General features: G+C 35.8%; 1 protein-coding gene across 1 annotated transcript; it reads left to right on the top strand.

Annotated features, from left to right (window-relative positions):
* The first annotated feature begins 45,074 nt into the window (after positions 1-45,074).
* Positions 45,075-46,407, top strand: LOC123861259 (solute carrier family 25 member 3-like). The gene has a single exon (XM_045900209.2). It carries the CDS (start codon positions 45,421-45,423, stop codon positions 46,231-46,233), a length of 813 nt encoding a protein of 270 aa, XP_045756165.1. The 5' UTR covers positions 45,075-45,420; the 3' UTR covers positions 46,234-46,407.
* Positions 46,408-72,089: the final 25,682 nt, after the last annotated feature.

Genomic DNA, 72,089 nt, shown 5'->3' with positions numbered 1-72,089 from the left:
TTGTATCATACATCACAATGTATGCTTTGAATATTTTACAGTTTTATTAGACAATTAAGCTTCAATAAAGAAAAAAATGACTGGGGTGCTTGGGTGGCTCAGTTGGTTAAGCACTGGACTCTTGATTTTGGCTCAGGTCATGATCTCAGTGTTATGAGATTTAGCCCTGTGTTTGGGCTCCACCCTAGGTGTGGAGCCAGCTTAAGGTTCTCTCCTTCACCCTTTGCCCCTTTCCTCCTCTGTAAAAAAATAAAGAAAGAAAAGAAAAGAAAAAAAATGACCGAGAATGTTAGAGAGGTAGTGGTAAATATAAAGTGGTTGGGGAATAATTAATAGAATCTGATAACTGGATTAGTAAGAGGTACAATGAAATTAGAGGAATAAGAAAGGTATGGAGAAGGAGGTACTTTGCTTTAAAAATCGAAAATTCCCAGGCACTGAGGCAAGATGTTGGAGGAGTAGGGGACCCAGTTTCAACCGGTCCCCTGAATTTAGCTGGATATCTACCAAACCATTCTGAACACCCATGAAATCAGCCTGAGATGTTAAGAATATATATATGGGGCGCCTGGGTGGCTCAGTTGGTTAAGCAACTGCCTTCAGCTCAGGTCATGATCCTGGAGTCCCGGGATCGAGTCCCACATCGGGCTCCCTGCTCAGCGAGGAGCCTGCTTCTCCCTCTGACCCTCCCCCCTCTCATGTACTCTCTCTCATTCTTGCTCTCTCAAATGAATAAATGAATCTTTAAAAAAACAAAGAATATATATATGGATCTCTACAAGCAGAAAGGTAAATGCTTTTTGCAAGGTAGGACGTGTAGAGTCTTGAATCTACAGGGAGATATCGGAAGATAAACAGAAGGGGGAGGGAGCCTCCATAAGCTGGCTCCTGGAAAGAGATATAATACCAGACCACAAAATCGGAACCTTAGAAATCTGCTTTAGGGAACGACATGCCTCTCTGAAAGGAGCTCTGGAAATGAAAAGGCAGTATTCTAGGTAGAGCCTCGTGTGCTCGGGATACAAGAAGCCTCAGAGCCAAAGGGGCTTCCTGGACTGGCACAGTGCCCAAGCAGTGGAGTCAGGAGGCAGGTTATGGTCAGCGAGCCCAGGAAGGGACTCTCAGCTCAGATCGTCATAAACCGCAAGTGGGCTGGTTGAGAATCGCTCTTCTCTTGGGCAACCTGAAAAAATCAGGAACCTGCGCCTGTGACCAGGCAAAAACTCACAGAGAGATAGTGGCTGGGAAAGGCCTTTAGAGCAGTGCCCAGACATGATCCAGGAGCTTTGGGTGCTCGCACGAGCCCATGGTCACTTGCTGTTTTAGAAGCATAAAGGGCAGTGACACTCCTGGGCCCCTGGGATTACCCCTGAGAGAGTTGCTGTGGGCGTGCACTACAGGAGGCTGAAGATTTCAGTGGTGCATACAGAAACGGAGACTGTTTGTCCAGGAGGGTTTAGTGAAGAGAGCTGACTGAGATTTTTCTGCTCTGGGACAGAGGTTTGGGTGTGGCCATTTTTGCTCTGACCCTTACAGGAGGCTCAGAAAGATACCAGAGAAAGAAAGCACAGAGGTCTGGTTTCCACTAAGCCCATCCCCCTGACATGGGGCAAGGCAACTCCATCCAAGCAGGGTTACCTGAGAAACAGTGTAGCAGGCCCCTCCCTAAGAAGACAGGCTAGAGAAACAAGCAAGAACAAGATGACAATCCTATGGATCCCATAAGACTGTAAAATTTTACAGTTTAGGGTTGTTGTCTTGTTCTTCTAGTGCCTAAACTAAGCAGAAGAGAAATAATAAAAGGTAGAGCAGAAATCAATGAAATAGAAATCAGAAAAACAGTAGAACAAATCAACGAAACCAGAAGCTTGTTTTTTGAGAGAATTAATAAAATCAATAAATCTCTGGCCAGACTTATCCAAAACAAAAGGGAAAGGACCCAATTCAATAAAATCATGAATGAAAGGGAAGAGATCACGAATAATACCAAGGAAATAGAAACAATTATTAGAAATTATTACCAGTAACTATATGCCAACAAATTAAGCAATCTAGGAGAAATGGATGCAGTCCTGGAAACTTATAAACTACCAACACTGAAACAGGAAGAAATAGACAATCTGAACAGACCAATAACCAGCAAGGAAATTGAAGCAGTAATCAGAAATCTCCCAAAAACAAGAGTCTGGGGCCAGATGGCTTCCCAGGGGAATTCTACTAAACATTTAAGGAAGAAATAATACCTATTCTACTGAAGTTGATTCAAAAAATAAAAACAGACGGAAACTTCCAAACTCATTCTATAAGACCAGCATTACCCTGATCCCAAAACCAGACAAAGACCCCACCAAAATCAAGAATTACAGACTGATATCCCTGATGAACATGGATGCCAAAATACTCAACAAGATTCTAGCCAATAGGATCCAACAGTACATAAAAAAGATTTTTCACCACGACCAGGTGGGATTTATTCCTTGGATACAAGGGTGGTTCAACATTTGCAAATCAATCAACACGATAGATCACATTAATGAAAAAAAAAAAAGACAAGAACCATATGATCCTCTCCATTGATGCAGAAAAAGCATCTGACAAAATACAGCATCTTTTCCTGATTAAAACTCTTCAGAGTGTAGGGATAGAGGGAACATTCCTTAATATCATAAAAACTATCTATGAAAACCCCACAGTGAATATCATTCTCAATGGGGAAAAGCTGAGAGCTTTTCCCTTAAGGTCAGGAACAGGACAGGGATTACCCACTCTCACCACTATTGTTCACCATAGTACTAGAAGTCCTAGCATTAGCAATCAGACAACAACAACAACAAAAATAAATAAAAGGCATTCAAATGGCAAAGAAGTTAAACTCTCTCTCTTCACAGATGACATGATACTTTATATGGAAAACCCAAAAGACTCCACCCCCAAATTACTAGAACTCATAGAGCAATTCAGCAACATGGCAGGATACAAAATCAATACACAGTAATCAGTGGCATTTCTGTACACTATCATTGTGACTGAAGAAAGAGAAATTAAGGAATCGATTCCATTTATAATAGCACCAAAAACCATAAGATACCTAGGAATAAACCTAACCAAAGAAGTAAAGGGTCTATACTCTAAAAACTATAGAACACTTATGAAAGAAGTTGAGAATGACACAGAGAAAAGGAAAAGCATTCCATCCTCATGGATTGGAAGAGCAAATATTGTTAAAATGTCTTCCTTCCCAGAGCAATCTACACTTTGAATGCCATCCCTATCAAAATATCATTGGCATTTTTCATAGAGCTGGAAGAAACAATCACAAAATTTGTATGGAACCAGAAAAGTCCCTGAATTGCAAGGGGAATGTTGAAAAAGAAAACCAAACCTTGGGGCATCACAATATTTGACTTCAAGCTGTATTACAAAGCTGTGATCATCAAGACAGCATGGTATTGGCACAAAAACAGACATAGATCAATGGAACAGAATAGAGAACCCAGAAATGCACACTCAACTTATGGTCAACTAAACTTTGACACATCAGGAAAAAATATCCAATGGAAAACAGTCTCTTCAGTAAATGGTGCTGGGAAAACTGCACAGCCACATGCAGAAGAATGAAACTGGACCATTGTTTTACACCATACACAAAAATAAACTCAAAATGAATGAAAGACCTCAATGTGAGACAGGAATCTATCAAAATAGTAGAGGAGAACATAGGCAGTAACCTCTTTGACCTTGGCCACAGCAACTTTTTCAAGACTCATCCAAAGGCAAGGGATAAAAAAGCAAAAATGAAGTATTGGGAGATCATCAAGATAAAAAGGTTTTGCACAGCAAAGGAAACACTCAACAAAACTAAGAGGCAACCCACGGAATGGGAGAAGATATTTGCAAATGACATTACAGATAAAGGGCTGGTATGCAAGATCTATAAAGAATTTTCAAACTGAACACCCAAAAAAAACCCACATAATCCAGTCAAGAAATGGGCAGAAGACATGAACAGACAATTCAAAGAAGACATACAAACGGCCTAAGAGACACATGAAAAAATGTTCAATATCACTAGCCATCAGAGAAATACAAATCAAAACCAGAATGAGATACCACCTTACACCAGTTAGAATGGTAAAAAATTAGCAAGCAGGAAACAACAAATATTGGTGAGGATGTGGAGAAAGGGGAACCTCTTATACTGTTGGTGGGAATGCAAGCTCATACAGCTACTCTGGAAAACAGTATGGAGGTTCCTCAAAAAGTTAAAAATAGAGCTACCCTACAACCCAGCAATTGCACTACTAGGTATTTATCCCAAAGATACAGATGTAATGAAATGGAGGGCCATATGCACCCAATGTTCATAGCAGCAATGTCCACAATAGCCAAACTGTGGAAGGAGCCGAGATGTTCTTCAACAAATGAATGGATAAAGAAGATGTGGTTTATATATACAATGGAATATTACTCAGCCATCAGAAAGGATGAATACGCACCATTTGCATTAACATGGATGGAACTGGAGGGGAGTTCGCTAAGTGGAATAAGTCAAGCAGAGAAAGACAATTGTCATATAGTTTCACTTATATGTGGAACATATGGAATAGCACAGAGGACCATAGGCGAAGGGAGGGAAAACTGAATGAGAAGAAATTAGAGAGGGATACAAACCATGAGAGACTCTCAACTCTGAGAAACAAACTGAGCATTACAGAAGGGAGGGTGTGAGAGCATGGGGTATCCGGGTGATGGGTATTAAGGAGGGTACGTGTTTTGATGAGCACTGGGTGTTATATGCAACTAATGAATCATTGAACACTACATCAAAAACTATATTTTGGCTAACTGAACATAATAAAAATTAAAAATTAAAAAAGAATTTTTAAAAAATTAAATAATAAAATAAAATTCCCAGGTACTAAGGAAAATTTATACAGTTATTGTATGACTGATCCTTGTGTAAGAATAATTCCCTTATAAAGACCTTGTATTCAGTATCTTTAAATATGAAGAAGCTATTTGCTATTATTCTCAAGAGGAACTTCTAAATTAAGAGGGAAGAACATTAGATTGGCAGTCAGGACACCTGAATTTTAATTTAATATCTATTTCTAGCTAATCATTGGTCCTTAGTCCAAACTTTAGTAATTACTCTTTTAGGGATGCCTGGGTGGCTCAGTCAGTTAAGCAGCTGCCTCCGGCTCAGGTCATGATCTCAGGGTCCTGGGATCAAGTCCCACATTGGGCTCCTTGCTCAGCAGGGAGTCTGCTTCTCCCTCTGCCTGCTCTGCCTGCCACTCCCCCTTCTTGTGCTCTCTCTCTCTGACAAATAAATAAATAAATAAAATCTTAAAAAAAAAATACCTACTCTTTTAGCAAATTTCAAGCACACAATACATTATTATTAACTATATTTACCATGCTGTACATTAGGCTTTCAGAATGTATCCCATCTTAAATTGAAAGTTTATACCCTTTGACCAACATCCTCCCATTTCCCCTATCCCTAAGGCCCTAGTAACCCCTCTCCTAAGGCTTTTTCAGTTAACAAGGGATTTAGATCAAATGACGGCATCCTCCCAAGTCAAGGTTCTGATCAACTTCCAAATGAAAGACTCTTTTAAGGGCCTTTCCTGTTTTGAATTTTTGAGAGTGAGTTTCAACAAGGATTGCTTAAGGCTGAGCTTAAGCATGAACACCAAGAAAGGAATTACAATGCCTGTCACAGATACTTAGAGACCCCTTAGATTCTTAGAGGAAATGTAAGATTGGTCTTGAAACAAGTAAACCTCCCTAAGGATAAAAACTAATCAGTCCTTTTCTATTTCATCCTTAGAGATTAATATTTGGGTTTAATGAAGAACCTGCTACAACCTACTTATTGGAATACATATTTTTGCCATAGTTTACTTACAATATACCTGAAAGATGCTACAGATATTGTAGAATATGGCACAGCCAAGTAATATCTTACTTAATTTTGTCTGGAAACCTGAAATCATTATGGTAACCCAAATTAATTTAAAGCATTTTTTTTTTCAGCAGAAAGAGTACTCATTTTAAATTAATTTGTCCCTCCATTTGTTTCAGCAAATCAGAAAATATTTCTTTTTTCATATTGATATCCTGGATATGCAACATGAGCTATAGGAAAAAATCTGGAAGATGAAGTATTCATCCTGACTTGTACACTGTTTCAAGGATATATCTATCCTAGATGTGTGTGTGTGTGTTTATGTGTGTGTGTATAATTATTATAGTTTCTTTGGATCTTGAGAACTTATATTTTAATGGCTTCAGCACTTGATATCAATACTTTCTTTATGCACATAATCTTGTTTATCATTCCAAAATATTTATGATGTAATTACTATTAATATGCATTTGACTATACCATACGTGATTAAAAAAATACTTGAAGAACTTTGAACCAAGAGAGCAATGACAAGGAAAAGAGTTGGGAAATTATTGAACAAGCTCAGGTAAGATATAATGAATACATGATCTTTAGTGGTGTTGACTGGAGAAAAAGAAAAGTGGACTCATTTAGAATATATTGAGGGGGAAATGATATATTTAGGTAGTGTTAAAACTTCTTTGTTCTTATATTTCAATGTTATATTGATTATCATTCCCTTTGCATTTTTATATGAAGTCTAGAATAAAATTGTCTATGTTTATAAAAAGCCTTGCTGGAATTTTAATAGGCATTTCATTAAACCTATAGGTAAATTTGGGGAGAAATGACATTTTTCCTAAGTTGAACCTTCTACTCATGAACAAAATATAACTATTTGTTTAGTCTTCTTTAATTTTTTCATCATTCTTTCATAGTTTTCAGTTGACAGATCTTACACGTATTTTGTCTATGTATTTTACATTATAGATTATATTGCAACTGGCATTATAATTACAATATTTGTTTCAGTGCAATATAATTAATTATTTTATATTGATATTTTTCTTGCTAATTTGCTAATTCACATATTTGTTTCAGTAACTTTCTCATGGATTCTATCTGATTTTTTACATAGGTAATCATCTAGTCTTTGAACAAAAACAATTTTTTTTTAAAGATTTTATTTATTTATTTGAGAGAGAGAGAATGAGAGACAGAGAGCATGAGAGGGAAGAGGGTCAGAGGGAGAAGCAGATCCCCCGCCAAGCAGGGAGCCCGATGCGGGACTCAATCCCAGGACTCCAGGATCATGACCTGAGCCGAAGGCAGTTGCTTAACCAACTGAGCCACCCAGGCACCCTGAACAAAAACAATTTTATTCATCCTCTCTAATATGGATGCTTGTATGTCTTCTTGTTACGTGATTGCACTGGCTGAAACCTCAATTACAAATTGAGTAGAAGAGGTGACAGCAGATATCATTGTCTTCTTCCTAATATTGGGGGGAGATATATTTTTCCACTATTAAGATAACCAGTTTTTTTGGGGTAACTGTTCTTTATTGACTTGAGAATGTTTCTTTTTTGTTAGTTTTCTTGGAGTTTTTATCAAGAATGGGTCTTGGATTTTCTCAATTATTTTCTCTTCATCTAGAGAGATGATTATATTGTGTTTTAAGTTTGTTAATATGGTGAATTATGCTATTAATTTTATTATTTATTTATCTATTTATTATTTACTTTTTAAAGATTTTATTTATTTATTTGGAAGAGAGAACTAGAGAGAGAGCACGAGCGGGAGGGAGGGGCAGAAGGAGAGGGAGAAACAGGCTCCCCACTGAGCAGGTAGCCAGATGCTGGACTCCGTCCCAGGAACCTGGGATCATGACCTGAGCCAAAGGCAGATGCTTAACTGGCTGAGCCACCCAGGAGCCCCTGTTAATTTTCAAATATTAAACCACCTTCGTGTTCTTGGAATAAACTCTACTTGGTCATGATATATTATCACTTTTAGATATTGTAGTGTTTAATTTGCTAAATTTTTGTTTGCATCAATGTTCATGAGAGATACTGGTCTATAGTTTTCTTTCCTTATAATGCTTTTGTCAGGTTTTGATGTCATGATTTGCTGGTCTCAAAATGATTAGAAACTATTTCTTCCTCTTTAGTTTTTGAAGAGTGTGTGTAGAATTGGTATTAACTTTCCCTAAATATTTGGTAGAATTTACAACTGAAGCTATCTGTACCTGGAATTTTCTTTCTGGGAAGATTAATTATATATTTCATTTTTTCAATACTTAGAGGTCTATTTGAATTGTCTATATCTTCTTGAGAGAGTAATAGTGCTTAGTGTTTTTCAAAGGATTTGTCCATTTCATCTAAATGGACATCAACGTTTTTGGCATTATGTTTCTCATGTTTCTTTATTGTATTACTATGTGGAGAATATATAATAATATCAACTCTCTTATTTTTACTTCTAGTGATTTGGTTTCTTGTCTTTTATCTTACTCCTGGTCAACCTAGATAGATAATTATAAATTCATCGATTTCAAGGATCACTTTTGCATTTCATTGATTTCATATTAGTGTTTCCTTTTTTATTTTATTTCTTTCTGCTCTTTTCTTTCATTCTAAAGCTTACTTTTCTTTTAATTTATTATTTTCTTCCTGCATCTTAATGTATAAACTGTGGTCATTGATTTATGATTTTTCTTCTTATTTAATATAGACATTTTGTTCTTTAAATTTCAATGAATAACTGCTTTAGCAGCATCCCAGAAATTTTAATAAATTGTATTTTTATCTTAATTCAATTCATATGTTTTTTTAAATTTTATTTTATTATGTTAGTCACTGTACATTACATCATTAGTTTTTGATGTAGTGTTCCAATTTCATATGTTTTAATTTCTCTTTTGATTTCTTCTTTTTCCATTGCATTATTTAGAAATGTGTTATATAAATTCCAAATATTTGGTTATTTTCAGATATCTCTCTGTTACTGATTTCTAATTTTATTCCATTATGTTCAAACAACATACTTTGTATGAACTGAATTATTTCAGATGTATTGTGATTTGTTTTATGGTCTAGAATTTGACCTTACTTGGTAAATGTTCCTTGTGCATTTAAAATCAATGTGTACACCAATGTTTTGGGGTGGAATTATGTGTGTCAGGTCACATTTGTTGTTAGTGTTATTTAAGTTTTCTACATTCTTGCCAACTTTTGGTTCCTTCTATCAATTATTGTGTGAGGGGTACTAAAGATATGACTATAATTTGGGATTTGTGTATTTCTTCTGGTACTTTTATTATTCTTTGTTTCATACTTTTTTAATGTTTCAAGTTTTTAAAAAAATTCTAGTTAAAGTATTGTGTGATATTAGTTTCAGGAGTAGAAGTTAGTGATTTATCACTCACACATAACATTCATTTCTCATTACAGCAAGTGCCCTCCTTAATACCTATCACCCATTTAGAACATCACCCTGCCCACCTCCCCTCTAGCAACACTCAGTTTGTTCTCTACAGTTAACAGTCACTTTTATGGTATGCCTCCTTCTCTTTATTTTTTTCTTTCCCCTATGTTTATCTATTTTGTTTCTTAAATTCCACATATGAATGAAATCATATACTGTTTCTCTTTGGCTGATTTATTTCACTTAGCATAATATACACTCAGCTTCATCACTTCATTTCAAATTGCAAGATTTCATTATTTTTTATGACTGACTAATATTCCTGTGTGTGTACTATATCTTCTTTAACCATTCATCGATCAATGGACATTTGTACTCTTTCCATAATTTGACTATTATTAATAATGCTGCTATAAACATCAGGGTGCATCTGTCCCTAAAATCAATATTTTTGTATCATTAGTGTAAATACCTAGTAGTGCAATTCTGGGTAGTAAGGTAGTTCTATTTTTCATTTTTTGAGGAACATTCATACTGTTTTCCAGAGAGGCTGCACCAGCTTGCATTCGCACAAACAGTGTAAGAAGATTCCCCTTTCTCCACATCCTCACTAATATTTGTTGTTTCCTGTGTTGTTAATTTTAGCCACTCTGACAGGTGTGAAGTGGTATCTCACTGTAGTTTTGATTTATATTTCCCTGATGATGAGTGATGTTGAGCAACTTTTCATATGTGTTAGCCATCTGTATGTCTTCTTTGGAAAAATGTCTATTCATGTCTTCTGCCCATTTCTAACCTGGATTATTTGGTTTTTCGGGTGATGAGTTGATAAATTCTTTATAGGTTTTAGAAACTAACCCATTATGTCACTTACAAATATCTTTTCCCATTCCAAATTTTGCCTTTTAGTTTTTTTTATTTTATTTTATTATGTTATGTTAATCACCATACATTACATCATTAGTTTTTGATATAGTGTTCCATGATTCACTGTTTGGGTATAACACCCAGGGCCTTTTAGTTTTGTTGATTGTTTTCTTCACTGTGTAGATTTTTATCTTGAAGAAGTACCAATAGTTCATTTTTGCTTTTGCCTCCCTTCCTTCCAGAGAGGTGTCTAGTAAGAAGATGCTATGGCTGATGTCAAAGAAGTTACTGCCTGTGTTCTCTTCTAAGCTTTTAACGATCTTACATTTAGGTCTTTCCTCCCTTTTGAATTTATTATTGTGAATGGTATAAGAAAGTGGTCCAGTTTCATTATTTTACATGTTGCTGTCCAGCTTTCCTAACACCATTGTTTAAGAGACTATCTTTTTCCCATTGGATGTTATTTCCTGCTTTGGCAAAGATTAATTAACCATATAGCCATAGATCTATTTCTGGGCATTGTATTCTGTTCCATTGATCTATGTGTCTGTTTTATTGCCAATACCATACCATCATGATAACCACAGATTTGTAGTACAACTTGAAGGCTGGAACTGTTATGCCTCCAGTGCTGCTTTTCTTTTTCAAAATTGCTTTGGGTATTTGGGGTCTTTTGTGGATACATACAAATTTTAGGATTGTTTGTTCTACCTCTGTGCAAAATGCTGGTGGTATTTTGATAAGGGTTTCAATAAATGTGTAGATTATTTTGGGTAGTAGAGACATTTTAACAATTTTTTCTTGCAATCCATAAGCATGAAATGCTTTGCCATTTCTTTGTGTCATCTTTAATTTCTTTCATAACCATTCTATAGCTTTCAGAATACAGATCTTTTACCTCTTTGGTTAGGTTTATTCCTAGGTATCTTTTGGTTTTTGGTGCAATGCAAATGGGATTGATTCTTTGATTTCTCTTTCTGTGGCTTCAATATTGGTGTGTAGAACTGCAACAGATTTCTGTACACTGATTTTATATCCTGCAACTTTGCTGAATTCATGTATGAGTTCTAACAATATTTTGGTGGAGTCTTTCAGGTTTTCTACATAGAGTGTTATGTCATCTGTGAATAGTGTAAGTTTGAATTCTTCCTTGCTGATTTGTATGCCTTTTATTTCTTTGTGTTGTCTGCTTCCTGAGGCTAAGACTTCCAGTACTATGTTAAATAACAATGGTGAGAGTGGACTTCCTTGTCTTGTTCCTGACTGTAAAAAGAAAGCTCTCAGTTTTTCCCCATCAAGGATGATACTAACTGTGGGTCTTTTGTATATGACTTTTGAGATATGTTGAGATATGTTCCTTTTATCCCTAGTTTGTTCAGGGATTTTATCAAGAATGGATGCTGTATTTTGTCAAATGCTTTTTCTGCATCTATTGAGAGGATCACATGGTTTTTGTCCTTTCTTTTATTAATGTGGTGTATCACGTTGATTGATTTGTGAATATTGAACCATGCATGCATCCCAGGAATAAATCCCACTTGATGGTGATGAATGATTCTTTTAATGTACTTTTCAGTTCAATTTGTTAGGATTTGAGTCCTTTTGCATTCATGTTCATCAGGGATATTGGCCTGTAATTCTCTTTTTTAGTGGTGTTTTTGGCTGGTTTTGGAATCAAGGTTATGCTGGCCTTGTAAAATGCATTTGGAAGTTTTCCTTCCGTTTCTATTTTTTGGAAAAGTTTGAGAAGAATACATATTAAGTCTTCTTTAAATGTGTGGTAGAATTCACCTGGGAAGCCATCTAGCCCAAGACTTTTGTTTGTTGGGAAATTGTTGATTACTGATTCAATTTCTTTGTTAGTTATTGGTCTTCTCAAATTTTCTATTTCTTCCTGTTTCAGTATTGGTTGTTTATATGTTTCTAGGAATTTATCCCTTTCTCCCAGATTGCCCAATTTGTTGGCATATATTTTTTATAATATTCTCTTATAATTATTTGTATTTCTTTGGTGTTGGTTGAGATAGCTCCTCTTACATTCATGTTTTTATATATTTGGGCCCTTTTTCTTTTTTTTTTTTTTTTTTGATAGGTCTGGCTAGGGGTTTATTAATTTTATTAATTATTTCAAAGAACCACTTTCTGGTTTCATTGATCTGTTCTACTGTTTTTGTTTCTATATGATTTATTTCTGCTCTAATGTTTATTATTTCACTTACTTTGCTGGCTTTACACTTCATTTGCTGTTCTTTTTCTAGCTCCTTTAGGTTTAAGGTTAATTTATGTATTTGGGATTTTTCCTGCTTCTTGAGTTATGCTTGTTTTGCTACATACTTTCTTTTTATGACCACTTTTGCTGTCTCTTAAGGGTTTTGGACCCTCATGATTTAATTTTCATTTATTTCCATATATTTTTTGTTTCTTCTTTTTTTTTAATTTTTATTTATTTTTATTATGTTCAGTTAGCCAACATAGCCAGTGTTATTTCTTCTTTAATTTTCTGGTTAACCCATTCATTCTTTAGTATGATGTTCTTTAAACTCCATGTATTTATGGTCTTTCCAAAGTTTTTTTGTTATCGACTTCTTATTTCATAGTGCTGTGGTTGGAAAATACGCATGGTATGATCTCAATCTTTTTCATATTTGTTGAGGCTTGATTTATGACCTAGTATGTGATGTATTCTGGAGCATGTCTCATGTGCACTCAGGAAGAATGTGTGTTCTGCTGCTTTAGGATGTGATGTTCTGAATATATGTTAGGATCTATTAAGTTCATGTGGTCCTGTGTGTCATTCAAAACCATTGTTTCCTTGTTGATTTTCTGCTTAGATGATCTGTCCATTGCTGTAAGTGGGTTGTTAATGTCCCCTACTAGTATTGTAGTAGTATCAATGAGTTCTTTTATGTTTGTTACAAATTGTTTTATATATTTGGGTGCTCTCAAGTTGAGGGCATAAATATTTACAATTGTTAGATCTTGTTGGATAGATTACTTTATTATGATATAGTTCCCTTCATCTCTTGTTACAATCTTTGTTTTAAAATCTAGTTCATCTGGTATAAGTGTGGCTACTCTGGTTTTCTTCTGATGTCCATTAGCATGATAAATGTTTCTTGATCCTTCACTTTCAATGTGCAGCTACCTTTAGGTCTAAAATTAATCTCTTGTAGGCAGCATATTGAAGGGCCTTATTTTTTTAAATCATTCTGATGTGCTATGTCTTTTGATTAGAGCATTCAGAGTAATTATTGATAGATACAAATTTAGTGTCATTGTATTTCCTGTAAAGTCATTGTTTCTGGAGATTTTCTGTTTCTTTCTGGTCTTTGTTGATTTAGCTCCCTCTTTCCCACTCACATAGTCCACTTTAATATTTCTTGCAGGGCTGGTTTAGTGGTCACAAACTCCTTTAGTTTTTGTTTGTCTAGGAATCTCTTTACTTCTCCTTCTATTCTGAATGACAGCCTTCCTGGATAGACTATTTTTGGCTGCATATTTTTCCCATTCAGCACATTGAATATATCATGTCACTCTCTTCTGGCCTGCCAAGTTTCTGTGGAGAGATCTGCTGCTAACTTTGTCTTCCCTTGTAAGTTAGGGAATTCTTCTGTCGGCTGGGTTTTATTTTTTTAAGATTTTATTTATTTGAGAGAGACAGAGAGAGTGAGAGAGCAGGAGAGCAGAAGGAGAGGTTAGAAGACTCCCCACCGAACAAGGAGCCTGACATGGGGCTCGATCCCAGGACCCTGAGACCATGACGAGAGCCAAAGGCAGACACGAAAAACTGAGCCATGTAGCCACCCCATCTTGCTGGTTTTAGGATTTTTTCTTTATCTTTACATTTTGCAAGTTTAATTATGGTATGTCTTGGTGTTGGCCTGCTTTTGTTGATTTTAATGGGAGTTCTCTGTGCCTCCTGGATTTGGACGCCTTTTTTATTCCACAGATTAGGGACATTTTCAGCTATAATTTGCTCAAATAAACCTTCTGCCCCTTTTTCCCTCTCTTCTTCTGGGACTCTTATGATATGAATGCTATTATGTTTTATGAAGTCACTGAGTTTATGAAGTCACTGAGTTTCTTAAGTCTACATTGGTGATCCAGTATTTTTCTTTTCCTCTTCTTTTCAGCTTCATTATTTTCCATAATTTTATCTTCTATATCATTTATTCATTCCTCTGCTTCTTCCATCCTTGGGGTCATTAAATCCAGTCATTTTTACTTCTCGGTTATAGCATTTTTTTTTTTTTAATTTCAGCCTGACTAGTTTTTTAGGCCTTTATCTCTGTGGTAATGGACTACCTGCTGTCTTCTGTGTTTTTCTCAACCCAGCTAGTATCCTTGTGATTGTTGTTTTAAATGCTGGATCAGGGATATTATTTTATCTGTTTTGATTAGATCTCTGGAGATGACCTTTTCTTGTTTTCTTTTGAGATGAATTCCTCCATCTTGGCATTTTGTCTAGGTCTTTGCCTTCTTCAATTCATTAGCAAAGCCTGGTTTGTTTCCTGCTCCTGAGAGTAATGGCTTTATTAAAAAGAGGTCATAGACTGTTCAGGGCCTAGTGCTTCAGGAAGTGTTTCTGTTGTATGCTATGTGCACTCTGCTGCTGTGTTTTGGCTGTTGTTTTCCTCATGTCATTCCTCTGTAGAATTTCTCTTTGCCTGCAGTTGAGAGTGTTTGGACCTTGTCCAGAGTGTGGCAAGTTTTAATTAGGTACATTCTCATTTGCTTGTTAAGAGAAACCTGATCTTATTTCCACTAGAGCTGAAGTTTGCAGCAGTCTATGGTCAGTAGACTTGATGTATGTGGGAGGCTTTGTACTGGTCTTCTGGGGGAGGCATCTGCTGCTATGGTCCTCAGGCGCATTTGCCCTAGTAAAGAAGCATCTGAAGAATGCAGGGGGGTAGGGCTGGGTGTTAGCAACTTAAGCCTCCACTGTTTGGGTTGTGCTGTTCACTGAAGTCAGTCCATGCTGATGGGTGGGGGAGAAAAATGGTGCCAGTCCTCTCCCTTGTCCCTGGAGAGGGGAATTTGCACCCCACAATCCAGGGAGCTCTCACAGAAGAGCAAACAATCTCCCCTCATGTGTTCCAAGTGTCCTTCAAATATCTGCCTTCACCCTATCTGTATCCAGTCCATCTGCCCTCCTGGCAGCACAGTCCACCCCTGTTTTATCTCAAGCATGCCAGTTGAGTTTCAAAACTCCAACCTTTAGGGACTTGGTGTGGCCCAGACCCACACTGGTCCTCTGAGAAGTGTCTCACTGTGTTGGGGCTGGTGCCAGTTTGTCCCAGAAAGTCAGTCATATTAATGCACTGGAGCTTGGAGTTTAAAGCAAAGTGTACCAAAAAGCCTGAGTTCAGGTTAGCTGCCCTCAGCAGGTGTCTCTGCCCATATACTTAAGGGGTGTGGAAGTGAATGGTTCCTGTTGTCTCTTTTGTCCCCTGAGAGGCATTGCCACTTCTCCCAAATGCACTCCAAGAAGGGGGAAATGTCTCTCCCAGTGCATCAAGGAAATCCTCAAATCACACCATCTGCTCCCAGGCCTCTGCCCTGCTTCTCCACGGGAGCATGGCAGTGCCTATCAAGCTTCACACTGGCCATGGCATGTACTTCTAAAACTCCAGTCTTTGAGCTCCACTGGTTGTGAAAACTCACAATAATCACCTCTCTCACTTTCCCCGTCAATGGCTTTGAGGAAGTATTTTCCTTGTGTGATCCTTTGTGTCCTTCTCTCTCTCTCTCATTCTCTTTCTACCTCTCCTCTCTCTGTGATCAGGGATCCTTCCCTTCCACAGAACTTGTGATCATTTTCTCGCCCCATATCATATATCTGTACTCCCACCTTCCATGATAAGACATCTTCTCTCCCTGTAGTTGTGCAGTTTGTTCTCTCAGTCCTCAGATCAATTTCTTGGGTTCAGAATGATTTGATATTTATCTAGCTGTGTCTGAGGGATGAAACAAGCATAGGGTCTTCTACTACTCCACCATCTTAACTCTTTCCCCTCATATGTTTTTAAGTGCTGTCATTAGTTGTATAAGTATTTAGGATTAGTTCTTCTTAATAAATAGTCCCTTTTATCACTCTGAAATAACCTTCTTTACGTCTGATAATGTTCTTTGTTCTGAAATTATTTTATTCAGAAATTATTTAATTGAAATTATTTTGAATTTGAATTACTTGAATTTGAATTACTTGAATTTGAATTCAAATTGTTTTGAATTTGAATACTAAAATTATTTAAATCAATATATTAAATTATTTTATATACTTATTATTATTATTATTTACAGTGTTGTGTCTGTCTCAACCTATCAATAACCAATGTTGTGGCTGGACTAGCTCTTGTGGTTTTTATTATGATTGCAAGATGTTCTTCAGCAATAACCATCAGGATACTTTGAAAAAACAAAGACTTATTACTTATAGGTCCTAAAAATGACCCAGCATATCTGGGGACACACAATTAAGTCATGCATAGAGAGGAAGAGCAAACAGTCTTGAGATTCTGTTTTTATTGGGGTCAAGGGCAGGAGCCTAGGGTGTCACAAGCTCATTCATTTTTGGTGAATTTAAAACATAAAAGTGAGAATTTAAATCATGAGAAGAGAATAAACAAGTGACCCAAATGGTCAGTCATTGAAATCAAACAATTTCTCTAAAATGAAAAAGCCTCAGCTGGGGGGAGGTAACCTGGCTCTTTATGTAGTAGCTTTATCTTGTGGCCAGAAATGTGTTTATTCAAGATAACCATCATTAAACTGGATGCCTCTTTGAAGTGGATGTCTCAGCAATCAAAATTCAAGTCAGTCACTTACATTACAAAAAAATCACTGCCAGGGCTCAGACTAGTATAGTATATATTATATAGTACATATTAAGGTAATTATTTCTGCTGTTTTTAGTGTTAGCATGGTTTATCTTTTTTTAGTACTTTTAGTTTTATCATTTTTGTGCCTTTACAGTTAAAAATATTTCTTGTAAGCAAATATATTTAGTTTTATCCTTTTTATCCATTTTGACAATCTTTGTCTTTAATTTGGGTATTTAGACCCTTTACATTTAATGCCACTGTTTATACCATTATGTTAAAGAGTATCATGACATTATTTGATTTTTATTTGTCCCTTCTGTTCTTTGTTCCCCTTTCCTTATTTTTCAGCCATCTTTTAGATTAGCTGAATATAATTTATGATTGAGTTTCATTTTCTTGCCTTTCATCCATAATTTTTTTGGTTTGTTATTTTATTGTTTGCTATAGTATCCATCTTTAATTTGTCAAATTTTACTTTCATGTGGTATTGTGTGTAATAAGTGCAATGGAGGATCTCAACATTCAGCATATTTTTTAATAAATCTTTATATCAACTATACCTTTCAGGATATAGGTATTTTTATCCTTTTATTTATTTTTTCTAGTTTTCCTTTGAAATACACAAATTATATTTACTTTAGAGATTAAAGCAGGTGGTAGTATTAAAGGAATGAACCTCAATAAAACTTTTATAAAACTTACCTTCTTGATTTTAAAAAGGCTTATAATTTTCTAAGCTAAATCTTTTGTTGTTTTTGTCAATAGGATATATAAACTTTATAGACAAGGGCTTATTCTCAGTTACTTCTTCAATGAGCTTATTTTACTCTACTTTCAACTACCATGATTTTTAGCATCTTAGCCTTGGAGTGCTCTTTTTATTGACAAGTTAATGTATTGACTGCCATATTAGGAGCTATACAAATGCTTCCATTGATGAAAAGAATAAGGAGTTAAGATTAAATAGCTACTGAGAAAATGTACTTTAGTCTGAGAAAGAATTCTAAAGAAGTCTTGTGTGGATTATTAACTCCATATTTTTCATTTCATGTACTTTCTTCTATCAGGCAGCTTGGATAAGAATTTTTTTCCATTTCATTTCTATTCCAAGAATATATATATATTCTTCACATAAGTACATATATTATACATATTCATATATATTTATATAGTATAGATATATATGTGCATATATCTTTATATTTTCATGTAATATATATTATATATGTACATAAATATAATTAGTAAAACATACTATGTATGCTTTAAAGAAAATAAATAAATGATACAAAAATATTTCTTATAAGTCTTGTTGTAGATGTACTGTTTGGTTTCATTTTGAAAGCTTAACAAAGAATACTATCCTTAAACTGCCAAATCACCATTTAGATTATTTATGTGCATCTGAATACCGGTAGAACTCAATAAGAGGCTCTCATATTACTCTTTCAATTGCTTTCCACCCACAGAGGCACTTGGAAAAACCACCAAAGTTATATTACTTTTAGAATTAAATATATTTTTGATAAAACTTTAAAGTTAAAATAAAGAAAACAAATTAAAATATTACATATATATGTTTTGAAGTCAATTAAACATTAATGAGTGACTCATAAAAGAAGTGATTTTGACTATAGAAATTAAATCACACTTTAATTCCACTTAAATCCACTTATATAATTGTTCAAAGTACAAGAAAACAATTTAAAGTAATAATAGTTACCAAACATTTTACAATGTTCTCTAGTTTTGTCACAAACTTTTCAATCCTTGACAGGCAATATGGCTTAGTAGAAAGATCACAAACTCCAGGAATTAAGAAATCATGTGAAATTCTAGCTATGTCACTTATCAGATGTATGACATTGTCTTAATTATTTAATCTCTTTCTTAACTTGAAATATGTGAGTAATAATGTTTATTTATACTTTTATTTAATATACATGGACTTTTGAAGGGTATTTTAAAATTAAGAATTTATTGGATGGAAATTTTGTAACTGTAATTGAGTGTCAATGGACACTCAAAACATGAGTTTCTTATCAACAGCATTTTTCCCAGAACAAGAACAAATAACCCTAAAATTTGTATGAAACCCCAAAAGACCCCACACACAGCGTAAGTATTCTTGAGAAAGAAAAATAAAGCTGGAAGTATCACCTTCTTAGATTTTAAGATATACGACAAAGCTGTAGTCATCAAAACAGTATAACATTGGCACAAAAATAGACATGCAAATCAATGGGAAAGAATAGAAAGCCCAGAAATAAATCCACACTTATATAGTCAATTAACCTATGGAAAAGGAAGTAAGAATATACAATGGGGAAAAGATAATCTCTTCAACAAATGGTGTTGGGCAAACTGGACAGCTATATGCAAAAGAATGAAACTGGACTGCTATCTCACCTTATACAAAAAAAATCAAATCAAAATGGGTTAAACAAATTTATAGCTATGTCTCCTCAGGCAAGGGAAACAAAAGAAAAATAAACTATTGAGACTACACCAAAATAAAATCTTTTGCACAATGAAGGAAAATATCAACAAAACAAAAAGATAACCTACTGAATGAAAGAATATATTTGTGAATGACATATCCAATAAAAGATTAATATCAAAATATATAAAGAATTTATGCAATGGCACATCAGAACCCCAAAATAATTTGATTAAAAATGGACAGAGGACCTGAATATACATTATCCCCCAAAAAAATATAGATTTCCAACAGACACATAAAAAGATGCTCAAAGTATACAAACGTTGTGATCTGAAGGGGCACCTGCACCCCAATGTTTACAGCAGCAATGTCCACAATAGCAAAACTATGGAAAGAGCCCAGATGTCCATCAACAGATGAATGGATAAAGAAGATGTTGTACACATATACAATGGAATATTACTCAGCAACCAAAAAGGATGAAATCTTACCATTTACAGAGATGAGGATGGAACTAGAGGGTATTATGCTAAGCAAAATAAGTCAATCAGAGAAAGACAATTATCATATGGTTTCACTCATATGTGGAATTTAAGAAACAAAACAGAGGATCATAGGGGGAGGGAGGGGAAAATAAAATAAGATGAAATCAGAGAAGGAGACAAACCATAAAAGACTTTTGATTATAGGAAACAAACAGGGTTGCTAGAGGGGAGGTGGGTTGAGGGATAGGGTAACTGGGTGATGTACATTAAGAAGGGCATGTGATGTAATGAGCACTGGGTGTTATGTGCAACTGATGAATAACTGAATTCTACATCTGAACCTAATTATACACTATATGTTAATTAATTGAATTTAAATAAAATAAGATAAAAAAATAAATGCAAGCAATTTTTAAAAAAAAAGGATGCTGAACATTACTAATCATCAGGGAAATTCAAATCAAAACCTAGAAGATATCACCTTACAACTGTGGCTAAAGTAAAAGAATGGCTAGACTTAAAAAAAAAAAATGAAATAAGAAATAACAAGTGTCAGTGAGGATGTGAAGAAAACGGAAACTTTGTGACCTGTTGAAAGAAATGACAATTGGTTCAGCCACTGTGGAAAACCATATGGATGTTCCTCAAAAAATTAAAAACAAAAATACAATATGATCTGATAATTCCACTGTTGGGTATTTACCCAAAGAAAATGAAAACACTAATTTGAAAAGATAAATGCACCCCTACGTTTATTGCAGCATTATTTTCAATAGCCAAGTTAGGGTAGCAACCCTAGTGTCAATCAAAAGACAAATGGATAAGAAAGATGCCATTTGTGGCAACATGAATGAACCTAGAGTGTATTATGCAAAGTGAAATAAGTCAAAATTAAAAAGACAAATGCCATATGACTTCACCAATATGTGTAATTTAAGAAACAAAACAAATGAACAAAGATAGCAAGAGGCAAACAAACAAACAAAGAAAAAAACAGACTCTTAAATATAGAGAAAACAGTGGTGGTTGGCCAAAAGGAGTTGGTTTGGGGAATGGATGAAATAGATAGAGGTGATCAAGAGTACACTGATCTTGATGAGCACTGTGTAATTTAAAGAATTGTTGAATAATTATATTGTACACCTGAAAGTAATAAAACACTGTATATTAATTATAATTCAATTAAAATAAATATTTTTTTTCCTAATTTGAAAGGCACTAAATCTTTAAAGCAGAAGGTTGGGCAGATGCAGTAGAGACTCTTGTACTCTCAGAATTCCATCCACAATTCCTCTGGTCTTATCACATCAGTGCTTCCTGGCTGGCTTCCAACAACTGGTTTCTGTATTTTTTTTCACCTGAAGGTTTTATCTTCAACCTGAGGTAAAATCTCTACGCTTACAGACAGTAGAAGTGCCTAAGAATTAACACACACACACAATACTCTATAATAAAAGACCAAAGTTTCTGTACAAATACCCCAGCTCCCTTGTTTTTTTGGAAAGAATAACTCAGGTATGTGTTCTACACAATTTTCCAGAGATCTTTAATAAAATTAAGCCCTATTAAAGCACCCTATGTAGTTGTCCTTCCCTTCCCTGTTTCAATTCACTCTCCTCCCAAATGAACTGCTTAAATGCAAATCTTTCTGTCAGAGTCTATTTCTGAGAAAATTCTAACTGGAATAACAAATACAGAATTGTGTTTTAGGTTAGCCATAGTGGATTTAAGTAGTTAAAATACTGGCAGCAGGATAACTAGTTTAGAAATAGGTAGTGCCATTGTGGCAATAGTGCCATTGGAAAGTGTACTGATTAATTTTTGTTGTTGTTGTTGCCCCAGTGACTTTGAAAAACTATGGTAAGATACATATGTATATGACTTTGTCTGGGTCATTGGCCTGATCAACTAGTTTTAGTTATTCACCTAATGCTTTCCTTTACCTCTTCTTTGCTGACATTTAGAAAACTTTGGAGAGAGAATGAATATATGGAATCCTTGAAAAAATGTCAGGATAAAGAACATAATACCTGAAACATCATTGTAATTACAGAAACTGAGTATTACTGTTCTATATGAAACAACTAAAAGAGACTAGTCACCTACTAACATGCATTCATGTACTTGAATATGGTGGAAGCTTTGGATAAAATAATTATATTCAATAAATATCTTCATTTTAAGTGATAATGTTTTCAATTCCCTGAAAATAATATTACCTCCTAATGTTTCAAATATTCATATTATCTACCAGTGATATTTTATTTAATATGAATATTTGAATATTTTTCTACATTTTATTGATTTAATCAATTTTAAAAATTAATTTAAAATGCATGCTTGAAACTAATGATGTATTGTATAGTAACTAACATAATATAATAAAATTTTTAAAAAAGTACACATGGGAAAAAATGCATGCCTGCATAATTCATATAGAAGATCTAATAATGTTGAAATTCATTTTATTATTTTATTTTATTTTATATTTTATTTTTGTTTTTTTTTTAAAGATTTTATTTATTTATTTGAGACAGAGAGAATGAGAGACAGAGAGCATGAGAGGGAGGAGGGTCAGAGGGAGAAGCAGACTCCCTGCCGAGCAGGGAGCCCAATGCGGGACTCGATCCCGGGACTCCAGGATCATGACCTGAGCCAAAGGCAGTCGCTTAACCAACTGAGCCACCCAGGCGCCCCATATTTGGTTTTATAAAAAGAAGAATTATATCCAAAATTTGAGAAGAAATAAGTACTAAAAAGTATAAGTACTTCATTAAGATTTAAATTTTAACCTGTATGCAGTCCAATGAATATTATTCAACCTTCTGTGATAACATACCCACTAATATAAATTCAGTTTCTGAACAGTATAAATTAAAAACCAAGACTATGTTTATTTTGAAAATGATAAGATTTTGTTATAGTTGTTGAATATTCACTTATTTTTTGAATTATCTTTGGTCTAGAAGAAACTGTAATTTATAGCTGGGTTATTATTATTATTATTATTATTATTATTATTATTATTATTCATTGAAATGTACACAAAATGCTTTCAAGATAGCCAGCAAGTTATATGCCACAGTAAACCACTCTTCTTGATCTTCTACAATGTTCATCTGAAACAATCATTTCCCCTTATATCTAGTGTAATAGTTAAAAGCACAGGTTATAGACTCAAACTCTCAGCATTTAACTCCTAACTCCCCACTTATCACTTGTGTGAGCCTGACCTAATCATTCTCTGCTTCCATGACTTTATCTTTAAAATGGGGAAAATAATATTATCTATGTCATAGTGTTGTTTTGAGGATCAAATAAGATAACTTATATATAGTGCTTAGATATGGTGCTTTGCATATAAAAGCAGTCAATGCTAAATTGCTAAAATACAATATTAAATATTTCCTCATATGGTTAATTTTTAAGACCAATGTCAATATTTTGTATTTTCCCCCAAAATGCCTTCCAAAATATTTAATACATGCCTGTTTGTTTAACTAATGTAGATAATTTGTGATTATCTTCTCACTTGTAAATCTAAGGATGATGTGTTTAATTCCAAAAAGAAATTTAGAACCCAATACTAACCCAAATTGAATAAAGTGTTTATTTTCCAATACCTTTTACTAGAACCAAAAACATGAGTATCTATTGTGTCATTTTGGTGGAAGTAGTAAATGTTGGTTCACTTTAAAAACTAGTAGGCTATCAAGACTTAAGTTTATAAGATTATTATGAACACAAGACCTGCTTTGTTGGTAGGCTACCAAAGTCACAGAGTCTATAAAGATTTCCTCAAACCACCAATTTGACAGTGGTTCTTATGATCTTTGTCAGATTCGTGGGCAATAACCCTGGTATAAAAAAGGCAATAATGATGTAAATTAAAATATCAGTATTTTAGGGTACAAAACATTGTTTGTATATTGATATCCTTGTTTGCTGGTTATCTTTTCAAACTCAGTTTTATTTCCTTCATGTGCTGAGAATTTATGCCTATAAAATTCTACTTAGGTAGATTGAAATATTATACTTCATCCAAAATATTTATATCTTTTTAAGGATATTAGGATACCATATACATACAAGGAAGGATGAAAGAGGGTTTTTGTCGGGTTTTCACATATCTCCAATTTTAATTTTATTTATTTATTTTTTCATCTTAACCTCCAAGGGTGTGTGAGATCAACTTTAGAGGACAGAATGACTCTTGTCTTAGCCCACATAATCAACACACTGTCAACATATCTTTATTACCTTATACAGTGCTTCGGGTCACTGTGAATGTGAAGGATGCTATTTAAATTCTTCATCTGCCGTATTATACTTACAGATAACTTTTCCATGGAATTAAAAAATGCCACCTGTTTGATTTGTCATTTCTATTACTTTGACCCAGACAATTCTTGCTCTACTTTGTGCTATGCAACTGTCAGCACTGGGAAACAGATGAATTACCTTGACTCTTCCACTTTCATGTAGCACTTAAATCAAAAGCATCTGTAAATGTGTGCTATAAAATATACATCACCCACTCAGGATGGACAGTGAGTGATGCAAATGACAATGGCATCTCCTTTATAAGAAAAAAACAAAATAACTGGACAACGTTTAACTACATCACTTGGTATAAACTCAGATTCATCTCATCTTAGCTTTCAGGATTCTTGATCAACAGTATTTTACCAGCTGCAAAAAAAAACTGAATCATAAATATAACATTTTTCTATTTTTGAATCTTCTCACCTACTCATCAAGAATTATTGCTTGCATTTTACAAGTAAATTGAACAATTCCTTTATATTTCATGACAAACAATTCCTTTCAGAAACAATCTAGTAGTTAAATAAATATATAGTTATAAGTAAATAAATAGTTAAATAACAATACAAACAACTCTTGCTTCCATAGCCTATTGGGACCATTTCCCATGGATTATTACAAGCCTTAGATAACAACAAATAAATTAGACATAGATCCATAGAGTTTAGGAAATGAAATCATATTTAATCTATGCAAAGTTTTGTAAGTAATTTTTAAAATTCTCTAGTAATATAAAATGCACCAAAATGAGGAAATGGCACAAAGGCAGAAACTGAGGGGTTTGGCTCCTGGTAAAAAGCTATGTGTGATTTTTCAATTCTGACCATAGGCAATTAAGGACTTTATCTGACAGGCCTTATTGTGAAAAGTGCCCTCCCCACACCAGACTTGGTGTATAGCCAGTGCATTTCAGTCTCTGAAAGGATTTGTAGTCAAGGACACAGCTCCCCACCAACCCTTGCTTGTTATGCTCTTTCCTATCTAAAGTGTCTTTATTCCTAGGTCTCTTTATCTGAAGCTTGGGCTGAGGTGTTCTTCAGGTTAAATTCTACCTCCACTGGTTACTGACTTCCCAACTTTGGGTAAATTATCCTGTGTCTCATTTTCCTCACTTATAAAATGAAGTGGTAATTGTTCTTATCTCATAGCATAGTTCTGAGAATTACATGAGATAATGGGCATTAAGCCAGTGTCAGGCAAACGTGATAACAACTATATTACAGAAACACAAGACCATGTCCAGAGTAATTGCTCAGTATGTGTGAACTATTATTAGTAATAATGTGATGGTATTATATGTTCTTTTATGTTTCTTGAAATGGATCACCTTTCTCAGAATTGCTTGAGATTTTAGTTAAAATGCAGATTCCCAGAGATGCTTGGATGACTCACTCGGTTAAGCATCTGACTTCAGCTCAGGTCATTGTCTTGGGGTCCTGGGATCAAGCCACATGTCAGGCTCCCCACTCAGCGGGAGTCTGCTTGTCCTTCTCCCTCTGCTCCTCCCTTGCTCATGCTCCCTCCCCTCTCTCTCTCAAATAAATAAATAAAATCTTTTAAAAAATACAGATTCCCAGGTCTTACCACAATCCAAATGAATCAGAATCCCTGATTTTGAGACATGGAAATATGCACATTTTTAACAAGATACCCAGGTGGTTCTTATGCATACTTATGTTTGAGAACGATTGCTTTAACCTATCTCATTTAGATGCTGCTTTTGCTGGTGAGTTCAATACACTCTTGCTAGTTTTATTCTATTAAGTTAAATTTTTACCCCTCCCTATAGTTAGTCAAAATGGGGCACTTGCCACTTCCCCCCTTATACAATAGATATTTATTTTCATACCTTATATCTCCAATTCAATTTTTGGTTCTTTGAGATCATGATTCATATATGATTCATATTGATATTTTTAAATCTTTTTTTCATAAATCATATATCATATATGATTTCATAAATCATAAATCATATATCATATATGATTTCATAAATCATAAATCATATATGATTCATATATGATATTTTTAAATCTTTTTTGATTTACATTTTTTATTTTGATTTACATTTTGATTTACATGATTACATTGATTTACCCTTAGTACATACTTAGCGGATATTAACTTACTATATCAGTACTATCAGGGATTACATATTATTAATCAATCCATATAATAATGTAGGTGCTTACTTTCATATTATATCTGTGGAAATTTCCAAGAATACTTATAGTTATTGCCAATCAACATGAAATAATCAAAATACCATTAGACCAACATAATTAGAAACATGATCTTAAACACTCAAGAATTAATGAATATAATTCTTTAATTATAAATTGAATAAAATATATATTAATGAAAATATGCTCCTAATTGGGTTCTTTGCTGCAAAGCCCTAGTATAATCTGCTTTTGACAGTGGTATTCATTTTCTATCCACAAAAATACAGGCAAGTGCCAAAAACTACAGATAGTAGAAAAAACTTTCAATTTTTAAATTTCAGGATGGTGCCCTTCTAAATAGATTATTAAAAACAAGAAAAATGTGTTTCCAGTTTATTTACCTGTATTATATAGTAATTTTTATAGACATAATATGGCTGGAGTATAAGATAAAAACCTACTTTTAGGCTGAAATGAAACAAGGTCTTTCCTTTAAGAAATTCAGCACCAGCTATATAGCCATTAAATACTATATAGCCTTCTATCACTCTTTCATCTATTCCAAAAAATAACTGAGGGATTCAGAAGACACAAAGAGGCTATGCAGTAGGAAATGAGGGTTTTTAGACTGTAAGTCCTTAAGTTATTTTTTTTAAGTTATTTATTTATTTATTCATGAGAGTCAGAGAGAGAGAGAGAGGCAGAGGCAGAGGGAGAAGCAGGCTCCCTGCTTAGCAGGGAGCCTGATGTGGGACTCGATCTCAGGACCCTGGGATCATGACCTGAGCTGAAGGCACATGCTTAACCATCTGAGCCACCCAGGCGCCCCAGTCCTTAAGTTCTTAATTTACTTTTGAAATTGCCCCATTATTACACTCATAAAGACAAATTTGGTCTTGTACACAATTAATATATTTCTATTTCTGTCGTTATTATCTGTTTTTAATCATTTTTGCTAACTTTAAGAGCTTTTAAAGAAAAACAAAGAGTTATCAATTTGACATTGTAGTTAGGATAATTAGATAAGAAGAAATGAATAGAAGAACAAGGTCTTTCTACTTGGATTGTATAGGTACATATACATAAAAAACTTATTCAGTGTAAAATTGCTGAGAAGATTGTGTGATTTACTCTATTTCAACAAAAGCTCTAACTGCAATGATCTTTTAAATATTTGGTATGGAAAATAAGCACCTGGTGCAGAATTATAAATCATACTTTAGATAATGAAATGACTAAGCTTATATTCATTATACTTTATTATTTAGTTTTCAAATTTCAATATAGTTGACACATGTTACATTACTTTCAGGCATACAACATAGTGATCCAACATCTGTATACATTACGCGATGCTCACCACAAGTGTAGCTACTATCTGCCACCATCCAACCCTATTAAAATATCATTGACTATACTCCTTATACTGTTCCTTTTATTTCCTTGACTTATTCATTTCATAAATGGAAGCCCATATCTCCCATTCCCCATTACCCATTTTGCCCAACCCCCACCCTTCTTCACTCTGACAACCATTAGCTTGTTCTCTGCATTTTTAGGTCTGATGCTATTTTTGTTTTTTAATCATTTGTGGGTTTTGTTTGTTTCTTTGTTTTTGTTTTCAGGTTTCTGGTTTTTGTTTTAGATTACACATATCAGTGAAATCATATAGTATTTGTCTCTCAGGCTGACTTATTTCACATAGCATAATACTCTCTAAGTCCATCCACATTGTTGCAAATGGCAAGAGTTCATCCTTTTTTATGGGTGCCTAATATTCCATAATATATAAATACCACTACTTTATCGACTTATCCATCAACGGACCTTTAAGTTGCTCTCATATCTTGACTACTGTAAATATTACTGCAACAAATATAGGGATGCATATATTTTTTTCAAATTAGTGTTTTCACTTTCTTTGGATAAATACCTAGTAATGGAATTACTGAACAGTATGGTATTTCTATTTTTAATTTTTTAAGGAACCACCATACTGTTTTTCATTTTATTTTATTTTATATTTATTTTATTTCATTTTATTTTATTTTATGTTATGTTAATCACCATACATTACATCATTAGTTTTTGATGTAATGTTCAATTATTCATTCTTTGTGTATAACATCCAGTGCTCCATTCAGTACATGCCCTCTTCAATACCCATCACCAGGCTAACCTATCTCCCCATCCCTCCCCTCTAGAAACCTCAGTTTTTTTTCTCAGAGTCCATAGTCTCCATGGTTCATCTCCCCCTTCATTTTTCCCTTCCTGTTATCTTCTCTTTTTTTTTTTATCATATAATGTATTATTTGTTTCAGAGGTACAGGTCTGTGATTCAACAGTCTTACACAATTCACAGCACTCACCATAGCACATACCCTCCCCAATGTCTATCACCCAGCCACCCCATCCCTCCCACTCCCCACGACTCCAGCAACCCTCAGTTTGTTTCCTGAGATTAAGAATTCCTCATATCAGTGAAATCATATGATACATGTCTTTCTTTGATTGACTTATTTCACTGAGCATAATACCCTCCAGATCCATCCACGTCGTTGCAAATGGCAAGATGTCATTGTTTTTGACAGCTGCATAATAATCCATTGTATATATATACCACTTCTTCTTTATCCATTCATCTGTCGATGGACATCTTGGCTCTTTCCACAGTTTGGCTATTGTGGACATTGCTGCTATAAACATCGGGGTGCATGTATCCCTTCGGATCCCTACATTTGTATCTTTGGGGTAAATACCCAGTAGTGCAATTGTTGGGTCGTATGATAGCTCTATTTTCAACTTTTTGAGGAACCTTCATACTGTTTTCCAGAGTGGCTGCACCAGCTTTCATTCCCACCAACAGTGTAGGAGGGTTCCCCTTTCTCCACATCCCCACCAACATCTGTCATTTCCTGACTTGTTAATTTTAGCTATTCTGACTGGTGTGAGCTGGTATCTCATTGAGGTTTTGGTTTGGATTTCCCTGATGCTAAGTGATGTTGAGCAATTTTTCATGTGTCTATTGCCCATTTGGATGGCTTCTTTGGAAAACTATCTGTTCATGTCTTCTGCCCATTTCTTGATTGGATCATTTGTTCTTTGAGTGTTGAGTTTGATAAGTTCTTTATAGATTTTGGATACTAGCCCTTTATCTGATGTGTCATTTGCAAATATCTTCTCCCATTCTGTTGGTTGTCTTTTGGTTTTGTTGACTGTTTCTTCTGCTGTGCAAAAGCTTTTTATCTTGATGAAGTCCCAATAGTTCATTTTTGCCCTTGCTTCCCTGCCTTTGGAGATGTTTCTAGGAAGATTTGCTGCAGCTGAGGTTGAAGAGGTTGTTCCCTGTGTTCTCCTTTAGGATTTTGAAGGACTCCTGTCTCACATTGAGGTCTTCAACCATTTTGAGTCTATTTTTGTGTGTGGTGTAAGGAAATGGTCCAGTTTCATTCTTCTGCATGTGGCTGTCCAATTTTCCCAACACCATTTGTTGAAGAGACTGTCTTTGTTTCATGGGACATTCTTTCCTGCTTTGTCGAAGATTAGTTGACCATAGAGTTGAGGGTCCATTCCTGGGCTCTCTATTCTGTTCCATTGATCTATGTGTCTGTTTTTGTGCCAGCACCATAATATCTTGATGATGACAGCTTTGTAATAGAGCTTGAAGTCCGGAATTGTGATGCCACCAGCTTTGCTTTTCTTTTTCAACATTCCTCCGGCTATGCAGGGTCTTTTCTGGTTCCATACAAATTTTAGGATTATTTGTTCCATTTCTTTGAAAAAACTGGGTGGTATTTTGATAGGGATTGCATTAAATGTGTAAATTGCTGTAGGTAGCATTGACATCTTCACAATATTTGTTCTTCCAATCCATGATCATGGAACGTTTTTCCATTTCTTTGTGTCTTCCTCAATTTCTTTCATGAGTATTGTGTAGTTTTCTGAGTACAGATACTTTACCTCTTTGGTTAGATTTATTCCTAGGTATCTTATGATTTTGGGTGCAACTGTAAATGGGATCGACTCCTTAATATCTCTTTCTTCTGTCTTGTTGTTGGTGTATACGAATGCCACTGATTTCTGTGCATTGATTTTATATCCTGACACTTCACTGAATTCCTGTATGAGTTCTAGCAGTTTTGGGGTGAAGCCTTTTGGGTTTTCCACTTAAAGTATCATATCATCTGCAAAAAGTGAGAGTTTGACTTCTTCTTTGCCGATTTGGATGCCTTTTATTTCTTTTTGTTGTCTGATTGCTGTGGCTAGGACTTCTAATACTATGTTGAATAGCAGTGGTGATAGTGGACATCCCTGCCACGTTCCTGACCTTAGGGGGAAAGCTCTCAGTTTTTCCCCGTTGAGAATGATATTTGCTGTAGGTTTTTCATTGATGGCTTTTATGATATTGAGGTATGTATCCTCTATCCCTATACTCTGAAGAGTTTTGATCAAGAAAGGATGCTGTACTTTGTCAAAAGCTTTTTCTGCATCTATTGAGAGGATCATATGGTTCTTGTTCTTTCTTTTGTTAATGTATTGTATCACACTGACTGATTTGCAGATATTGAACCGACCTTGCAGCCCAGGGATAAATCCCACTTGGTCGTGGTGAATAATCCTTTTAATGTACTGTTGCATCCTATTGGCTAGTATTTTGGTGAGAACTTTTGCATCAATGTTCATCAAGGATATTGGTCTGTAATTCTCCTTATTGATGGGGTCTTTGTCTGGTTTGGGCATCAAGGTAATGGTGACCTCATAAAAGGTTTTTGGAAGTTTTCCTTCTATTTCTATTTTTTGGAACAGTTTCAGAAGAATACATATTAATTCTTCTTTAAATCTTTAGTAGAATTCCCCTGGGAAGCCATCTGGCCCTGGGCTTTTGTTTGTTGGGAGATTTTTGATGACCGCTTCAATTTCCTTAGTGGTTATAGGTCTGTTCATGTTTTCTATTTCTTCCTGGTTCAGTTTTGGTAGTTGATACATCTCTAGGAATGCATCCATTTCTTCCAGATTATCTAATTTGCTGGCATAGAGTTGCTCATAATATGTTCTTATAATTGTTTGTATTTCTTTGGTGCTGGTTGTGATCTCTCCTCTTTCATTCATGATTTTATTTATTTGGGTCCTTTCTCTTTTCATTTTGATAAGTCTGGCAGGGGTTTATCAATCTTATTAATTCTTTCAAAGAACCAGCTCCTAGTTTCGTTGATCTGTTCTACTGTTCTTTTAGTTTCTATTTCATTGATTTCTGCTCTGATCTTTATTATTTCTCTTCTCTTGCTGGGTTTAGGCTTTATTTGCTGTTCTTTCTCCAGCTCCTTTAGGTGTAGGTTTCGGTTGTGTATTTGAGACCTTTCTTGTTTCTTGAGAAAGGCTTGTATTGCTATATACTTTCCTCTTAGGACTGCCTTTGCTGCATCCCAAAGATTTTGAACAGTTGTGTTTTCATTTTCATTGGTTTCCATGAATTTTTTAAATTCTTCTTTAATTTCCTGGTTGACCCATTCATTCTTTCGTAGGATGCTCTTTAGCCTCCATGTATTTGAGTTCTTTCTGACTTTTCTCTTGTGATTGAGTTCTAGTTTCAAAGCATTGTGGTCTGAAAATAGGCAGGGAATGATCCCAATCTTTTGGTACTGGTTGAGACCTGATTTGTGACCTAGGGTGTGTTCTCTTCTGGAGAATGTTCCATGGGCATTAGAGAAGAATGTGTATTCTGTTGCCTTGGGATGGAATATTCTGAATATATCCATGACGTCCATTTGTTCCGGTGTGTCATTTAAAGTCTTTATGTCCTTGTTGATCTTTTGCTTAGATGATCTTTCCATTTCATTGAAGGGGGTGTTAAAGTCCCCCACTTTATTGTATTGTTGTTGTTGTCGCATCATACTGTTTTCCACAGTAGTTGTACCAGTTGACATCCCCACCAACAGTGCTTGAAAGGTTTTCTTTCTCTGCATCTTCACCAGCATTTATTTCTTTTATATTTGATTCTGGCCATTTTGGCAGGTGTAAGTTGATATCTCATTGTGGCTTTGATTTACATTTCCCTAATGATTAGTGACATTGAACGTCTTTTCATGATTATATTGGCTATCTGTATGTCTCCTTTGGGAAAATGTCTATTCAGATCCTCTGTCCATTTTTAATCTGATTATATTGTTTTGTTTTTTGTTTTTGATTTTTTGTTTTTTTTTGATGCTGAGTTGTATAAGTTGTTTTTATATTTAATATATTAATCCATTATTGGATATATCATTTGTAAATATATTCTCCATTCAGTAGGTTAGCTTTTTGTTTTGTTAATGGTTTCCTTCCCTGTGCAAAAGCTTTTTACTTTGGTGTAGTTCCAGTAGTTTATTTTTGGTTTTGTTTCCTTTGCCTGAGAAGACATATCCAGAAAAAAATGTTGCTATGGCCAATGTCAATAAAATTGCTACCTGAGTTCTTTTCTAAGATTTTTATGGTTTTAGGTCTAACATTTATGTCTTTTAATAATTTTGAGTTTATTTTTGCGTTTGGTGTTACAAAGTGTTCCAAATATACTGTTTTGCATAAAATTGTCCAGTTTTCCCAACACCATTTATTGAAGAGACTCTCACTTCCCCATTGTATATTCTTGCCTCCTTCATTATATATTAATTGACTAAAAGTGTGAGTTTATTTCTGGGCTCTCTATTCTGTTCCATTGATGTATGTTTCTATTTTAGTGCCAGTGTCATACCATTTTGATTACTATAGCTTTGTAGTATATCTTGTCATCTGGGATTGTGATGCCTCCAGCTTTGTTTTTTTCTTCTCAAGGTCCTTTTACCTAGTTGGGGTATTTTGATAGGGATTGCATTGAATTTGTAGATTGCTCTCAGTAGTATGGAAATTTTAACAGTACTGGTTCTTCCAATTTGAGCATTGAATATCTTTCCATTTGGGTCATCTTCACTTTCTTTCAACATTATTTTATAGTTTTCAGAGTACAAGTCTTTCATCTCCTTGTTAACTTCATTCCTAGGTATTTTATTCATTTAGGTACAACTGTAAATGGAATTATTCTCACAATTTCTGTTTCTGCTACTTTGTTTAAATTAGTGTATAGAATCACTACCAATTTCTGGGTATTAACTTTATATCCTGCAACATCACTGAATTAATTTATTACTTACAGTATTGTTTTTGATGATGTCTTTATGATTTTTATGTAGACTATCATGTCATCTGCAAATAGTGACAGTTTAACTTCTGCCTTACCAATATGTCTGCCTCTTATTTCTTTTTGTTGTCTGAGTACTAGGGCTAGTACTTATACTACTATGTTGAATAAAAGTGGAGTAAACATTATTGTATTGGTCCTGATCTTACAGGATGCGATCTCATTTTGTCACCACTGAATATGATATTAACTGTGGGTTTTTCATATATGACTTTATTAGGTTGAAGTATGTGCCTTCTGAACCGACTTTGTTGAGAGATTTAACATGAATGGATGTTAAATTTTGTCAACTGTTTTGTCTACTTCTATTGAGATAATATTTTTCATTTTGTTGATATGGTGTATCACAGTGATTGATTTGTGAATATGGAAATATCCTTGCATCCCTGGAATAAATCCGGCCTCACTGTGGTGCATAATCATTTTAATATTGGAATTCCAATAGGCTTTCTTTCATGTATATCAATGCTTCTATTAAGCTAAAAAGTTAATTTTGAAATATATTGCTTTTCAATATAAAATTGTGCTATTTTAATATCTTTACTTAAAATTTTATATTATCTGATATTCACCTGGTCCTAGATTAACCTTGGGATTCACATATATTTAGAAATTAATTCACAATATGAGATTCTCACATGATCATTTACAATTCTGAGTATATTCTTAAGAACTCATCCAGATGATTCAAGTAAAATAAACTAGACAGCCTTAGTCATCTGAGGGAGGGCCATATTCAGTATAGCATGGTAACTATTGCAGATCTATTTCAGGTAGTCAGTCAAAATACACGGATTCATATCCAGGCAATTCCAACTGTTTCTGTATCTGAAGCCAATAGAAAACATGTTTTAGGTTTTTGTTGTGTTTGTTTGTTTGTTTGTTTTTAATTCTGCAAGGCTTTGGAGTAAAGAAGCACTCTTTGGGATTTTTCTAAGTAAATTCAATACAAAAAACAAAAAGGTATGAGGCACTTAAGAAAATACTTCAACAAAGCATCTTTACAGAGAGAGAGTACACGTGTGGGTGGGGGGGAAGGACAGAAGGAGAGAGGATCTTAGGCAGGCTCCATGTCCAGCACAGAGCCACACCCAGGGCTCAATCTCATGACCCTGAGATCATGGCCTCAGTTGAAATCAAGAGTCAGACAATTAATGCACTGAGCCACCCAGGCGCTGCTCCCATTGTTCTTAAGATGAACTTCAAACTCCTTAACTTGGTATTAAATATCTGCCTACTTCACTAGTCTCACCATGCACAATCTCCCCTTCTTTGACCAGGAGACTTTCCTCAGTTTCTCAAATGCTGCATATACCTTGCTATCTTCAGGCCTTTACATATGCTGTTGTCTTCGCAAGGCATTCTTTTTCTTCTAAAAAAAAATAAATAAATTCTGTACAACTTACCCACTGGCAAGAATACAAGGTTGGATCTCTCAACCACTAGAACAACATTTTTTTTTAAATGACAGTTGCAGAATCATGGAGTGTTTTTACATTGATCTTTTGCTAATGCAATTAGCAGTATGGTTTGCATGTATAACTTAATAAATCCTTGAATCATAAAAAAAAAAAAAATACTCCAGTATTCCAACTATTGCAGGGCACAGTAAAATCTATTCCGGGTTGTTATAAGGGTTGTTTACACATATTGTGATACGATTATTCATGAGGTAATTAAACATCCTTGTCCCCTTTGAAATTAAGTGAGGCCATGCTACTTGTTTCAGCCAAGAAATTATGAATAAAAATGGCCTACATTTTTTTCTCAGTGGAAACATTCTTTTTTTTTTTAGATTTTTTTAAATTTATTTGCGAGAGAGACAATGAGAGACAGAGAGTATGAGAGGGAGGAGGGTCAGAGGGAGAAGCAGACTCCCTGCTGAGCAGGGAGCCTGATGTGGGACTCGATCCCAGGACTCCAGGATCATGACCTGAGCCGAAGGCAGTCACTTAACCAACTGAGCCACCCAGGTGCCCCTCAGTGGAAACATTCTTAACCAATGTATAATTCTCTACAATTGATTCCCTTTGTCATGATGATTGTAAAAGTAGCTCTTGAGATGAAACTTCTGTCATCCTGGAGCTTTAAGTGACTATAATGAGCTACTTTAAATATGTAGCATGAATTATAAATAATTTTATGGCATCAAGCAACTGAAATGTTGAGGTCATTTGTGATTGTAACATACTCCAGTGTTAATTAAATAAGAAAACCATTAAATCCCACTTGACTGTAGTGAATGATTCTTTTAATGTACTGTTGAATTCAGTTTGCTAGTATTTTATTGAGAATTTTTGAGTCCACAGATATTGGCATGTAGTTCTCTTTTTTAGTGGCATGTGTATCTGGTTTTGGTATCAGGGTAATGCTGGCCTCATAGAAAGAATTTGGAAGTTTTCCTTCCTTTTCTTTCTTCTCTTTCTTTCTTTCTTTTTTTTTTTTTTTTTTTGAATAGTTTGAGAAGAACTGGTATTAAGTCTTCTTTTTTTTAATTTAAATTCAATTAGCCAACATACAGTACATTAGTTTCAGATGTAGAATTCAACAATTCATCAGTTGCATATAACACCCAGTGCTTATCACATCTCATGCCCTCCTGAATGCCCATCACTCAATTACCCCATAACTCCACCCACCTCCCCTTCAGCAACCCTCAGTTTGTTTCCTATAGTTAAGAGTGTCTCATGTTTTTTTCTCCCTTTTTGATGACTTCCCATTCAGTTTTTCTTCCCTTCCCCTATGATCCGCTGTACTGATTCTTATGTTTGGTAGAATTCACATGTGAAGACATCTCACCCTAGGCTTTTGTTTTGGGGGGATTTTTGATTACCAGTTCAATTTATTTGCTAAGGAAACAACCAACAAAACTAAAAGGCAGCCTGTGGAATAGGAGAAGATATTTGTAAGTGAAATATCTGATAAAGGGTTATTATCCAAAATCTATAAAGAGCTTCTCAAACTCAACACCCAAAAAACAAACAATTCAGTTAAGAAATGGGCAGACGACACGGATAGACATTTTTTTTTTCCCCAAAGAAGACATATAGATGACCAACGGACATAAAAAGATGCTCAACATAACTCATCATCAGGGCACTGTAAATCAAAACTACATTGAGATATCACTTCACACCTGTCAGAATGTCTAAAATCAACAACACAGGAAATAGCAGGTGTTGGTAAAGGTGTGGAGAAAGGGTAACCTCTTGCACTGTGGTAGGAATGCAAACTAGTGCAGCCACTCGGAAACAGTATGGAGGTTCCTCAAAAATGTAAGAGTAGAACTATTCTAGAGTTCATCAATTGCACTACTACATATTTACACAAGAATAAGAATACTAATTCAAAGGGATACATGCACCCCAATGTTTTTAGCAGCATTATCTACAATAGTCAAATTATGGAAATAGACTAAATGTCCAATGACTGATGAATGGATAAGTATGTGGTATACATATATTACTCATATATATATATATATATATATATTACCCAGTCATCAAAAAGAAGGAAATCTTGCCATTTGCTTGACATGGATTGAGCTAGAGAGTACTATGCTAAGCAAAATATGCCAATCAAATAAAGATAAATACCATATGATTTCACTCATTTGTGGAATTTAAGAAACAAAACAAATGATCATAGGGAATAAAAAAGAGAGAGAGAGGTAAACCAAGAAATGGACTCTTAACTATAGAGAACACACTGATGGTTACCACAGGAGAGGTGGGGGGGATGGGTCAAATAACCGATGGGGATTAAGGAATGCACTAGTTTTGGTGAGCACCAAGTTCTGTATGTTAAGTGTTAAATCACTAAATTGTATATCTGAAACTAATATTACACTGTATGGTAACCAACTGGAGTTTAAATAAAATTAAAAAAAAAACACATTAAATTGAGATAACAGTCATGCCATGGCAGCTTTCATAAGGAAACCAAAATCTAAGCTTGTAAATGCCTTAATGTTACAAAATTGATAACTAAGGTCAATCAATTGCAAAGAGCCAAATAGCCTTTAAGCTATAGCTAGTTAATACTTTTCTTATTTTGCTTCTGTCTTTTGCTTATAAAAGATTTTCCCCAAGCTCCTGTTGCTTCAGCATTCCTAATCACTTCTGGTTTGGTACTGATCTGAATTGATTTTTGCTCAAATAAACTTAATTTTTAAAAATATGCCTCATCTTACCTTTTAACACTAAGTTATCTAAAATGATATGCCAGTACATACCCAATGACAGGTAATTGTGCTTTAGAAACACAACAATCCCCAGTAAATTCTTAATAAAAGGTGGAATATCTATAAGCACCCAAAGTAGGAAAATTACTTGTGAGCATATATGAAATACACTCCAGGTACTTGGCAAAACATAACATGTTATAAAGTTTGAGATTCTGAAATGAGCTGAATATCTTACTGCATCAGCAGAAAACAGTAGAATTTGATTTCTTAGTAAAATTTGGTTTTACTTGGATTTGTGCTATCTGGGGTAAACAAGTTATATATTTCACATAACTTCAAAACTGCATTGCTTATTTTTTCAAAGTTTAAAAATTTTTAATTTTAACTTTTACATTTTATTTTGTTATAAATGCATTTATTATATCTTAAATTTTTGATTTTTTTAAATAAAAAAATGAGATATTTTTATTTTTATTTTTGGAATTCAATACATTTATAGACTGTTGTAGTTGATAGATGTCATCTGTCATTTTGTTTTATGTTTTTAATTATATTACTTTGGTATTTATTTCTCTTTTGCTATGCATAGTGCATAGTGTTTTTTTCTCTGTAATATTTTGAAATAAAATTATAATCTCTCAAAATTTTAGTACAAGCTTCAGTAAAATTTTTCCCCAAAAGTTTGAACTATGTTTTGGTTATTGAAGTCAGTGATGACAATATAACTTAGGAAGGATTTTTTTTTTAGATTCTAAAAAAAATATATACAGTTCAGGATTCTTGTCAATTTCAAATGCTTTTAGACTTGTACAGGAACACAACTGCCTATATTTAGGGAAAATGCAAATTCTAACTAAGTAATTAAACAAGATATGGATTGCAGAATTATTTGCTTAAAAGATTTAGAAATAAAAGGATTATGGGGAAAATAAAACCAGAATTCAAATCAAAAGGAAAACGATAGAGAAAAAAAACAAAATTAGTTCTTTCATAGAAAAGATGGATAATCTTATAGAAAACTGTTCAAGAAAAAAGACAAGATGTATAAATTAAAAATATCAGTAATAAAAGAGGTCATTTGACAAAATTCAATATGCATTAATTTAAAAAGAACATTCAAGATTCCAGTCCAGGATGGTGACAGGGGAAGATTTTCAAATCTTCTCTTCCATGGAACACACCAAATTGCACACACCTATTAGTAGAGCAATTCTTCTTGAATAACTAAGGACAAACTGAACAACGTCTGCACACACACAAAAAGGATAGAATTGAAAAAGAGAACAGCAAGAGAGACAAAGAGATAGTAATGAAAATAATTCTCTTCCGTGATGCTGCAAACTACATTGGGACGGGATAGTACTGAGGGACTGGGAACAGATTTGCCTGACCTTGTGTACAGAAAAAAAGCCATAGTTTAAAAGAGCAACTAGTTTATAAAAGAGCAGACCCCAGAACTCTATCAAATAGCAGAGGAACTGCTGGAACTCACTCTGGGTTAAGAGGGACTGGAGAGCAACATGGTTTATTCTCCATGTCCACTTTGAAATCAAAGATCTGAGCAGAGTCTAGATGCCATAGCCAATTTGCTGCTTCAGCAAACTCTGGGTCCCCTAGCCTACACCAGCAACCAATAAGGTGGATCATAGGGAAACAAAACAAAACAAAACAAACAAACAAATAAAAAACCCTGCTATATAAAAAAGCAGCTAGCTACAATGTAATACTACTCAGCCAACAAAAAAATGAAATCTTGCCATTTTCAATGACATGGATAGAACTAGAGGGTATTATGCTAAGCAAAATAAGTCAATCAGAGAAGACAATTATCATATGATCTCACATATATGTGGAATTTAAGAAACAAAACGGGATCATAGGGGAAGAGAGGAAAAAATAAAACAAGACTAAATCAGAGAGGGAGACAAACCATAAGAGACTCTTAACTCTAGGAAAAAATTGAGGGTCGCTGGAGGGGAGGTTGGTGGGGGGATGGGGTAACTAGGTGATGGACATTAAGGAGGGCACTTGATATAATGAACACTGGGTATTATATAAGACTGATGAATCACTAACCTCTACCTCAGAAACCAATAATACATTATAAAGTACTTAATTAAATTTAAATTAAAAAAAAAAAAACAGCCAGCATATAAAAGAGCCAGCCCTAGAACTCTGCTAACTGCAGGGAGGGGGGAAGCTGTGGGAACATTCTCCAGGTGGTAGGAATGGTGGACATTTTTTATGCTTTCCCTCCACCTCTACTAATTGAATGGGAGCAGAGCCCCAAAGCACTAACCAGCCTGACATCTTATCTAGCACAATAGAGTACTAGCCCACATCAGTCCAAGATGCCCTGGGGCACAGATTAAAAAAAAAAAAGGCTCGGTTAAAAACAACAAATAAGTCAAGCAGAGAAAGGCAATCATATGGTTTCACTTATATGTGGAACATAAGGAATAGCATGGAGGACATCAGGAGAAGGAAGGGAAAAATGAAAGGGCGGAAATCAGAGAGGGGATGAACCATGAAAGACTATGGACTCCTGGAAACAAACTGAGGGTTTCGGGGGGGGGGATGGGTTAGCCCAGTGATGGGCATTAAGGAGGGCACGTATTGCAATGAGCACTGGGTGTTATACGCAAATAATGAATCATGGAACTCTACTAAAAACTAATGAAGTACTGGGGTGCCTGGGTGTCTCAGTTGTTAAGTGTCTGCCTTTGGCTCAGGTCATGATCCCAGGGTCCTGGGATAGAGCCCCGCATCGGGCTCCCTGCTCTGCGGGAAGCCTGCTTCTCCCTCTCCCACTCCCCCCTGCTTGTGTTCCCTCTCTCATTGTGTCTATCTCTGTCAAATAAATAAATAAAAATCTTAAAACAAAAAACAAAACAACTAATGAAGTACTGTATGGTGACTAACATAACATAATAAAAAAATAAAAATAAAAGAACAAATAATATATAAAAGAGACAGCCCTATAACTCCTACAAATGGTAAGCGGATTGTTTGAATTCTCCCTGGGTGGGGGGTACTGACGGATATGATTTATGGTCCCCCTCCACCTTGGAGGCACAGACTGGTGCACAGTCCTGGTGCCCTAACAGGTCTGCGACCTTAGTGAGCCTTGGGCCCCTATGCCACACCAGCCCCAGCTATCCCACCAAAAGGGGCCACAGAATGATGCATACCAGGACACTCCTGGTTATCACTCATTACAGTAACAGCTTTTGGGCCAAGGTGACAGGTACAAAGCACCCTGGAATATTCTAGGTCCACACAACTTCAACTTCAGATAGATGGCTCGCTAGTACACCTAGGGTGCATGGTGTTCCAGAATATCCTGGATAATATCTGCTTCAGATCTAGCTTACCTGCCTGTGTGGAGTGTCCCAGAACACCCCCACCTCCACTGGTCTCAGGACTAGCCACCCAGTCAAGGGACCCCCTGCACTGATCACACCAGGAGACCTTGGTTTGCATCCAGTTCAGCTTCAGTTATCCTACCAGATTGCCCTCAGTGTGGCTTGTGACCACTTCAGATTAAGCTGTGCTGAAAGGGCCTCCAATGTACAGAGTGCCACAGGACCACTCAGCCTATGCCCTGCCTTAGCTTCAGTTGCCCCTCCAGAGTACCCTCTGTGCAAAGTCCTGGAACATAACAATTTACATCCACTTCAGCTTCACCTACCCTGCTGAGGTGCACTCTGCCTAGAGCCCTGGGTCCCAATGGATTTCACCCACTGCAGTTTCAACTCTCCTGCCAGGGCACCCTATGCACAGATTGCCCAGGGACCTCTCAGGCCCCACACTGTCTCAGCTCCAGCCATCCTTCCAGGGAATCCTCTGCACAGAGAACTCTAGGACACTATGGTTTGCATAATTTCACCTTCAGAAGTTTTGCCAAAGTGCCCTCAATGCATAGAACCCTGGGACACACCAACCTGAGCCCATTTCAGCTTTACCTGTCCTGCCAGGGTGCCTGCTGCATAGAAATCCATGGAAAATATTGGTCTGTATCCCACCTCATCTACCGCCACACTTCCAGGTCATCCTCTTTGTGGATATTCCCAAGACACACAGGGTAACACCCACTTCAACTTCAGCTATACTGCCAAGGTTCCCTCAGCACATAGAGCCTTGGGCTAACCCACCTTGCACCCATATTAGCCTTATGTATTCTGCCAGTCACCTGCTGAATGGAGAGCAAAGGGACCACACCAATCTGTGTGCACATCAGGTTTAGCTGTCCTTCCTGGGTGCCCACTGTGTGGAGAATCCCTAGACCCCCAGCCCATGACAGCCAGTTATAGTCAGTCAGCAAAACTCACCAAGCACAGACAATCTACATAGCAAATGACCATACACAAGACCATTCCTTCCAGTTTAGGAGACGTAGTTGTTCTGCCTCATTCATAGAAAGAAACACAGAAAGTCAAGCAAAATGGGGAGACAGAGTAATAGCTTCCAAAAGAAAGAACTAGTTAAAACCTTAGAAAAGCAACTGAAAGAAATGGAGTGAGCATTATGCATGATAATAACTTAAATAATGATCATAAAGAGGATCTACTGGACCAGAAAGAGTGTAAGAAGTCAGTGAGATCTTCAATAAAAAAGATAGAAAATATAATAAAAGAATCAATATCTGAAATAACATATATACTAGAGGTATATAAGTGGATGAAGAACAACACATCCACAATCTGGAAGTCAGGAAAATGGGAAGAACTCAAACTGAACAACAGAAAGAGAAAAGAATTTTTAAAATGAGGATAAGCTAGGGGATATCTTGAACAACATCAAGGGAAAAACCATTCCATGAAAGGTGCCCCAGAAGAAGAGAGAGAAAGAAGCAGAAGACTTATTTGAAGAAATAATAGCTGAAAACTTTCCTAACCTAGGGAAGTAAATAGACATCAAGATTCAAAAAGCACAGAGTTGCAAACAAAATAAACCCAAGGAGGTTCACACTACAACAAATAATTAAATGTCAAACATCAAAGAAATTTTATTTTAGAATGTCCTTGAACTCAAATGACCATCAGTTTAATATAGACTGCTATATATTAAGATGTTATACATGAACTTCTTGTAAAGACAAACAAAATATATAATAAATAGACAAAAAAATAAATAGATTGAAAGAAAGCCAAATATAACATTACAGAAATATCAATCAGAAAGAAAGAGTGCAAGAGAAGAAACAGAACTATGACAGCCAGAAAACAAATAAAAGTTGCATACCTATCAATAATTATTTTATTTTTCATTTCATTTCATTTCATTTTTCATTTCATTTTTCATTTCATTTCATTTCATTCCATTCCATTTCAATTCCAGTGTAGTTAACATACAGTGTTGTATTAGTTTCAGGTGTACAATATAGCATTTGCAACAATTCCATATATTACTTAGTGCTCATCAAGATAAGTATATCCTTAAAAAAAAGATAAGTGTATCCTTAATATCCTTCACCTATTTCACCAATCACCCCACCAATCTTCCCTCTGGTAACCATTTGTTTGTTCTCCATAGTTAAGAGTCTGTTTCTTGGTTTGTCTTTTTCTTTGTTCATTTGTTTTATTTCTCAAATTCCACATTTGAGTGAAATCAGATGGTATTTACCTTCCTCTGACTGGCTTATTTTGCTTAGCATTATGGTCTTTAGATCCATCCATGTTGTTGCAAATAGCAAGATTATACTTTCTTATGGCTGAATAATATTCCATTGTATATATTTATATACCAATTCTTCTTTATCTTTGCATCTAATGATGGACACTTAGGCTGCTTCCATAATTTGGCTTGCATCTAATGATGGACACTTAGGCTGTTTCCATAATTTGGCTATTGTAAATAATGCTGCAATAAACATCCTGGTGCATATATGCTTTCAAATTAGTGTTTTTTATTTCTTTGGGTAAATGCTCAGTAGTGCAATTACTGGATTGTAGGGTAGTTCTATTTTTTACATTTTGGGGGGAACCTCCATATTGTGTTCCATAGTGGCTGCACCAGTTTGCATTCCCATCAACAGTGCATGAAAATTCCTTTTTCTCCACATCCTTGCCAATACTTGCTGTTTCTTTAGTTTTTCATCTCAGCCATTCTGACAGGTGTGAGATGATATCTCATTGTAGTTTTGATTTACATTTCCATGATGATGAGTGATGTTGAGCCCCTTTGCTTGTGTTTGTTGGCCATCTGTATGTCATCTTAGGAGAAACGTCTGTTAATGTCTTCTGCTCAGTTTTTAATGGGATTATTTGTTTTATGGGATGTTGAGTTGTATAATTTCTTGATATATTTTGGATACTTACCCTTTATTAGATATGTCATTTGAAAGTATCTTCCCCATTTGGCATGTTGTCTTTTAGTTTTGTTGGTTGCTTCCTTCTCTGTGCAGAAGCTTTTTCTTTTGATGTAATCCAGATAGTTTATTTTTGCTTTTGTTCCCTTTATCTCAGGAGACATCTACAAAGATGTTATTGCCAATGTCAGAGAATTTACTGCTTGTGCTCTCTTCAAGGATTTTCATGGTTTCTGTTCTCACATTTAGGACTTTAATCCATTTGAATTTATTTTTGCATATGGTATAAGAAAGTGTTCCAGTTTCATTCTTTTGTATGTTGCTGTCCAGTTTTCCCAACAGCATTTATTGAAGAGACTCTTTTTCCCATTGCATTCTGGCCTCCTTTGTCAAAGGTTAATTGACCATATAATCATGGGTTTATTTCTGGACTTTTTATTCTGTTCGTTTGATTTCTGTGTCTATTTTCTGTCAGTACCATATTTGTTTGATTACTACAGGTTTGTAATATAACTTGATGTCTGGAATTGTGATACATCTGTTTATTTTGTTTTTCAAATTTGGCTGTTTGGCTTTTCTGAGCCTTTGGGCTCCATACAGGTTTTCTGGATAATTTGTTCTAATTCTGTGAAAAATTCTCTTGGTATTTTGATAGGGATTACATTAAATCTGTAGATGGCTTTGGGTAGCATAAGTATTTTAGCATAATATGTTTTTCCAATCCAGAGCATGGAATTTTTTTTTTTCATTTTTTTGTGTCATCTTCTATTTCTTTCATCAATGTTTTATAGTTTTCAGTGTACAGGTTCTAAACCTCTTTGGTTAAGTCTATTCCTTGATATTTTATTATTTTTTGTGAAACTGTAAATGGGATTTTTTTTTTTTAATTTCTTTTTCTGATGCTTCATTGTTAGTGTATAGAAATGCAATGGGGTGAGCCGCAGCCTTTTCGAGGGAGCGGTTGTGTGTTCGCCATCTTAGGGAGTGTGCCGGGCCCTGCTCCCAGAAGATGTTCTCGTCTGTGTAGCATCTGGCACTGGCGAACCTCTTCAAAGCGCCCCACCTGCAGCTGGTACACGATGGCCTCACGGGCCCCTGCAGCAGCCCCGCGGGTCCCCCGGGTCCGCCCCGCCGTTAGCGCAATCTGGCAGCAGCCGCTGTGGAAGAATACAGTTGCGAATATGGCTCCTTGAAGTTTTATGCACTGTGTGGCTTTGGTGGGATCTTAAGTTGTGGTCTGACACACACGGCTGTCGTTCCTCTGGATTTAGTGAAATGCCGTATGCAGGTGGACCCCCAGAAGTACAAGGGCATATTTAATGGATTCTCAGTTACACTTAAAGAGGATGGTGTTCGTGGTTTGGCTAAAGGATGGGCTCTGACTTTCATTGGCTACTCTATGCAGGGGCTCTGCAAGTTTGGCTTTTATGAAGTTTTCAAAGTCTTGTATAGCAACATGCTTGGGGAGGAGAATGCCTATCTCTGGTGCACATCATTATATTTGGCTGCTTCTGCCAGTGCTGAATTATTTGCTGACATTGCCCTGGCTCCTATGGAAGCTGCTAAGGTTCAAATTCAAACCCAACCAGGTTATGTCAACACTTTGAGGGATGCAGCTCCCAAAATATATAAGGAAGAAGGCTTAAAAGCATTCTACAAGGGAGTTGCCCCTGTCTGGATGGGACAGATACCATACACCATGATGAAATTTGCCTGCTTTGAACGTACTGTTGAAGCATTGTATAAGTTTGTGGTTCGTAAGCCCGGAAGTGAATGTTCAAAGGCAGAGCAACTGGTTGTAACATTTGTGGCAGGTTACATAGCTGGAGTCTTCTGTGCAATTGTTTCTCACCCTGCTGATTCCGTGGTATCTGTGCTGAATAAGGAAAAAGGCAGCAGTGCTTCTCAAGTTCTTCAGAGACTTGGATTTAAAGGTGTATGGAAGGGACTCTTTGCCCATATCATTATGATTGGCACTCTGGCTGCACTACAGTGGTTCCTCTATGACTCTTTGAAGGTCTACTTCAGGTTTCCTGGCCCTCCTCCACCTGAAATGCCAGAGTCTCTGAAGAAGAGGCTTGGGTTAACTCCGTAGAATGATCAAAGCAAAGGTGGACTGAATCTGCTTGTTGATCAGTGTTGAAGTGCAAGAGGAACTTTTGTATATTTGACAGTGTAGGAAATGGTCTATTCCTGGTATAATTACTGTAGTCTCTTGCCAAAGGCGAGGGTTTCAAACCCACTGTTGAAATAAACCCAACTATTCATGAAAAAAGAAAAAAAGAAAAAAGAAATGCAATGGATTTCTGTACATTTATTTTGTATCCTGAGACCTTACCGAACTCATTTCTCAGTTCTATTGGTGGAGTCTTTAGGGTTTTCTATATATAGTATCATGTCATCTGCAAACAGTGAAAGTATTATTTTGTCTTTACCAATTTCAATGCTTTTAATTCCTTTCACTTGTCTGATTGGCATGGCCTGAACTTCCAGTACTATGCTGAATAAAAGTGGTGAGAGCAGACATCCTTGTCTTGTTCCTGACCTTAGGGGAAAAGTGCTCAGTTTTTCAACACTGAGTATGATGTTAGCTGTGGGTTTTTCATATAAGGCCTTTATTTTATTGAGGTATGTTTCTTTTAAACACATGGTTTTTATCATGAATGGATGTTGTACTTTATCAAGTACTTTTTCTACATTTATTGAAAAGATCATGTGTTTTTTTTAATCCTTTCTCTTGATGTGATGTATCATGTTGACTATTGTGAAAATATTGAACCACCCTTACATTCCACAAATAAATCCCACTTGATCATGGTGAATCATTTTTTAATGTATTTTTTATTTGGTTTGCTAATATTTTGTTGAGGATTTTAGCATCCATGTTCATCAGAGATATTGGGCTGTAGTTCTCTTTCATTTGTGGTGTCATTATTTGGTTTTGGGATCAGGGTAATGTTGGGCTCATAGAATGAATTTGAAAATTCCCCTTCCTCATATATTTTCTGGAATAGTTTGAGAAGAATAAGTATGAACTCTTCTTTAAAAGTTCAACAGAATTTGCATGTGAAGATGTCTGTTTGTGGATGTTTTGTTTGCTTTTGGGGGGTGAGATTTTTGGTTACAGAGTCAAATTCTTTGCTGGTTATTGGCCTGTTCAGATTTTCTATTTCTTCCTGTTTCAGTTTTAGAAGGTTATATGATTCTAGGAATTTATATCTTTTAGGTTGTCTATTTTGTGGAAATGTAATTTTTCTTAATATTCTCTTACAATATTTTGCATTTCTGTGGTGTCAGTTGTTAGTTCTCCACTTTTTATTTTGTTTGAGTCCTCTCCCTTTGTCCACCCCACCCTTTCTATGATGAGTCTGGCTAGAGGTTTATTAATTTTGTTGACCTTTTCAAAGAACCAACTCATGGTTTCATTCATGTGTTCTATTTTTTGTTTGTTTGCTTGTTTTTTATTTGTTTATAATTTATTACTGTCCTAATCTTAATTATTTCCTTCCTTTTGCTGGTTTGGGATTTTGTTTCTTCTTTTTGTAGTTCCTCTAGGTGTAAGGTTAAGTCGTTTATTTGAAATTTTTCTTCCTTCTTGAGGTAGGACTGTATTGCTATAAACTTCCTTCTTAACAAGTGCTTTTGCTGCCTCCCAAAGATTTTGGACTATGTTGTTTTCATTTTCATTTGTTTCCATGTATTTTTTTATTTCCTCAATGTTTTTCTGTTTAACTCATTCACTGTTTAGTAGTATATTATTCAACCTCCATGTTTTTGTGTTCTTTCCAGATTTTTTTCCTGTGTTCTATTTCTAGTTTCAGTGTATTGAGGTCCAAAAAGATTCAAGGTGTAAACCTGATCAATTTTTTTTTTTCAAACTTGTTTTGTGGCCTAATATGGGATCTATTCTGGAGAATGTTCCATGTACATTTGAAGAAAATGTGTATACTGCAGTTTTAAAATGGAATGTTCTGAATATATCTATTAAATCTATCTGGTTTAGTGTGTCATAAAAGCCACTCTTTCCTTGACTTTCTATTTAGAAGATTTGTCCATTGATGTAAGTGGGGTGTTAACTTCCCCTACTGTTGTTGCAATATTATAAATTACTTTCTTTATATATTTTTATTAACTGATTTTTGTATTTGGGTGCTCCCATATTGGTAGCAAAATCTTTAGTTGTCATACCGTCTTGTTGGATTATAGTTTTAATGATTATATACTGTCCTCTTTTTTTTTTTTAACATATATTGCATTATTTGTTTCAGAGGTACAGATCTGAGATTCAACAGTTTGGCACAATTCACAGCAATTACCAGAGCACATACCCTCCCCAGTGTCTATCACCCAGTCACCCCATCCCTCCCACCCCACCCCCCACTCCAACAACACTCAGTTTGTTTCCTGAGATTAAGAATTCCTCATATCAGTGAGATCATATGATACATGTCTTCCTCTGTTTGACTTATTTCACTCAACATAATACCCTCCAGTTCCATCTACGTTGTTGCAAATGGCAAGATCTCATTCCTTTTGATGGCTGCATAATATTCCATTGTATATATATACCACTTCTTCTTTATCCATTCATCTGTTGATGGACATCTTGGCTCATTCCACAGTTTGGCTATTGTGGATATTGCTGCTATAAACATCGGGGTGCACGTACCCCTTCGGATCGCTACTTTTGTATCTTTGGGGTAAATACCCAGTAGTGCAATTGCTGGATCATATGGTAGCTCTATTTTCAACTTTTTGAGGAACCTCCATACAGTTTTCCAGAGTGGCTGCACCAGCTTGCATTCCCACCAACAGTGTAGGAGGGTTCCCCTTTCTCCGCATCCCCGCCAAAATCTGTCATTTCCTGACTTGTTAATTTTAGCCATTCTGACTGGTGTGAGGTGGTATCTCATTGACGTTTTGATTTGGATTTCCCTGATGCTGAGCGATATTGAGCACTTTTTCATGTGTCTGTTGGCCATTTGGATGTCTTCTTTGGAAAAATGTCTGTTCATGTCTTCTGCCCATTTCTTGATTGGATTCTTTGTTTTTGGGGTGTTGAGTTTGATGAGTTCTTTATAGATTTTGGATACTAGCCCTTTATCTGATATGTCATTTGCAAATATCTTCTCCCATTCTGTCGGTTGTCTTTTGGTTTTGTTGACTGTTTCCTTTGCTTTGCAAAAGCTTTTTATCTTGATGAAGTCCCAATAGTTCATTTTTGCCCTTGCTTCCCTTGCCTTTGGTGATGTTTCTAGGAAGAAGTTGCTTCGGCTGAGGTCAAAGAGGTTGCTGACTGTGTTCTCCTTGAGAATTTGGATGGACTCCTGTCTCACATTGAGGTCTTTCAACCATTTGGAGTCTATTTTTGAGTGTGGTGTAAGGAAATGGTCCAGTTTCATTCTTCTGCATGTGGCTATCCAATTTTCCCAACACCATTTGTTGAAGAGACTGTCTTTGTTCCATTGGACATTCTTTCCTGCTTTGTCGAAGATTAGTTGACCATAGAGTTGAGGGTCCATTCCTGGGCTCTCTATTCTGTTCCATTGATCTATGTGTCTGTTTTTGTGACAGTACCATGCTGTCTTGATGATGACAGCTTTGTAATAGAGCTTGAAGTCCGAAATTGTGATGCCGCTGGCTTAGCTTTTCTTTTTCAACATTCCTCTGGCTATGCGGGGTCTTTTCTGGTTCCATACAAATTTTAGGATTATTTGTTCCATTTCTTTGAAAAAAGTGGATGGTGTTTTGATGGGGATTGCATTGAATGTGTAGATTGTTCTAGGTAGCATTGATATCTTCACAATATTTGCTCTTCCAGTCCATGAGCATGGAACATTTTTCCATTTCTTTGTGTCTTCCTCAATTTCTTTCATGAGTATTTTATAGTTTTCTGAGTACAGATCCTTTGTCTCTTTGGTTAGATTTATTCCTAGGTATCTTATGGTTTTGGGTGCAATTGTAAATGAGATTGACTGCTTAATTTCTCTTTCTTCTGTCTTGTTGTTGGTGTATAGGAATGCCACTGACTTCTGTGCATTGATTTTATATCCTGCCACTTTACTGAATTCCTGTATGAGTTCTCACAGTTTTGGGGTGGAGTCTTTGGGGTTTTCCACATAAAGTATCATATCATCTGCAAAGAGTGAGAGTTTGACTTCTTTGCCAATTTGGATGCCTTTGATTTCTTTTTGTTGTCTGATTGCTGTGGCTAGGACTTCTAATACTTTTTTTTTAAGGATTTTATTTATTTATTTGACAGAGAGATAGAAAGAATAGGTAGGCAGAGAGGTAGGCAGAGGGAGAGGGGGAGGCAGGCTCACCGCTGAGCAGGGAGCCCAATGCGGGGCTCGATCCCGGGGACCCTGGGATCATGACCTGAGCCGAAGGCAGCTGCTTAACCTAGGCGCCCCTAGGACTTCTAATACTATGTTGAATAGCAGTGGTGATAGTGGACATCCCTGCCGCATTCCTGACCTTAGGGGGAAAAGCTCTCAGTTTTTTCCCATTGAGAATGATATTCGCTGTAGGTTTTTCATAGATGGCTTTTATGATATTGAGGTATGTACCATCTATGCCTATACTCTGAAGAGTTTTGATCAAGAAAGGATGCTGTACTTTGTCAAAAGCTTTTTCTGCATCTATTGAGAGGATCATATGATTCTTGTTCTTTCTTTTGTTAATGTATTGTATCACATTGATTGATTTGCGGATGTTGAACCAACCTTGCAGCCCAGGGATAAATCCCACTTGGTCATGGTGAATAATCCTTTTAATGTACTGTTGGATCCTATTGGCTAGTATTTTGGTGAGAATTTTTGCATCCATGTTCATCAGGGATATTGGTCTGTAATTCTCCTTTTTGATGGGGTCTTTGTCTGGTTTTGGGATCAAGGTAATGGTGGCCTCATAAAATGAGTTTGGAAGTTTTCCTTCCATTTCTATTTTTTGGAACAGTTTCAGAAGAATAGGTATTAATTCTTCTTGAAATGTTTTGTAGAATTCCCCTGGGAAGCCATCTTGCCCTGGGCTTTTGTTTTTGGGGAGATTTTTGAGGACTGCTTCAATTTCCTTAGTGGTTATAGGTCTGTTCAGGTTTTCTATTTCATCCTGGTTCAGTTTTGGTAGTTGATACATCTCTAGGAATGCATCCATTTCTTCCAGGTTATCTAATTTGCTGGCATAGAGTTGCTCATAATATGTTCTTATAATTGTTTGTATTTCTTTGGTGTTGGTTGTGATCTCTCCTCTTTCATTCCTCATTTTGTTGATTTGGGTCATTTCTCTTTTCTTTTTGATAAGTCTGGCCAGGGGTTTATCAATCTTGTTAATTCTTTCAAAGAACCAGCTCCTAGTTTCGTTGATCTGTTCTACTGTTCTTTTAGTTTCTATTTCATTGATTTCTGCTCTGATCTTTATTATTTCTCTTCGCCTGCTGGGTTTAGGCTTTATTTGCTGTTCTTTCTCCACTCCTTTAGGTGTAGGGTTAGGTTGTGTACTTGAGACCTTTCTTGTTTCTTGAGAAAGGCTTGTATTGCTATATATTTTCTTCTTAGGACTGCCTTTGTGTATCCCAAAGATTTTGAACAGTTGTGTTTTCATTTTCATTGGTTTCCATGTATTTTTTTTTAATTCTTCTTTAATTTCCTGGTTGACCCATTCATTCTTCAGTAGGATGCTCTTTAGCCTCCATGTATTTGAGTTCTTTCCGACTTTCCTCTTGTGATTGAGTTCTAGTTTCAAAGCATTGTGGTCTGAAAATAGGCAGGGAATGATCCCAATCTTTTGGTACTGGTTGAGACCTGATTTATGACCTAGGATGTGATCTATTCTGGAGAATGTTCCATGGGGACTAGAGAAGAATGTGTATTCCGTTGCTTTGGGGTGGAATGTTCTGAATATGTCTGTGAAGTCCATTTGGTCCAGTGTGTCATTTAAAGTCTTTATTTCCTTGTTGATCTTTTGCTTAGACGATCTGTCCATTTCAGTAGGGGTATGTTAAAGTCCCCCACTATTATTGTATTGTTGTCAATGTGTTTCTTTGCTTTTGTTATTAATTGCCTTATATAATTGGCTGCTCCCATCTTAGGGGCATAGATATTTACAATTGGTAGATCTTCTTGTTGGATAGATCCTTTAAGTATGATATAGTGTCCTTCCTCATCTCTTATTACAGTCTTGGTTTAAAATCTAATTTGTCTGACAAAAGGATTGCCACCCCAGCTTTCTTTTGGTGTCCATTAGCATGGTAAATGGTTTTCAACCCCCTCACTTTCAATCTGGGGGTGTCTTTGGTTCTAAAATGAGTCTCTTGCAGACAGCATATTGATGGGTCTTGTTTTTTAATCCAGTCTGTTAGCCTGTGTCTTTTGATTGGGGCATTGAGCCCATTTCCATTCAGGGTAACTATTGAAAGATAGGAATTTAGTGCCATTGTATTGCCTGTAAGGTGACTGTTACCGTATATTGTCTGTGTTCCTTTCTGGTCTATGTTGCTTTTAGGCTCTCTCTTTGCTTAGAGGACCCCTTTCAAGATTTCCTGTAGGGCTGGTTTAGTGTTTGCAAATTCCTTTAGTTTTTGTTTGTCCTGGAAGCTTTTTATCTCTCCTTCAATTTTCAATGACAGCCTAGCTGGATATAGGATTCTTGGCTGCATATTTTTCTCATTTAGTGCTCTGAATAGATCCTGCCAGTCCTTTCTGGCCTGCCAGGTCTCTGTGGATAGGTCTGTTGCCAATCTAATGTTTCTACCCTTGTAGGTTACATATCTCTTCTCCCGAGCTGCTTTCAGGATTTTCTCTTTGTCTATGAGACTTGTAAGTTTTACTATTAGATGTCGTGGTGTTGACCTATTTTTATTGATTTTGAGAGGGGTTCTCTGTGCTTCCTGGATTTTCATGCCTGTTTCTTTCCCCAAATTAGGGAAGTTCTCTGCTATAATTTACTCCATTATACCTTCTGCCCCTCTCCCTCTTTCTTCTTCTTCTGGGATCCCAATTATTCTAATGTTGTTTCGTCTTATGGTATCGCTTATCTCTCGAATTCTGCCCTCGTGATCCAGTAGTTATTTATCTCTCTTTTTCTCAGCTTCTTTATTTTCCATCATTTCATCTTCTATATTACTGATTCTCTCTTCTGCCTCATTTATTCTAGCAGTTAGCGCCCCCGTTTTTGATTGCACCTCATTAATAGCCTTTTTGATTTCTATTTGGTTGGATTTTAGCTCTTTTACTTCTCCAGAAAGGGTTTCTCTAATAACTTCCATATTTTTTTCAAGCCCAGCTAGTATCTTTAAAGTGATGATTCTGAACTCTAGATCTGACATCGTACTAATGTCCATATTGAGTAGGTCCCTGGCAGTCGGTACTACCTCTTGTTCTTTTTATTGAGGTGATTTTTTCCCTCTTGTCATTTTGTGCAGAGGAGAATAGATTAATGAGAGAACAAAATGCTAGCAGAGTAACCACGTCCCCAGAAAATATACTTTAAACAAATCAGAAAAGACCTGAAGCAGTGGGATAAGAAAGGGAAAGAGAGAAAAAAGAAAAAGAAAAAATAAATATAACAAAAACAAACAAAACAAAAAAACAACAACAACAAAAAAACAGAATGTGATCAAATATGATCAGGCTGGTATATAGATCAGTGCCACACACTAGATTTGGGGTGTATTTTGGTCTTTTAGAAGAAAGTGCCTCCCAAAATTTTAAAGAAAGAAAAACTTATATATGTACAAAAATAAGATTTGATATGATGAAGGGATGGAATATGACTGTAAAGATGGAAATTATAAAAAATTTTATAAAAGGAATTTATAAGAAGTTGTTCGAAAAAAGAAAGAAGAGGATTTAAAAAAAGAAAAAAGAAAAAGAAAAAAAAAACGAGAGGATGTGATCAGGCAGGGGAATAGAAAACACCATATACTAGAGATTTAGGGTATATTTTAATCTGTTAGAAGAAACTATCTCAAAATTTTAAAGAGAGAACAACTTATATATATAAGCCAAAAATATGGGTAACTACTATGAAGGGATAGAATATGACTCTAAAAATGAAAAATAAAAATGTTTTTTTTTAAAAAAGTGATTGATAAGATGTTGGTTGAAAAAGGGAAAAAGAAAAATTCAAAAAGAAATAAAAAGACAAAAATACAGTTAAAAAAAAATTAACTTCGAAAGACTAAAGAATCACTGTAAAAAAGCCATGAATTCTATGTGCAGTAGTCCCCTAGCGCTGGAGTTCTGCCGTTCTCATTGATTCGTAAACTTGGTCTTGGCTGGCTGTTCTCGCTGATCTTTTGGGGAGGGGCCTGTTGCCGTGGTTTCCAAATGTCTCTGCCGGAGGTGGAATTGCCCCGCCCTTGCCCCCTTCCAGCTAAGTAATCTGCTCGGGTTTGTTCTCCAGGGCTTTTGTTCCCTGCGAGCTTTCCATACAGCTTTGGAGGGGGAGAGTGAAAATGGCGGCCTCCCAATCTCCGCCCCAGAGGAGCCGAGAACTCGGGGCCCCGCTCCTCAGTGAGCCCCCAGAGAAAAGCCGTCAGTCACTCCCGTCTCCCGGGTCTCCGGCCGCACTCCATGCTCACCCAGCCTGTGACCGCGCGTTTCTATCTCTGGCACCCGACCCCGGGTGGAGTCTCCAAATCCAGCAGATCCCTGCGGTGCACTCCCGCGCGGTTCCTCCCGGGGAAGGAAGGTGAGTCTCCCCGGATCTGCCGCTTGTTGGGTCCCTGCTGGAGGAGCAGTGGCCCGACTGTGCCGCGGATCACGGTTTATGGCAACCCCGAGCTGAGAGCCCGCGCCTGGGCTCCGCCTCTGCAGCTGGCTTCCCTGCTCCGTTACCTGGGAGCTCTGCCACACTCAGGCACGCCTGGTGTTTCTGTGACCCCCAGGGTCCTGAGACCACACTGTCCCGGAGGGTTCCACCCCCCGCTTAGCCACCAGAGTGACGTCCCTCAGAGGAGCAGACTTTTAAAAGTTCCGATTTTGTGTTCCGTGGTTCTATCACTTGCTAGAAGCGGCAGACGGAGGCCCCTCCCCCGCCGTCCATCCTCCCGAATATCGCCTCGGATTCACTTCTCCGCACGTCCTACCTTCCAGAAAGTGGTCGCTTTTCTGATGAGAGAGTTGTTGCTCTTCTTTTCTTCGATCTCCTGTTGAGTTTGTAGGTGTTCAGAATGGTTTGATCCCTATCCAGCTGAATTCCTGAGAGGAGACGAGATCCAGGTCTCCTACTCCTCCGCCATCTTGCTCCACCCCCCAAGAGTTTTTTTTAATGGTTTGTCTCCCTCTCTGATTTCATCTAATTTTATTTTCCCTCCCTTCCCCTATGATCCTCTGATTTGTTTCTTGATTTCCACATATGAGTGAAATCATATGATGTCTTTCTCCAATTGACTTATTTCTCTTAGCATAATAGCCTCTGGTTCCATCCATGTCATTGCAAATGGTCACATTTCATTTTTTTGATGGCCATTGCATATATATACAACATCTTCTTTATCCATTCATCTGTTGATGGACATCTGGGCTCTCTCCATAATTTGGCTATTGTGGACATTACTGCTGTAAACATTGGGGTGTAGGTGCGCCTTCAGATCACTACATTTTTATCTTTGAGGTAAATACTTAGTAGTGTAATTGTTGCATTGTAGGGTATCTCTATTTTTAACTTTCTGAGGAATGTACATACTGTTTTCCAGAGTGGCTGTACTAGCTTGCATTCCCACCAACAATGCAAAAGTTTCCAGTTTCTCTGCATCCTCGCCAACATGTGTTTCCTGACTTAATTTAAGCCATTATGAATAGTGTGATGTGGTATCTCATTGTGGTTTTTGATCTGTATTTCCCTGATGCCAAGTGATGTGGAACATTTTTTCATGTGTCTGTTGGCCATTTGTATGTCTTCTTTGGAGAAATGTCTGTTCACGTCTTCTGCCCCTTTCTTGACTGGATTATTTTTTGTGTGTGTGTTGAGTTTGGTAACTTCTTTACAGATCTTGAGTACTAGCCCTTTACCTGATAAGACATTTACAAATATCTTCTCCCATTTTGTAGGTTGTCTTTTGTTTTTGTCGATTGTTTCCTTTACTGTGCAAAAGCTTTTTATCTTGATGAAGTCCCAACAGTTCATTTTTGTGTTTGTTTCCCTTGCCTTTGGAGACATGTCTAGCATGAAGGTGCTATGGCCTAGGTCAAAGAGGTTGCTGCCTGTGTTTTCCTTTAGGATTTTGATGGATTCCTGTCTCACATTTAGGTCTTTCATCCATTTTGAGTTTGTTTTTGTGTATGCTGTAAGAGAATGGTCCAGTTTTATTCCTCTACATGTGGCTGTCCAATTTTCCCAACACCATTTGTTGAAGAGACATCTTTTTTCCATTGGGTATTTTTCCTTGCTTTGTAGATCAGTTGACCATAGGGTTGAGGGTCCATTTCTGAGTTCTCTATTCTATTCCATTGATCTATGTGTCTGTTTTTGAGCCAGTACCATACTGTGTTGATGATTACAGCTTTGTAATATAGCTTGAAGTCCTGAATGGTGATAACCCCAGCTTTGCTTTTCTTTTTCAACATCCCTCTGGCTATTTGGGGTCTTTTCTGGTTCCATGCAAATTTTGGGATTATTTGTTCCAGCTCTGTGAAAAAATGTTGATGGTATTTTGATAGGGATTGCATTTAATGTGGTGATTGCTCTGGGTAGCATAGACATTTTAACAATATTTGTTCCACCAATCCATGAGCATGGGAATGTTTTTCCATTTCTTTGTGTCTTACCCAATTTCTTTCATAAGGTCTCTGCAGTTTTCAGAGTACTGATCCTTAACTTCTTTGGTTAGGTTTATGCCTAGGTTTGTTAAAGTTTTAAAGTTGATTTTGTCTGATATAAGTATTTCCATTCCAGCTTTTTTTTCACATCCATTTGCATGATAAATGTTTCTCCATTCCCTCTCTTTTAATCTGCATGTGCCTTTAAGTCTATAATGAGTTATTTTAGGAAGTATACAGATTCATCTTATATTTTTATCCATTCCATCACCCTACAACTTTTAATTGGAGCATTTAGTACATTTATATTCAAAGGAATTATTGATATGTATTTCTTTTATTGTCATATTTTTATTTTGTGTTTGTTTTTGTAGGTTTTCTCTGTTCTGTTCTTCCCTTGCTCTATTCTCTTACCATAGGTTAGCTTTCTTTTTAGTGATATACTTGGATTCGTTTTCTCTGTCTCTCTCTCTCTCTCTCTTTTTTCATATCTATTACTGGTTTTTGATTTGTGGTTATCATTATATTTTTATATAACATCTTCTTCCTATAACAGTCTATATCAAGGTCGATGTTACTGAAGTTTGAATTTCTTCTTTATCCTATCCTCCCTATGTTTTAAATATATGATGTCATGGTTTACATTCTTTTATTTTGTGAATCCCTTGACAGATTTTTACAGATAATACTTATATTTACAGTGTGTGTGCTTCATATTTTTCTTATTCTTACCTGTGTTCTTTCCTTTCCACTCAAGGAGTCCCCTTAACAGTTATCATTGGGCTTGTTTAATGGTCATGAACTCCTTTAGGTCTTGTTTGTCTGGGAAAACCTTTATCTCTCCTTCTGTTCTGAATGATAGCCCTGCTAGATAGAATATTCTTGGCTGCAGAGTTGTTTTATTTTTCCTTTCACCACTTTGAATATATTTGACCTGCAGAGTTTCTCCTGAAAAAAATCCACTGGTACCCTAATGGGGTTTCACTTGTATGTAATTCTCAGGCTTATTTTAAAATTCTCTCATTATCACTATTTTTGACATTTTAATTACTCTTTGCCTTGGGGTGCACCTCCTTAGGTTGATTTTGTTAGGGGCCCTCTGTGTTTCCTGGATATCTGTTTCTTTTCCCAGATTAAGGAAGTTTGCAGTTATTATTTCTTCAAGTAAATTTTATATTATTTTTTCTTTCTCTTATTCTTGTATCCCTATAAAACAAATGTTATTATGTTTGATGGAGTCTCTGTGTTCCTTATGTCTATTCTCATTTTGCATTTTTTTTTTCTCTCACCTGCTCAGCTTGATTACTTTCCATTATTCTGTACTACAGGTCATTCTCCTGCTTCCTGTAGCCTGCTATTTATTCCATCTAGTGTATTTTTAATTTCATTAATTGTGTTCTTAATCTCTGATTCACTCTTTTTATGTTTTGTATCTCTTTTTTTAAGGTTTTCACTGATGTCCTCCACTCTTTTCTCAAGTCCAGTGAGTATCCTTATGATAATTATTTTAAATTGTCTATCAAGCATATTACTTATCTCTCTTTCATGTAGGACTCTTGTCATGGTTTTGCCCTGTTCTTTCATTTGGGACATATTCCTCTGTGTTTTCATTTTGTCTAACTGTGTCTATTTCAGTGTGTTAGGACAGTCAGGTAAGTGTCCTGCTCTTGAAAGTACTGGGCAGGGTGCACAGTTTTAAGAAGGTGGTGCTGGTCCATTGCCAGAGTGATGTGCCTCCACAGCCCAGACTGGCCAGCCAGGCTGATCTGCAAAGCACATGTTGGTAGGGTGTGTAGTGCCCCGAACTTGTGTGTCCCAGTCCTCTTCTACAGTGAACATACAGCTGCTGCCCAGAGGATGGCCTGGGGACCAATTCTGCAAAATGCACACTAGCAAGGCATACAATGCCCACACGTTTTGCCTGGCAATCCTCCACCATTGGGGATGTGATACTGCTCTGAGATCTGGGCTGTTGGGGTCCTGATCCACAAAGTTCAAACAGGAAGGTTGCAGTTTTAACAACCTACAGCCATGATCCATGGGAGGTTACTAGTTGCTTGGCTAGATGGAGGCCCTGTAAAGCCTGCAGTTGGGAGATGAGGTTTTGGCAAGTTTTGTGCGGGTCTTCCGGGGGAGGAGAACTGCATCACTGGGACTGAGGTGAGCCTGGCTGGCAAGTGTTAGCAAGTTAGGTGCAGTGTTAGGAAGTTATGTAGTAACTTGCAGTGTTAGTAAGTTAAGTAGTAAATGCCAACACCATGATGGTTCCCACAGGTAGCCTTGTGATTACACTGTCAGATGAGAGAAGGAAATGGCACATGCCAGCTCTTTTGTTCCTGGAGGAGTCTCACAGAAATATCTGTCCCTTGGGGACACATTCTGTGATTAGTAAATAACTGTCCTTCCCATATGCCTCACGTGTTTTTCAAACTGCTATTTTTATGCTGTATCTCTGTGGCCTGTGTGTTGTGCTGTCTTTTTAAGGGTGGGGATTCAGTTTTCTCTAGCCCTCCCTTCTATTTCAGAGCTGAGCCTTCTCATTTTTATTAAAGCTCTAGGCTTTAAGGCCCAGTGGCTGCAGGAACTTATGAAATTCAGCTCCTTTAGTTTTAAGAGCCAAAGTCTACAAGGATTTGTCTTCCCCATGTAGGCATCTCCATGTGATAGTCTTTTTCTTTCCCCTCTCCATGCCTGTGGCTCCTTCATCCTGTGGAAAGACCTGCAAATCTACTTAGCTCACCAAAATATTTCTGCCCTTCTTACCCTCCTTGATGTGGTCTCTTCTCTCCATTTAATTGTGGAATTTTTCTGCCTAACACCTTATGGTTGGTTTCTGGTTTATTTACACTGATGTGTTATCTAGTTTTAGCCATATGACAAGGTGATCTTAGTGTCCTCCTACTCCACCATCTTCACCGAAAGATGAATGAATACCTTTAAATGTAAAGGGCCTAAATGCTCTAGTAAAAATACTTGGGATAGTGGAATGGATACAAAACAGCGCCCATGTATATGTTGCCTACAAAAGACTCAACCCAGGCCTAAAAGAACATGCAGACTGAAAGTGAAGGCACACAAAAGCATTTACTATGCAAATGGAGACAAAATAAAATCCAGGGTAGCAATACCTGTATCAGAAAAAAAAAATAGAAATTAAAAAATACCATAACAAAAGATTAAAAAGGCACTAAATAATGACAAAAGGATCAATCCAACAAGAAGATATAATAATTGTAAATATCTACACACCCAGCTGTAGAGCACCAAAATACATAAAGCAAATATTAGCAGACATAAAGAGAAATTGATAGTAATACAATAGTATTAGGAAATTTTAACACCCCTACTTACATCAATGGTTAGATCATCCAGGCAGAAAATCAATAAGGAAAGAATGTCTCTGAATGACACACTAGACCAGATGGACATAATAGATATACGTAAAATATTCCATCCCAAAACAACAAAACACACATTCTTTTCAAGCACACATGTAATATTCTTCAGAATCTATTACATGTTAGGCCAAGAAACAAGCCTCAATAAAATTAAGAAAATTGAAATTATACAAAGCACTTTTTTCTGACCATGACACAAAGAAATTAGAAATCAATCACAAGGGGAAAAAAAGTGGAAAAACACAAACAAATGGAGATTAAACAACATGATATTAAACACCAATAGGTCAATGAAACAAAGACTGAAAAATAAATGGAAACAATTTAAAATGAAAACATGATAGTCCAAAATCTTGGGAACACAGTGAAAGCAGTTCTAAGAGGGAAATACATAGTGATACAGACCTATCTGAAGAAATAAGAAAGAGCTCAAATAAACACTCTACTATTTCAACTAAAGAAACTAGAAAATACAGGAAAAAAAAAAAGACCAATATGTATAAGGAAAGTAGTAAACATCAAAGGATAAATAAATGACAGAGAGATTAACAAAAAATACAAAAAGTCATTGAAACCAAGAGCTGGTTCTTTGAAAAGATAAAGAAAATTGATAAATCTTTAGCTGGACTCATCAAAAAAACTGAAAGGACTCAAATAAATAAAAATCAGAAATAAAAGAGAAGTAACCACTGCCACAACAAAACTGCAAGGAATTATAAGAGAATACTATCTATATCTATATCATCTATATCTATGTAGCTACATATATATATATATACATATACATACATACAAATTGGAAAACCTAGGGATAATATGTTCTCAAAAGCATACAATTTTCCAAAATTCAATCAGAAAAAAATATAAAATCTGTGCAGACCAATTACTAGTAAAAAAAAAAAATCAGAAATTTTAAAAAACTACCAAAAATTAAAATCCAAGACCAAAATGATTCACAGTGAATTCTACCAAACGTTTAAAGAAGTGTTAGCACCTACTCTCCTCAAACTATTCCAAAAAATAGAAAAGGAAAGAAAACTTTCTAATACATTCCTTGAGACCAGGATTACCCTGCTACCAAACCAAAGACACACAAACAAAAGCTATAAACCAATTTCCTTCATGAACATAGATTCAAAAATCCTCAACAAAACAAACTGCATTCAACAATCCATTAAAAGAATCATTCATCACATAGGATTTATTTTGGGCGTGCAAGAATGGTTAAATAGTCACAAATCAAATATGGTGATTCATTGCATCAACAAAATAAAGGATAAAAATAATGTGATCAGTTCAGTAGATGCAGACAAAAACATTTGACAACATTCAATTCAATTCATGATAAAAAACTTTCAAAAAAGATGGTTTAGAGGAAACACTTCCACATAAGAAAGGCCATATATGAAAATCCCATAGCTAAAATCATAATGAATGATAAAAAAATGAAAGATTTTCCTTTAAGATCAGGAACAAGACATGTGTGTCCACTGTCATAGCTTTTATTCAAAATAGAACTGAAAAGTTGTAGTGACAGCAATTAAACAAGAAAAAGAAATGAGGCACCCATACTAGTGAAAAAGTTAAAACTGTCACTATTCGCAGATGACATGGTATTATACATAGAAAATCCTAGTGACTCCACAAAAATATAGAAGTAATGAATAAGTGTATTAAATTTGCAGTATACAAAATTAATACCTAGAAATTGTTAGTGTTTCTATACATTAATAATGAAGTAACACAAAGATAAATTAAGAAAACAATTCCATTTACAATTGTACAAACAAAACAAAACAAAACACGTCAGAATAAACTTAACCAAGGAAGGAAAAGATAGGGATGCTGGGAAAAAAATAATTAAAAAATTGGAGATGACACAAATAAGAAGGTAATCCATGCTTATGGATTGATTAGAAGAATAAATATTGTTAAAATATCCATACTATTCAAAGCAATTTACAGATTCAATGCAAACCCTATCAAAACACCAGCATCATTTTTTCACAGAAATAGAACAAATAGAACTAAAATTTGTATGTAACCACAAAAGACTGGAAGAATCAATGCAATCTTGAGAAGGATGAACAGAACTGGAGGTATCACAATCCTAGATTTCAAGATATACTAAAAAGCTGTAATAATTAAAACAATATGGTATTGGCACAAAAAGAGACACATAGATCCATTGAACAAAATAGAAACCCCAGAAATAAACCCACAATTATATGGCCAATTAATCTATGATAAAGGAGGCAAGAATATACAATGTGGAAAAGACAGTCTCCTCAATAAATGGTTTTGGGAAAATTTGACAGCTGTATGTAAGAGAATAAAAATGGACCATTTTCTAACACCATACACAAAAATAAACTCAAAATAGATTAAAGACCTGTATGTGAGACCTGAAACCATAAAAATCTTAGAATAGAACACAGTCAGCAATTTCTGTAACATTGATCATAGGAACTTTTTTCTAGATATGGCTCCTAAGGCAAGGTCAACAAAAGCAAAAATAAAAAGTTGAATGCTGTATTTGACCCATAAGATAGTTTGCTGACCCTGTGTCTAACACATAGTGAATGATGATCAGAGTTAAAGTTGGATATTAAATATAAGGTGAAAATCTTTAATTTTTGGAAAGCATTCACATAAAACATATGTAGTTTTTAAACATGAAAATTCCAGGGCACCTGGGTGGCTCTCTTGGTTGGGCATCTGGCTCTTGGTTTCAGCTCAGGTCATGATCTCATGGATCATGGAACTGAACTCCATGCTCAGTGGGGTGTCTGCTTGGGGTGGGTCTCTCCCTCTTCCCCTCCTCCCACTCATGTGCTCTCTCTCTCTGAAATAAATAAATCTTTAAAAAATAAAATAAAAATTCCATTTTCGTGAAATTAAATCTGAGTACTTCAATATAAATGTAAAAGCTGTCAAAGATAGTTAAAATTGGACAGGCACCTGGGTGGCTCAGTTGGTTAAGCATCTGCCTTTGACTCAGGTCATGATCAACAATTTTAAGATTGTTTGTTCTGGTTCTGTGAAAAATACCTTTGGTATTTTGATAGGGATTGCATTAAATCTGTAGATTGATTTGGGTTGTATAGACATTTTAACAATATTTGTTCTTCCAAAATTTAAGCATGGAATGTCTTTCCATGTTTTTGCATCATTTTGAATTTCTTTCATCAGTGTTTTATAGTTTTCAGAGTAGAAGTCTTTCACTTCTTTGTTAAGTTTATTCCTAGATACTTTATTGTTTTGGGTGCAACTGTAAATGGGATTGTTTTCTTAATTTAATTTTCTGCTGCTTCATTATTAGTGTATAGGATCATCGTTGAATATTTTAACAACTAAGTAAAGCAAATGTAAATACTGAAATGACAGACCAACATGCAAATATTATGTTCCCAAATGATACAGAAATGAAACTATTAATGAAAATTGGAAATGGAAGTGGATTGAAAATAATATATTATATTAGCTGATCACTTGTAATATATGATGAATGGTTGCAATTTTACACTGACAGATTAAATAATGGAAATATAAGTACATTCAAGTGTACAAAGGTGAATTATAAGAAATACATTATTCCATAAAACTGAATGGTGAAGGACAGAGAGTGGAATGGAAATATGGGAAAATATGTAAACACAATTATTGGTCATAATATTAAATCAAGAGATACTATCTGAAGAAATAGAGTACTAATGGAATTATACAAAGTTGTAATGATAAAGATTGTCACTAAATAAAATATTCAAAATGAAGGTTAAACATTAGGGAATGAAAAGCAAAACATACCACAGAATGCACAGTAAATAACACTGAGATAAATTAGAATAATTGAGCTGAAATTTAAAGAAATGTAAATGGATAGGAGAGAAAATGATAAATGTATAATACAGGCAAAAATAATCTAATATTTACTTCATTGGAACCCCCAAAAGAAATCAAACATCTTAGTCAAACAATATTTAATAATGTAATTCAGGGAGGTTATCACCAAAATAGTGACATAGGTTGGTCTTGACTTCATTTTTTTAATCTTTTCATTTTATTTTATTTATTATTTTTTTTAAAAGATTTTATTTATTTATTTAACAGAGAGAGACACAGCGAGAGAGGGAACACAAGCAGGGGGAGTGGGAGAGGGAGAAGCAGGCTCCACGCAGAGCAGGGAGCCCAATGCGGGACTCAATCCCAGGACCCTGGGATCATGACCTGAGCCAAAGGCAGTCGCTTAACCGACTGAGCCACCCAGGCGCCCCTATTTTATTATTTTTTTATTATTATGTTCAGTTAGCCAGCATATAATACATCAGTTTTTGATGTAGTGTTCAACGATTCATTAGTTGTGTATAACACCCAGTGCTCATTACCTGTGAACAAGAAGAACAAACAAAAACGACTTAAGAACAAGATACCTGTGAAAGAATCCTATGGGAGTGAGACTTAACCACCCTCTTACACCTCAGAGACCAGGACAGACTGCATTAGAAGGGTATAGGAAGTGGTATCATGTTGACTGCATTGCCTCTCCCCCAGTCCAGTGCAGCACCACACAGAGAGGTCTCTCTTAAGCAACTGGTTACTCCATGGGAAAAGAGAACCCAGAAGGCACAACCAGTTCCCTCCAGCATTTTGGGTTTCTTTTTGAGAGCCCCTACTCTGATTTTGCACCATCATGATTGCAGAAAAATCTGTGGGGCTCAACAATTGAGAATTAGACTGTGACAGAGAAGAGGGGAGGGGCTTGCAACGGTCAGCATATGAATTTTGACTGAGTTTATACATGCAGTGCCCAAGTTGTAATCCCAACCAGCCTTGTTCATTGGCAGAACCAAGTTGAGAACACACTCTGACCAGGGAACTCAGTAAAGTGCAGATGTGCCCAATATGGCTCCTCCACCAAGGAGTACTGGCAACCCCAGAACCCAGTTTTCCCATGACCAGGCAAGGTGCTGAGTCACAGCCCCACCCACTATGGAGACTGCCTTCCAGCCTCATCTGATCAGAAAGGCTGGCAATGACTCCTAGAAATTGTGAAGACTTGCAGTGTTCAAGCCAAGGGACAGGTCAGCAGAACTAATCATCCCCAGAGAAAAACCTATACTGGGCATGGAAGATTCCAATGATATGAACAGGCAAGGGATTAATTCATAGCCCAGGCTGAGGGTATCTCCTGGCCCCTCACAACTAGAAAGTCTATTTGGAAAATTGGGAGTAGCATATAACAGCCCCTCCTCTTCCTGCCCAAGCAGAGTGGCTGAGACAGAGCCCCACCTGTTATGGTTCCTGGTCCAATATGATCAGAAGAGCTGTTGAAAACACCAGAAAGAATTGTGGCTTAGTGGTGCTCAACCCAAAAGAAAAGCAGGCAGAGCTAATAATTTACAGAACAAAGCCAGTGGCCCTGCCCTGCCAGGAAACTTGGGGTGCAGGTTGGCTTGAGTTAAGACAATAAACAAAGAAATTTACTGGTTTTAGAGTTTTTTTTGTTTTTTTGTTTTTTGTTTTTTGTTTTTTTAACTGTGCCCAGGCAGGGAATCTAATCCATAGTCCTACTCATCACTGAATACAACCTTCAGCCAGCCTAATCAGGAAAACAAACCAGAAAAATGGGAAGAAGCTGTGAAGCCCATTAAATAGTCCTTTGTACAGTGTCACTTTAACAAAGAGCACAGCCTGTGCTTTCACCCATCTGCAGAGCAAAACTAATGGCTTGACATGACCAAGGAATTCAGTGCCTGATTTGGTTCCCCAAACAATGAGCCATACAGGCCCTGGGTCCCCATCCAGTCTCCTTTCCAGGGCAGAGAGGCTATTCATAGCTCCAACTCTTACTGAATATAGTACCCAGTCCTGAATCTAGTAAGCCTGATGAGAGAATCCAGGCAACTTTGGAGCCCAAATTTATTTATTTTTTTATTATGTTCAATTAGCCAACATATAGTACATCATTAGTTTTTGATGTACTGTTCAATGATTCATTAATTGCGTATAACACCCAGTGCTCATCACCACATGTAGCCTCCTTAATCCCATCACATTGTTGCCCCTTCCTCCTATCCCCCTCTCTTCTGCAACCCTCAGTTTGTTTCCCAGAGTCCAGAGTCTCTCATGATTTGTCTCCCTCTATGATTTCTTCCCATTCAGTTTTCCATCCCTTCCCCTGTGGTCCTCCATGCTATTCCTTATGTTCCAATATGAGTGAGACCATATGATAATTCAATCTCACTTGTGTAGGGAACAAAACCAGCAGTCCTATCCCATTGTTCTCAGCACACCCCCCTCCATTCTTGTCCTCAGAGCTCAAAAAGTTGCCTCACCCTAAAATAGATCATAATAGCAGATCCCACCTACCCAAAGACATTACCAGCAGACATGACCAGAAACCCAAAGTGAGATGACAGGTGAAAACCTGTCTCTGCCAAATCTAACTTGTAAAACTGAAAAAGAAACCTGATTTTTCAAATGTGCAGATACCAACTTAAGGAATAAAAGATTATGAAAAAACAGCTAAGGGCGCCTGGGTGGCTCAGTTGGTTAAGCGACTGCCTTCGGCTCAGGTCATGATCCTGGAGTCCCGGGATTGAGTCCCACATTGGGCTCCCTGCTTGGCAGGGAGTCTGCTTCTCCCTCTGACCCTCCTCCCTCTCATGCTCTCTGTCTCTCATTCTCTCTCTCTCAAATAAATAAATAAAATCTTAAAAAAAAAAAACAGCTAAATATAACACCACCAAAGAACACAATAAAGTTCTAATAAATGATTTTAAAGAAATGGAAATCTGTGAATTGTCAAAGGACTCAGAATAATCATTTTAAAGAAGTTTAATAAAGTACAAGAACACACAATCAACTAAGTGAAATTAGGAAAAGAATGTATGAACAAAATGAAAATATCAACAAAGCAACAGAAAACAACAAAAACCCTAGAAATCCCAGAAGTAAAAAATACAATAACTAAACTGAAGATTCAATAGGGAGTTTCAAAACTATACCTGTAATGCAGAAGAAAGAATCAGTGACCTGGAGAATAGGACATTAGAAATTATCCATTGGAGGATAAAAAACAAACAAAAGAACAAAACAAAACAAAACAGAAAAACACACAAAACACTAAAAAAGAGTGAAGAAAGACTGTGAGACTTCTGGAACACAATGAAAAGAAGCAATATTTGTGTTATGGGAATTTTAGAAGGAGAAGATAGTATATTTAAAGCAGAAAGTATGTTTAAAGCAATAATGGCTGAAAACTTCCTGAACCTGGGGAGAAAAATGAACATCCAGATCCACCAGGTCCAAATGATCCCAAATAGATTGAACCCAAATAGGGGTATGACAAGACATATTATAACTAAATTGTCAAATGTCAAAGACAAAAAAATAATAATTTTAAAAGCAGTAAGAGAAAAGAGATACTTTATGTACAAGGGAACCCCCTCCCATAAAAACATTGGTGGATTTCTCAACAAAAACATTTCAGGACAGGAGAAAATAGAATGGCATATTCAAAACTTTGAAAGAAAAAACCTCTCAACTAAGAATACTATACTCAGTGAAGCTGTCCTTCAGAAACGAAGGAGGGCCAAAGGCTTTTTCCCCAAAAAGAAGTTCATTTTCACTAGTCCTGCCTTACAAAAAAATACCTTTAAGAGTTCTTTGAATGCAAATAAAAGGATGCTAATTAACATCATAAAGACAAAGAATCATTACCAAGTCTTATGTAGAATAGCTTTATTATTTTGTTCTAGATATTTTATGTCTTCAGGTCTTACATTTAAGTCTTTAAACCATTTTGATTAATTTTTTGAGTGGTATGAGATAGGGTGTATATGTGTAAGTCATCATGGCACCTTTCATTGAAGAGACTGTCTTTTCTTCATCGAGTACTTTTAGCTCTCCTGTCAAATATTAGTTGACTGGATATATTTTGGTATATTTCTGGGCTCTCAATTTTGTTTCATTGGTCTATTTGTCTGTTTTTATGGCAGTATTATACTGTTTTGATGACCATAGCTTTATAGTATAGCTTGATATCAGAGAGTGTGATGTCTCCTGCTATGTTCTTCTTTCTCAAGATTTCTTTAGCTGTTCAGAGTGGTGATTTCACTTAAGTTTTAGGAGTGTTTTTTCCTACCTCTAAAAAATGTTATTGGAATCTTTATGGGGGTTGCATCAAATTAATAGATGGCTTTGTCAGTATTGCCATTTTAACAATATTAATTCTTCCATTCATGGATATGGGATATTTTTCCATTTATTGGTGACTTCTTCAATTTCTCTAATCAATGTCTTCTAATTTTCACAATAGAGATATTTCACTTCCTTGGTTAAAGTTATTTCTAAGTATTATATTGTTTTGATGGTATTGTGAAAAGGATTGATTTCTTTATTTCTTTTTCAGAAAATGCACTGCTAGTATATAGAAATGATATGGATTTTTGCACGCTAATTTTGTATATTGAAACTTTACTAAATCCATTGATTAGCTCTAACTTTTTCTTTTGTTAGGTCTTAAGGATTTTCTATATATAAAATCATGTCATCTGCAAATAGACAAATTTACATATTCTTTTCTAATTCTGATAACTTTTATTTCTTTTTCTTGCCTAATTGCTCTAAGACTTCCAGTACTATGTTGAATAGGAGTGGTGAGAGTGGTCACCTTTTTCTTGCTCCTGATAGTAGCTGTGGGCTTGTCATATATTGTCTTTATTGTGTTGATACATGTTTCTTCATGCCTAATTTGCTAAGAGTTTTTATCATGAATAGATGTTGATTACTTTCAAATGCTTTTTCTCTGTCTAATGAAATAATCATATGATTCTTTTCTTTCATCTTTTTAATATGATGCATCACATCAATTGATTTGCATATGTTGGAAAATTATTTAATCCATGGTATAAATCTTACTTGATCATGATGATGGATCCCTTAATATGATGCTGAATTTGGTTGGCTAGTATTTTATTGAGAATTTTTGTATCTATATTCATCAGGAATATTGGTCAATGGTCTCTTCTCTAGCAGTGGCCTTCTCTGGTTTTGGTATCAGAATAATGCTGGCCTCATAAAATGAGTTTAGGAGTGTTCCCCCAATTTTTTTGAAGAGTTTGAGAAAGTGGTATTAATTATTCTTTAAATGTTTGGTAATTTTACCAGCAAAGCCTTCTAGTGTTGGAGTTTCCTTTGTTGGTAGAGTTTTGATTACTGATTCATTCTCCTTATTAGTAATTCATTGGTCTATTGGTCTCTTCAAATTTTCTATTTCTTCCTGATTCAGTCTTGGTAAGTTGTCTTTCTAAGAATTTTTCCATTTCCAGTAGGGTGTCTAGTGTTTATGGTTGTTCATAGCAGCCTCTTATAATCCTTTGTAGTTCTGTGGTATCAGTTGTAATGACTCCTTTTCCATTTATAATTTTGTGAATTTGGGTCCAATTTATTTTTTTTCCTCTGTTAATTTACCTAAGGGTTTGTCAGTTTTCTTTATCTTCTCAAACATCTTAGTTTGATTACTTTTTTTCATCGTGTTACTATTTTCTATTTCATTTATTTTTGCTCTGATCTTTATTATTTCCTTTCTTCTGCCAACTTAGATCTCAGTTTGTTCTTCTTTTTCTAGTTTCTTAAGGCATAGAGGTAGGTTGTTCATTTGGGTCTTTCTTAATTCTTAGTGTAAGTGTTTATTTCTATGAACTGCTTTGTTAGAACTGCTTTTGCTGCAGTCCATAATTATTTGGCATATTGTGTTTCCATGCTCATTTGTCTCAAGAAACTTTTGTATTTCCTTTCTAATTTCTCCTTCGATGTATTGTTGTTCAGGAGTGTTATTTCCCATGCATTTGTGAATTTTCTAGTTTTCCTCCTATTTGTTTTTAGTTTCATGTCATTGTGGTAAAAGAACATAATTGATATGATTTAAATCTTGAGTGCTTGCTTCGACAGCACATATACTAAGATTTAAATCTTGAATTTACTAAGACTTGTTTTGTGATGTTTTATCTTAGAATATGTTCCATGTGCACTTGAGAAGACTGCATTCTATTGTCATTAGGTAAAGCATTCTGTATATGTCTGTTAGGCCCATTTGGTTTATACTATTGCTCAAACCCACTGTTTCCTTATTTATTCTCTGTCTGGGTGATCTACCCAATGTTGAGAGTTGGGTATTAAACTCTCCAAATATTACTGTTTATTTCTTCTTTTATCTCTGTTAAATTTTTGTCTTGTATATTTAGGTGCTCTGATGTCAGACACAGAAATATTTATAGTAGTTATATATATATAGTTATATATAAATATATAAGTATATATATATATATACTTGATGGATTAGCTCTTTTATCATTATGTAATAACCTTCTTTGTTTCTTTTCATCACTTTTATAGTCTATTTTGTCTGATCCAAGTATCACTACCTCTGCTGTTTTTTGGTTACCATTTGCTTGAAATAAGTTTTCCCTTCACTTTACTCTCAGTCTATATGTCTCTTTAAGGCTAAAATGAGCCCCTTATAGGCAGGATATCATTGGAGCCTGTTTTTGTTTTATATATTTTTTAATTTTGATCCATTCAACTATTCTGACATTTGATTGCATAACTTAATCTGTTTATGTTTTTGTTGTTGTTGTTGTTTTCATTTATTTTTTGAATTTTATTTTATTATATTATGTTATGTTTAAATAAATTATTGATTAACTCTTAATATTGCCATTTTTTTAAAAGACTTTATTTATTTATTTGAGAGAGTAAGCAAGGGAGAGAGCATGAGAGGGGTGAATAGGCAGAGGGAGAGAGAGAAGTAGACTCCCTGCTGAGCAGGGATCCCAATGTGGGGCTTGATCCCAGGATCCTGAGATCACGACCTGAACCGAAGGCAGACTGTTAACTGACTGAGCCACCCAGGCACCCCTTACTATTGCCATTTTGTTAGTTGTTTTTTTTCTTTCTTTTATTGTGGGTCTATTGTTCCTTGTCTTTTATCTGCTATCTCTTTTCATGTTTTGTTGTCTTTTGGTATAAATATATTTTGACTTCTTTTTAAAAAGATTTATTTATTTATTTTAGAGACAGAGAGAGAGCAAGGGGAGGGGCAGAGGGAGATGGAAATGGAGAGAGAGAATCTCCAGAAGACTCTGCACTGAGCAAGGAGCCCAACACAGGGTTTGATTCCATGACCCTGAGATCATGACCTGAGCTGAAATCAATGAATTTGATACAAACCATGAATTTGGTAATTACAACTTGTGAATAAATGGAATGAATGACAGCAATAATATAAGGAATAGGATGGAAGAATTAGGAATATTTTATTATAAGGTATCCATATTAACTGTGAAATTGTATAGTGTTATGTGAAAATGGACTTGGATTTGTCATAAATATATATTGCAAACTGCAAGGCAACCACTAACAAAAATTATAAAAGGATATATATTTGATATAAAAAAGGAAAAAAATGAAAAAAATGAATTATGTAAAATGATAAATTAAAGCCATAAAAGGCAGGAAGAGTTGATGCAAAATTAGGAAAGAAGAATAAGGGTAATGAACAGAAAACTAAAAAAAAAAAATAAGTTAGTTATTAATACAACTATATTAATAATCACATTAAATACCAATAGTCTCATACAACAATTAAAAGACAAATTGTCATCTCTTTAACATACTTATTTTATAACTGGAAGTTTGTACCTCATAATCCCCTTTATTTTACCCATCCCTACACCCACCTCCCCTGTGCTGACCATCAGTTTTGTCTGTGTATTTAAATATCTGTTTTG

Source organism: Mirounga angustirostris, unplaced genomic scaffold, assembly GCF_029215605.1.
Source record: "Mirounga angustirostris isolate CCGP_5_RB_7025 unplaced genomic scaffold, mMirAng1.0.hap1 SCAF_11, whole genome shotgun sequence".
Classification (NCBI taxonomy): Eukaryota; Metazoa; Chordata; class Mammalia; order Carnivora; family Phocidae; genus Mirounga; species Mirounga angustirostris.
Note: the sequence above shows the minus strand (reverse complement) of the source record. Positions and strands in the feature narration are given on the sequence as shown.

Coding starts and splice junctions, on each gene's coding strand:
- LOC123861259 (XM_045900209.2), top strand. CDS start 45,421: ATGCAGGTGGACCCCCAGAAGTACAAGGGCATATTTAATGGATTCTCA.